General features: G+C 44.6%; 1 protein-coding gene across 1 annotated transcript; it reads right to left on the bottom strand.

Moving 5' to 3' along the window:
* Positions 1–17,436: 17,436 nt before the first annotated feature.
* On the bottom strand, positions 17,437–51,697 carry FBXO32 (F-box protein 32). The gene is made up of 9 exons (XM_054017730.1): positions 51,426–51,697; positions 45,194–45,306; positions 43,290–43,339; positions 42,430–42,522; positions 34,063–34,156; positions 30,707–30,891; positions 26,298–26,480; positions 24,897–25,040; positions 17,437–22,730 (listed from the first exon to the last, which is right to left on the bottom strand). The coding sequence occupies exons 1-9, from the start codon at positions 51,539–51,541 to the stop codon at positions 22,641–22,643; spliced, it is 1,068 nt and encodes a 355-aa protein (XP_053873705.1). The 5' UTR covers positions 51,542–51,697; the 3' UTR covers positions 17,437–22,640.
* Positions 51,698–72,089: the final 20,392 nt, after the last annotated feature.

Raw genomic sequence — 72,089 nt, 5'->3', positions numbered from 1 at the left:
AGCGTCCCAGCTGCCAGCCTGGGGTACCATCCATTCTCCTCCAGCTCCAGCAAGGAACTGAACTCACTTTGGCCCTGCAGCTCTTCTTATACTAGCCTGCTGGGTCCTGCCTGGCTGCTTCCCACACAGCTGCTGTAAGTTTGGAGAACCTCTCTACTGACCTTTTCTGGGGCAGGGTGTGACAGAGCCTCCAGCAGGAGGCCTCAGGGCCTAGTTCACCCCATCACAGTACATAACTTCTTAAATGTTCTCTTTACATGCATTTTAGAATGGTTATGATGACCACTGTGTTACTGGCTCTCAGTAGCTTCCTCACATGCCACCATTTAGGGAATTATTATGCTTATAATTGGTCCAGTGGATCCCTGTAAAACTTTATACACACCCCTTGCTAGGGTGACCAGACAGCAAGTGTGAAAAATCAGGACAGGGGGTGGGTGGTAATAGGCTTCTATATAGGAAAAAGCCTCAAATATCGGGACTGTCCCTATAAAATCGGGACATCTGGTCACCCTACCCCCTGCCCTCTGCCAGTTGGCAATAAGAGGTCCCCAGGCCATGGAGGAGAGGGGGGAGGAAGTCCTGGCTGGTGTTTCTGTTGGGGAGGAAGTTGGGAGAGGTCCTGGCTGGTCCCAATCTCTCCAGTAGGAGCAGAGGGGGGTCAGTCCCAGTCTCTCTGGTGGGAGCGCAGCAGGAAGAGGTCCTTGTCTCTCCAGTAGTAGGGGAGAGGGAAGATTGGAATGTATTGGAGACAATTTTTTATTTCAGAAGGTGATCATTTTTGAAAGTTTGTGAAAGCAGAGAATGATAAAAAGGAAGCCTTTCCACAGGGGCTGAAGGAAGGGAATTATCATAGGGATGTAATTAAGGGCACAATTTGGCTCTGTATTTTCTGTTAAAAAAACCCTTAATCCCATCATTGGGTTAAAATGGAGGGTATAGTTATAAAAAGTGTGTGGTGAAAGAATGATTGTAGGTTTCCACCTAGATCCATGAGCCAGTTATTTTAGAAAAAGAACCAAATAAAACTGCCATTTCAACATCAGAAGTTTCAACAACAAAACAATATGAAATAACAAAACAAACTCTGATGACCCATTGCATGGAAAGTCCCATCCCTTTGCAGGAGTCATATTTATCTTGATTTAGACTTCAAGATATAACCAAAAATAAATGAATAATTACAGTTTTGGAGCAAGATCTGTGAAAAGACTGGGAAAAGATAATTTAAGATGTAACCACTGAAAACAATGGCACACCTGTTTGAAGTCCCTCTGGATCCTTACAGAGTAGGGAGACCACTTGCTCGGTTTTATCTCTTTTTGAGTGGTCTGTCCCCCATCCAGTACTGGGCCAAAACTGGATGTGGTTTTGTCCAGTATCAGACAGGGGATGCCATTTTGAATAGCGTGCTGCTCTGTCCCCACCAGCATGAACTCATACACACACTGCATGCAAGGTCAGGCGGGTGGGGTAGGGAAGCCCACTGTTGGAAATGGCGTCCCTTGTATGGTCTGATCTCGCATGTAGTGGCAGGGTTACGCAGGCAGGGGCAGGTCCGTGCTGTTCCCAGATGTGCCGGAGTGTCCGGTATTCTAGGAACATGTGAGTGGCCACTCTATTTCAGAGGTATGCTGAGTAGATAGATCTCTGCGTAGTGTATGCTGGCTTTGAAGGACTGCAAGGCCTATGATGCAGTTGTGGTGCCCTCTGGGACTGGACTGAGCTTCCTGTGTCAGAGACTGCTGCAGAGGGTCGGCGGCCTCCATCTTGTGGGCTGGGAGCTGGAACAGAGAGCTGCTGCTCCCCTTTGAGTCTAGGCCGAGGAGAAGCTGTGACAGAGCCCTGTTGTTGAGTTGCCGAGGCTGAAGACACGTGACCAGGGTTAAGACTACACTACATCTGATGACTTGTTAGTACGGATCCCTAGCTCATAGATGCCTTCTCCACAGCTAGTCATTGAGAGTGGACGCTGGAGGCTGTCAGTTGTCAGTTGTGCAGCAGGTCTGACTTTGGCTTACAGACAGATGAGGAAAGGGTGAGTTACCCTTGGGCTGTAGCTCTCTAATGTAACAACTGTTACTGCCGGTTGTACTGTGCAACCTAAGCTGGTCACGGTACAAAATTGCCTCACTCCTTGTTTCACCTGGACTGCCTTTGCCATATTTACAGAGTGCTTTCCTTTGGCCTGAACTCCTGCTTAGCCCAAGGCAAGAGCGGGCCCAGGACTATAAGCTTAAGGGACAGTGAGCACTCAGGGCTGAGGTGAATCTGTGTATAATGCCACGAGGATCAGTGACTCTCAACTTTTCCAGACTACTGTACCCCTTTAAGGAGTCTGATTTGTGTAGCGTACCCCAAGATTCACTTCACTTTAAAACTTGTTGCTTACAAAATTAGACATAAAAATACAAAAGTATCACAGCACTCCATTACTGAAAAATTCCTTACTTTCTCATTTTTATCATAGAATTATAAAATAAATCAGTTGGAATATAAATATTGTACTTAACATTTCAGTGTATAGGATATAGAGCAGTATAAACAAGTTATTGTCTGTGTGAAATGTTAGTTTTTACTGACTTCGCTACTGCTTTTTATGTAGCCAGTTGTAAAACTAGGCAAATATCTACGTGAGTTGATATACCCCTGGAAGACCTCTGTGTACCCCCAAGGAATGCGTACCCCTAGTGGAGAACCACTGGGTTAGGTTTTTGTTGCAACTTGCTGTTGAAAGCTCCAGCCATTAGCTGAGCTATTGCAGTGCCACCTACTGGGTATATACATAATAGAAATCTATATTAACTTGTTACATTTTTTATTGTATGTTTTTAGGATAATTTAAGTAAAATTGTATTGGTTTTATTTTGTGTGTTTATTGCCTGCATAAGATCCATTATTTATATTTTTGTTCCTGGAGGCAACCAAGGTACACCAACAGGCAACCAAGATACACCAACAGGCAACCCAGGTACACCAACATGTATATACAGTGCCTCCCCAGGGGCACCACCAATTATAAATATTTATAGGAGTAAGAGTCCTACTGCAGAGGGGTAACTAGAGGATTCCTACCTAATTGCCTATCTCAGCTGGGACCACCAGGATCTCCATTATCCTTAATGACCTAAGGTGCCCAGACAACAGGCGAGAGTTGCCTCCTCCCAAGTAACCTGGGAAGGAAAGGGGGTTATAGTCAAATTCTGAGAGGCATTGCACATGGCCACCCATAAAAAAAAAAAGGCTCCTAGCCTCAACCTTGGGAGAGCAGAGTAGGTGTTTGCTTCTCCTGTCTTTTCCATATCAACCTCACACACACAAGAGGGTGCTCTGCAGGATCACCAAAAGAGAAGCCCTGAAGAGCTTTTCCAGGACAAGGACAAGAGGATAGAGTCGTGGTGTTCTAGGGCTTTGATTTAGCAATGTACTTGAACACAGGGTTAAATTTAAACAAGTGAATATCCCATTGAAGCCAATGAGAATACTCGTATTCTTAAAGTTGGGCATCTGCTTGCTGAATCAGCAGATCTGGACCCCAGATACAGAGGTAGGTCTTGGACTGTACCCTTGCCAGACTCATTTCAACAAACCTGACTGTAGTATGCAACAGACAGATCAGGGAGGGATTCATGGCCAATGTCACATGTTGAAACCCTCCCTATAGCTGATGTCACCATTTTGCGATTCAACAGTGAGCTACTTATAAGGCAGCAGCAGGGGGACCAGGAGGGGAAAGGAGGAGGTGGTGGGGGAACTCAGATTTCTATATCTGTTATTTGATAGTAAAGATCATAGGTACCAAGTTTCTAATCTGCCGGGGGGTGCCCCCCGGGCTCTGCCCAGGCCCCACCCCCACTCCACCCCTTCCCCCAATGCCCTGCTTCTTCCCACCCCGTCCCCACCCCACCTCTTCCACAGCTCTTCCCTCCCCCCCTCTTCCCCACCCAGTTTTGCCCTCTCCCCCAAACATGCTGCGCCCTCACTACTTCCTCTCCCCCCCAGCACGTCCTGATGCCGTGAAACAGTTGATCCGCGGCAGGCAGCAGGCACTGGGAGGAAGGGGGAGGTGCTGATCGGTGGGGCCCGCCGGTGAATGGAAAGCACTGGTGGGAGGAGCCATTTTTTCCCCATGGGTGCTCCAGCCCCGGAGTACCCACAGAGTCAGCGCCTATGGTAAAGATTATCAATAGTGTGCTCACTTTTTTGACCAACCCACATTCCCACATGAATGCAACTTTCATTAACTGTATGATTTCTGATTAAAATAATAAAGACTAAAAATGTTTGTGAAGCTGGATGAAACTCACACTGTGCTTTCAAAATAGAGAAAATTCAGTCTATGGGACTGAACACCACTTGAAAGTTAGGCACACAGGTTTTTGTATAATCTGCTATCATTCCAGTATATAATCATCTGTCACTAAGTAGTGTGGCATGTAATGTATTCACCCATGTTTAAATTTCATATTAGTTAGTATATTTTCCATCTTAGTTTCTTCTCAGAAAGCAAAGGGTACATGTATGCTGCAAAACAAACAAAACCCTGCAGCAATGAGTCTCAGAGTCCAGGTCAACTGACTTGGGCTCGCACAATGGGGCTAAAAATAGCAGTCTAGACAGACCTGCTCAGGCCACTGTGTGGGATCTGATGCCCACAAAGAACAGCAAAGATAGAAGTCAATCAAGCAGACAGTATGATGAAGGCCTAAAGAGCAGTTGGTATCTAAGAATGCGGAGGAATAGACATTCCATTTCAGTTTCAGAATTCCTGCTTCCCTCCCACTTCCTTCCTCCAGCTTTTCTGCCATCAGTTCAAGGCCAGTTCTGACCACGACTTAAATGATCCAAGTAAAACATATTAACATTAGATTGTTTATTTTACAAGTACAGAATAGTACACTATAAGAAACAAAATGGATGCAATTCTGTCTTTCCAGGTAGAGAAGGAATTTAACCCCCCAGGATTTACTTATAGAACTTTTGGGAACTTTTTTTTCCCTGCAGAAGATTGATGAAAACTAGTGCTGTCAAGCAATTAAAAAAATTAATCGTGATTAATTGCATGATTAAAAATATTAATCGTGATTAAGTGTGCTGATAAACAATAATAGAATACCATTTATTTATATATTTTTGGGTGTTTTCTACATTTTCAAATATATTGATTTCAATTAAAACAGAATACAAAGTGTACAGTGCTCACTTTATATTTATTTTTGATTACAAATATTTGCACTGTAAAAAACAAAATAAATAGTATTTTTCAATTCACCTAATAGAAGTACTGTAGTGCAATCTCTTTATCATGAAAGTTGCACTTACAAGTGTAGAATTATGTACAAAAAATAACTCCATTCAAAAATAAAACAATATAAAACTTTAGAGCCTACAAGTCCACTCAGTCCTACTTCAGCCAGTCATTCAGACAAATAAATGTAGTTACAATTTGCAGAAGATAATGCCGCCCACTTCTTGTTTAGAATGTCACCTGAAAGTGAGAACAGGCGTTTGCATGGCACTGTTGTAGCTAGCATTGCGAGATATTTAAGTTCCAAAAGCGCTAAAGATTCATGTGTTCCTTCATGTTTCAACCACCATTCCAGAGGGCATGCATCCATGTTGATGACAGGTTCTGCTCGATAATGATCCAAAGCAGAGCAGACCAACGCATGTTCATTTTCATCATCTGAGTCAGATGCCACCAGCAGAAGGTTGATTTTCTTTTTTGGTGGTTTGTGTTCTGTAATTTCTGCATCAGAGTGTTGCTCTTTTGAGACCTCTGAAAGCATGCTCCACACCTTCTCTCTCTCAGATTTTGGATGGGACTTCAGATTCTTAAACCTTGCGTTGAATGCTGTAGGTATTTTTAGAAATCTCACATTGGTACCTTCTTTGTGTTTTGTCAAATCTGCTGTGTAAGTGTTCTTAAAATGAACATGTGCTGGGTCATCATCTGAGACTATGATAACATGAAATATATGGCAGGATGCGGGTAAAACAGAACAGGAGACATGCGATTCTCCCCCAAGGAGTTCAGTCACAAATTTAATTAACTATTTTTTTTTTAACGAGCATCATCAGCATGGAAGCATGTCCTCTGGAATGGTGGCTGAAGCATGAAGGGGCATACGAATGTTTAGCATATCTGGCATGTAAATACCTTGCAATGCCGGCTACAAAAGTGCCATGTGAACGCCTGTTCTCACTTTCAGGTGAAATTGTAAATAAGAAGCAGGCAGCAGTATCTCCCGTAAATGTAAACAAACTTGTTTGTCTAAGCGATTGGCTGAACAAGAAGTAGGACTGAGCGGACTTGTAGGCACTAAAGTTTTACATTGTTTTGTTTTTGACTGCAGTTATATAACAAATTTTTTTTCTACATTTGTAAGTTACACTTTCACGATAAAGAGATTACACTATGGTACTTGTATGAGGTGATTGAAAAATACTATTTCTTTTATCATTTTTACAGTGCAAATATTTGTAATAAAAATAATAATAATATAAAGTGAGCACTGTACACTTTGTATTCTGTATTGTAATAGAAATCAAGATATTTTAAAATGTAGAAAAAACATCAAAAAATATTTAATAAATTTCAATTGGTATTCTATTGTTTAATAGTGCAATTAATCACAATTAATTTTTTAAATTGGGATTAATTTTCTTTAGTTAATCATGTGAGTTAACTGTGATTAATCGACAACCCTATTGCAAACAAAAAATAATTACCAAAAATTTTAATGGAAACTTTTGCTTTTTTGTTGAAAAAAATATTTTGATTTTTGGTAGTTTTTGGTTTTCTGATTAAAAAAAAAAAAAAGTGTTCAAGGAAGGGCACTTTCTATTAACATTTTAATTTAGTTGAAAACCTAATTTTCCATGGAAAAAAGATTCAGCAAATTGTCTACTAGCTCTACATATTTATCTGGAATAAAAGCCCTATGAAAAATACCGGAGGTTTCAAATAATTTCAATGTGAGTCTTTGGCTCAGTGCAAGGTATGATGGGACCCCCAGGGTACAACCTGAAACTGTGGGACTGCTCTGCCCCTTAACTCTCCAGCCTGGGTTGTGTCTCACAAAGCTATGCCAGTGACAAACAGCACCTCTTGAGTAGGGTTACCATATTTCAGCAAGCAAAAAAGAGGACGGGAGGAGCCCCGCCCTAGCCCCGCCCCATCCTGCCCTAGCCCCGCCCCTGCCCCTCCCACTCCCCCCCTCAGAGCCCCCAACCCTCCCCCTGCTCCTTGTCCCCTGACTGCCCCCTCCTGGGACCCCTGCACCTAACTGCCCCCCAGGACTCCACCCCCTACCTAAGCCTCCCTGCCTCTTGTCCCCTAACTGCCCCCTCCTGAGACCCTCCCCCCATCCTAACTGGCCCCCTAGGACTCTACCCCCTACCTGTACCCTGACTGCCCCAACCCTTATCCACACCCCCACCCCCAGACAGACCCCTGGGACTCCCACGCCCCATCCAACCACTCTCCACCCCCTGACAGCCCCCCCCCCAGAACTCCCGACCCATCTAAACCCTCTGCTCCCTGTACCCTGACTGCTCCGATCCCTCTCCCCACCCCTGCCACCTGACAGCCCCCCCCAGAACTCCCAAACACCCCCCCGCTCCTTGTCCCCTGACTGCCCCCTCCTGGGACCCCTGCTCCTAACTGCCCTCCAGAACCCCACTCCCTACCTAAGCCTCCCTGTTCCTTGTCCCCTAACTGCCCCCTCCTAAGACACCCCCAAATGCCCCCCAGCACCCTACCCCTACCTGTACCCTGACTGCCCAAAACCTTATCCACACCCCCCACCCCCAGAAAGGCCCCCCCGAACTCCTGACCCCCCCGTCTCTTGACTGCCCCCTCCAGGACCTCCCTGCCCCTTCTCCGACCCCCTGGCTCCCTTGTTGTTGACTTGCTCAGGAACGGCCTGAGCCGTTCGTCCTGGCACGCTGGGGAGCGGGGGAGGAGCTCCAGACTGCCGGAGGCGATCTGCGAATGCAGGGAGGGAGGGAGGGATCTCTGCTGCAGGGGAGAGGAGGAGGAGCTCTCTCTGGCTGTCAGAGACCCATGTAAGTGGCACCATCTGGCTGGCTGCCCTGTTAGCCGCGTGCACTCTGCATGGGGGGGGGGGTGAAATCCGGACATTTACAAATTCCCCTCGGACTCTATTTTTAGCTCAAAAAGCTGGACATGTCCAGGGGAATCCGGACGAATGGTAATCCTACCCTTGAGGTGCTGTAATCACTCAGCCATCAGCATGTGGAGACCCACACCCAGCTAAATTGCCACTCATGAATTATACAGAGAGAGGCACCAGCAATCACCCCGATCCCCAACATTGCACCCTACAAATATGACATCTTACACTGCTCAAGACTCCCTTGGACAGTGCAAGGCCATTAATTAGTTTGCCACTTCAACAAAGGGTAGTGGCTATGCAACAGCCCTTGTTAAGCTGAGCTGAGATTCCCCAAGCATTTCAACCAAAACCACACTGTTTTAGATAAAATATAAAACAGATTTATTAACTACAGAAAGATAGGTTTTAAGTGATTATAAGTAGCAGGCATAAAGATCAAAGTTGGTTATATAAGAAATAAAAATAAATTCACAATCTAAATTCTACAGACTAAGCAAGATTTGAATCAAACAATTTCTCATCCTAATAGATGTTAGCAGCAGATCACAGTTCTTAATACACAGATTGAATTCCCCTTCAGCCTGGGACCAATCTCCCCAGTTCAAAGTCTTTGTTTCCAAAGCAATCTTGAGGTTTTGAGATGGGAGAGGAGAGAGGCCAAGTGATGATGTCACTGTCCCCTTTTATACTTTCTTCCAGCTGCTAGAAAGATCCTTGCTGTGACGTTGGGATTAGGCAGCCCCCATCGTGTACGTGCCCTTTCTGAGATGTTTCTGGGAGAGTGGGTTCTTCTTGATGGGCTATCAACACATGTCTGGCTGGTCCTGATGTAAATCTGTCTTACTAGGTGCTCCTTTGTTGCCACTAAAAGACTGGCTGTGGGCATCTTCCAACCTCACAGCATATTTCAGTAACACACACATAGCAATACTTAGTAACTTCAGATACAATGGTAACACACATAATTCAACAGGGTAGTCATGTTCAATGGAGCATGACTTCTCAAATGATACCCCACAGGGCATACTTTGTACAAAACATATACTCATATCACAGTGATGAAAATGGGGTTTCCAGGGTGCTATTTTGAGGTACAGTGTTACCCAGGGGTCAATGGGTGATATATAAGGGGTCAGGCTAAAGGATCTAATGGTCTCCTCTAGCCTTAAACTCTATGAAAGGGGCATCAACATGCACTGCTATCTGTTTGGAGCACTAAGAAGGGGTTTTGCCACCAACATGCACTGCTATCTGTTTGGAGCACTAATTTGCCATGATTGTCTCTAGGGTTGTGGTTTAATTGCACTATTACTGTGTGGCCATAGGTATACTGATGAAATCACTCCATTCCAAATACCATGGCCAGAAGTTCTTTTTCTATTTGTTTTATATTGATCCTAGACAAGATAATGGAGCGGCTGATACGGGACTTGATTAATAAAGAATTAAAGGATGGTAATATAATTAATGCCAATCAATATGGGTTTATGGAAAATAGAGCCTGCCAAACTAACATTTTTTTATTAGATTACAAGTTTGGTTGATAAAGGTAATAGTGTTGATGTAATATGCCTAGACTTCTGTAAGGTGTTTGACTTAGTAACATATGACATTTTGATTAAAAACTAAAATGATATAAAATTTACATTTGTATCCATTACATGGATTAAAAGCTGGCTAACTGATAGGTCTCAAAATGTAATTGTAAATGTAGAATTGTCATCAAGCGGGTGTATTGCCAGTGAGGTCCCAAGGGGTTGGTTCTTAGCCCCATGATATTTAACATTTTTATCAATGACCTGGAAGAAAACATAAAATCATCACTGATAAAGTTTGCAGATGACAAAAGAATTGGGGGAGTGGTAACTAATGAGTAGTAATAAATATTGGGGTAGTGGGTAGTAGCCATGTAAGCGGCTCTGCTTCAAGGTGTGGCCATCTTCCCATGCAAGCCTCAGGTCCAATTGGCCCTGATAAGGGCTGCTGCTCAGGGTAACTAGCAAAGGCCAATGATGGACCCAGTGGACGCGAGCCAGGTTTTCCAACAGTGGTGAAGGTGGAGGAGCCACAACTATGGATGTGCGAATGATTCGGAGGAATTGGCCTAAAGCCAGCCCTGTGTGAATAGCACAGGCAGAAGGAAAGCTAGATCTTCGTAACAGTCATCCGTGCTCTCAGGAACCAACAGCATCTGGCAGAAGAGTTCCTGGGAAGGGGGGATGGTGTCCCCAACAGTAAAACCCCTCTATGTCTTCCCATTCCCAAGGAGGCACAGTGAAATCAAGGGACAATCGACCATGACAACAGCACCAGGATTAAAGCCCCCTTATTGCCAACTCCAGGAGGCGGACCGTGCTCTGCATCCATAGGACAGATGTGACCTAAACCTCACTTAGGGAAACTACAGCCCCCCTGATCCCAACTTCCTGAAGTCCAAACCGGACCTTAGAGATGCATTCCATGTTACCACATGAAACGTGTTAACACTGAGCGGCACCGGATACAAGACAGCTCTTGTCAAAGACTCACCTATTACAAGAGCGTAATCACTAGCATCACAGAGGCTAGTCTGCCACAAAGTAATCAAGTTCCTGTTGAAGGAGCAACCTTCCTCCACACCGGTGTTCCACCCCAAACTTAAGGTGTAGTTATTAGATAACCTCTGGCACAGCTTTCAGCCACAGGGAACACCATCTATCCATGCTTACTCTATGCTTGGCTCCAACTTGTTGATACTTACCTGTTGTTGGAAGCACGTCTGACGAAGTGGGTATTCACCCACGAAAGCTTATGCTCCAATACATCTGTTAGTCTTAAAGGTGCCACAGGACTCTCTGTTGCTTTTTACAGATCCAGACTAACACAGCTACCCCTCTGATACTTGTGTAACCCTTCTGCCCATCTAAGTTGGCAGCAACAAGGGCCGGGTTCTGTATCTAGGGGTTCCGTTTCAATAACGCAATGCAAAACCAGCTCGAGCCCCCACCCAGTGACCTGGGACAATTACATACCACCCCCTGGGCACCTCTAAGAGGCAATACTTCCCCTCTCGCAAACACGGAGTCTGAGTGTAACAGAAAATGTTTAATAACATGAGGTAAACAACATCAGCATTAAATGGGAAAAACACCACAACTATAGTTTTTAGACCAAACCATGAGCGAAGACCCACCCCAGCAAATTCCTGTTGGTTCTTGAAACCAGCGACCCAAGAATCACCAAAGTCCCAAAAGTCCACCAATCCCAAAGTCTCTTGGGTCCAGCAACCCAAGAATCATAAAAGTCCCAAAAGTCCGACAACCCCCCAAAGTCTCTGTCCATGATCAGTGCAGCCCCAGAGTTCAAAGGGGGGGGGGTGAGCAGGGTGTTAAGGGGCACCTTACGTGATCCGAGGCCAACCGGCTGCTTCTCCGTGGGGTTCCACCGCAGCCTTCACCACGAACTGCTCCACTCCACCCGCAGTCCCACGAACTGCTCTGGCAGCTGCTCCGCTCACCGACCTGTGAGCCGCGCCGCTCCGCTCTGCTCCGCTCCGCTCACCAACCTGTGAGCCGCTCCGCTCCGCTCCCCGACCTGTGAGCTGCACCGCTCCGCTCACCGACCTGTGAGCCGCTCCGCTCCGCTCCGCTCCAGCCGTCCCTTGGGCGGCTCCCACAAGGCTCTGCTAGCTGCTCCTCCAACCGCTCCACTCCGCTCACCCCCGCTAAGCTAAGTTAGCTTAGCAATATAGCTTCAGGCTCCCCCACTAGTTAACACAGCCTCAGTGATCTCAGCTCTTAAATAGCTTTAGCTCTTTTGTGATTTTAGCTCTTTTGTGATTTCAGCTAGTAGTAGGGGAGCCTCAGTGCTGGTGCACTATTGGCCCAAAGTGAACTCAGCTCAGCAGTCTGTAACTAGACTCCTAAGGGAATCAAAGTTAGCTCTGACATTCAACAGTGGAGAGAGGAGGTAGTGCAATTGGTGTTTCAACCCCCTGAGAGAGAGAGAGAGAGAGAGAGAGAGAGAGAGAGAGAGAGAGAGAGGCCACACCATCAGGTACAAATACCTGTCCCCATCCTCTCTCAATTCACTGGGTTTTGTAACCCATGCCCCTTGACAAGCAAATGCTACTTAGGTAATGGTGAATGACTCACTCAGTCCTTCTGTCATACAACAGTTCCACTGGCCTTGATTCACAGAATCAGGGTAACAAAACTTTATTCTTCCTGCCCCAATAACAGAGAAACTGGGGCTCCCACACCAGCCAAAGTAACCACTTTGAGTTGCTGTGGTTTCATGCCAGGCGAGTGGGTGTGCCTATGCAAACAAGATCAGCCCCTGGAGTTCTTTTCCACCCTCACCATAATTCACCACCAGATGTCAGGGTAGAGCTCATCCTGACTCTGCTTACACTTGTTACCTGTTGTTGTGGCCTATGTGCCACATCACTAGCAGGAAAGGATGCATTCTACCATCAGCTAGCAGCAAAAATCCAGTCAGCTACGTCACATGTCACATTGCTAGTGGTTGAAGATTTCAGTGCTGTGACTGGCTGTGATTGAACTGGGTATGAAACCATGATAGGTCCCTTTGGAGGAGGACAATAGTTCTCTCGGGCTCCTAGGACTGCTGTGAGGCTTGAGGCAGTGGTGAGCTTCAGAGTGGCACAGATCCCTCTGCCTTGTTCCCCAATATGGTAAAATAATGGTTTTACTTTCCTGCTATCATCCTCCTACATGGCCAGGTCTCTGTACAGCTCAACTCCTTCTTCTGCCGGGTACCTCGCTGGGCTAGGTTTCTGTCTGTAAAATCTAGAGCTCTGGGGACTTCAGATTGAATTCTGTGGCTCATGCTGGCAGCTGCTGCACTTCAGAGAACTCCCTGCTCAGATGCTGCCACCATGTTTCATTCACAAAGTACAAAGCTGACTGCAGGTTAAGTTGAACAAATGAAACTTTATTAACCCCTGTGGACTGCTCTGCCCATGTGGCTGAATTGCTTCCTGTATAAGTCCCCACATTCCCTGTCCCACTGGTGTCTTGTCAATAATAGTCCCTCCAGGGAACATTGGCCCTCAGATTCCAGGTCCACTGATCATGAGACATTGTGTAAGAACCTGCAGGGCTAGAAGCTGGGCCCAGGGGGCTTCTGGGCGATTGATGCCTCCACATCTCTCCAGGAGGCTTAGGCTGGGCTTCTGTGGGAGGACCCTGTGAGGCTGAGCTCAGCAGGAAATATGGTCTAGGAGGACCTGAGTGGCAGCTTCTCACAGCCCACTGATTGGCTGGCATCAGTATTTAAGTCAGGAAGTCACAACGGGGAGCTGTCTGAACAACAACATAGACTGCCTGCTTGGCTTTGCTCCAGACCCCACTTGTGGGAGACCCTAGAGTCGGGCTTCTGAACCTGCCTGCTTCCTGATTCTTGGTTTGCTCTTTGGCCCATCATGGACTCAGACCTCCAGTAACCTGACCCTACTTGCCTCCTGATGCCTGACTCTTGGTTTGCCCTCTGGCCTATCCTGGACTCTGACTTCCTGGTACCTGACTCGGCCTGACTCCCGACTCCTGCTCCAACCACTAGATCTGACCTCGCACATTCTGGTCATGACAGATTGCTCAGACATCTTCACCCTCCTGACCCCTCAATCCCATCCAACCCGTCCACAGATGATGGAAGGGGCAGGCTGCCCTCCAACCAGCGGCCAAAACCCTTCAGATCCCCTTCTGGCTAAAACCCACACCAGACCTTGTGGAGACGATTGATTGGTCACCCCTATCATTGGGACACAAAAGCCGTAATGTAAGGGCCCTGAGAAACAGTATGCCTTGATGTGATCCGTTCCCCATTCTACTTGATAATTCTTGGCATTCCTTGGTTGGAGTGGCATGACCTGTGCATCTCCTGGTGGTGAAGGAGCATTAGCTTCTCAGCTGAATACTGTCAGAAAGTAACAAAGCAATCAATCTCCAACTGACCCGCACTCAGGGCTCCAGGATGGAAGCAGAACTCTGGACAGGAGGGGCTGGCCAGATGGAAGTGGCCCCAGGCCAGAACCACAAGTATCACAACTACCTAGATGTGTTCAAAAAGAAAAATGCAGACTCACTATCCCCACACAGAAACTCCGACTGCCCAGTAGACCTACAGCCAGGGCAAAAGTGCCCTACGGACAGATATACTCAATTTTTGAACCAGAACTGGAGACGCTCCAGGGATACGTCCAGGAAAACCTTGCCAAGGACTTCATTCGGCAGTCTACTTCTCCAGCAGGGGCACCAGTTCACTTTGTGAAGAAGAAGGATGGGTCATTATGCCTCTGTGTAAACAATCGCACACTGAACTATCTCCACCACATATAATCCCCAAACAGCTGGGCAAACTGAACAGGTGAACCAAGTACTAGAGCAGTACTTAAGGTGCTTTGTAAATTATCATTGAGATAACTGGTCCATGCTCCTGCCATATGTAGAGTTTTCTTACAACAGCGCTGACTATGCCTCCACAGGTCAGAGCCCCTTCTTTACTAATGATGGGTTCCATTCCTGTTTCCACCCAGTGTTACCAGCAGCCTCCCTGAATCCTGTGGCCATTCCCTGGGTCCAATAGATCCATCTCATTCAGAAAGAACTCAAGAACCACCGAGAAGAGGAGAAGGAGGCCTACAAGAGGCATGCAGACGGTCGGCAACAAGAAGCGCCAGCATTTACAGTAAGCCAAAAGGTGTGGCTTGCTGCCAAACACCTCCAGACGAGGTGACCCTCCCACAAACTGGACCACCAGTTTCTGGAATCTGTCCTGATATGCCAGCAAATTAACCCAGTTACCTTCAAGCTCCAGCTTCGCCTTTCTCTCAAAATACACCTAGTTTTTCAAATATCCCTTCTGAAGCCCTACACTTAACTATATTGCCTTCTCCACTAGTAGAAATCCAGGGTTATGAGGAATACAAAGTGCATGCCATCCTCAACTCCTGATGGCAATGCATCTGTCTGTACTATCTGGTGGACTGTGGAGGCTATGGCCCTGAAGAATGAACTTGGGAGCTTGCCTATGTCCACACCCTTAACCTATTGGATGAACTCCACAAAATTCACCCAGCCAAGCCTGACACCACCTCAAAGGGGGTGAAGTGGGGAGATGATGTAAGAACCTGCAGGACTAGAACCTGGGACTATGGGCCATTGGCACCTCCACATCACCACAGGAGGCTTCAGCTGGGTTCCTGCGGGAGGACCCTGTGAACAGGGCTGGTGCAACCTATTAGGCGACCTAGGCGGTTGCCTAGGGCACTAGCATTTGGGGGGGCGGCATTTTCTTCGGCGGCGACCGCAGCAGCCAGATCTTCGGCCGCCCCAGTCGTCGTCAGCATTTAGGCGGAGGGAGCTGGGGCAGGGGGGCATGGGGAGGGCCGCTTGCAGCAAGTAAGGGGGGGCAGCACGCATGGGAACTCCCTGTCCCAGCTCACCTCTGCTCCGCCTCCTCCCCTGAGCACGCCACCCCGCTCTGCTTCTCTCCCTCCCAGGCTTGCGGCGCCAAACAGCTGATTGGCGCAACAAGCCTGGGAGGCGGGAGAAGTGGAGCAGTGATGGTGTGCTTGGGGAGGAGGCGGAGCAGAGGTGAGCTGGGGCGGGGAGCTGCCGCACGTCTCCCCAGGCGGGGGGGAGTTACCACGGGGGGGGTGCCTCAGGGAGGAGGGCAGGGTGGGGAGCTGCCACGGGGCAGTGCCTCAGGGCGGAGGGGGGGTGGGGAGCTGCTGCGGGGGGGCGCCTCAGGGCGGAGGGGGGAGAGCTGCTGCAGGGCTCGGGAAGGCGGGAGGGCGCAAGGTGGAAGTTTCGCCTAGGGTGCGAAACATCCTTGTACCGGCCCTGCCTGTGAAGCTTGGCTCAGCAGGAAATGCTGCCCAGCAGGACCCGAGTGGCCACTCTTCACAGCCCCTGATTGGCTGACACCAGTATTTAAGCCAGGATGGGGAGCTGTCTGAGCAACAACAGACTGCCTGCCTCTGCTCCAGACCCTGCTCATGAGAGACCTTAGAGTCTGCCTTGTGACCCTGCCTGACTCTTGGTTTGCCCTTTGTCTTGTCTTAGACTCTGACTCTCAGTACCTGATTCGGCTTGACTCCTGTTCCGACCACTAAATAGGACTGCCCACATCCTGGTTGTGACAAACTGCCTAGTATACTGGCTTTCATGGATCCCATTCTCAGGCACTTATCTCTTCCCATTCATTGCATAGGGCGCTTGGGCACCTAACCCAGGTTTTGTGGATTCCATTGTTGTTCCAGTGATTTTCTGGGTGCCTAAAATCAGGCTTTGAAACAAACACCTACGTCCCTTTGTGGATCCAAGTCCAAGTCCTAGGCACCAGTTAAGCAAAACACTTACATACTTAATTCCATTGACTTTAATGGAACTTGAGCCAGAGATTTGCTGAATCAGGGCACTAAGCATGTTTTTCCCTGCCCCCCATTTAGAAGAAATCTGGCACCTTGAAGACTGCTACCTATGGGGTTTTAGCCCCTACTAACTTAGTGCAGAAGTCTCAGAGTAAGTTTTCCCAGTCCGTCCAAAGGTAATTGTAGAGTTTCTGGAGATGGGTTTCAGAAACCTCTGATACACTTGCTCTGAAACTTGTAAACTAGGTCTTAAGTCTTTTTGTGCACAAAACCCAGTATTTTCTCCCATTTCCTAGTATATTTTATGAAACCTAGCCAGGCATCCTCTTCTATATAATCTTCCTGTCTTAATGACCATGAGGCTGATCCCATTTGTCATTCAGTTATTTGTCTTCCTGAAGAGTTAACATGTCAGGCTAAGGTATTCCTTATGTATATTCCACATCATCTGATCAAACACCTTTTTTCTGACCATGCAGTCCCAACTTGGGCTAAAGTCCTTTTGATTTCAATTGGAGTTTTGCCTGATTAAAAGTCTTCAGATTCCCAGGGCCAGAAGATATATTGTTTATGTAATCCCCCAACTTGGAGTACCAATGTGGAAACTACATAGCTTGGAAGCAGCTGGATACATGTGAATCATAACTTATTTTGGGTGAAATATGCACCTTTGCAAGGCCTATTCATCACTTAAGTCCCATTTAACCATTGACCTTTTGTTGGCCCTTACTGAAGACAATCGCATTAACCTTCTTTTCTTTTGATTTACAAAAAACAGTGGATTTATCCATTCTGGGTATTACCACCGCATCTGTTGCCATGGTATTTAAGCTCTGGATAGACTTGCAGGTGAGTCTTTCAATTTACATTTGTGAGAAGCCTACTCACTTGAAAGCAACAAACAACTAAATACCAAGGTTCACATTGTTTGAACATTTATTGCAATTCAGTGTCAAAGACATTTTACAAAAATACATCACTGTTTGTACCAAACCGCTGTAAAAATCAGAGTTGAACATGCAAAGAAAAAAAAAAGTGTGCAAATAATTTATACGGAAGGATTTTAATCACACAATAATATTAAATAGGAGTCTTAATACACAAGGTATGTTTTTCACTTCATACCTTATCTAGTTACAGCTTTATTTAAAAAGGAAAAACAAGCTTCCTTTTCACATATAAGCAGGTATTCATTATTACTGTAGATTAGCCCCTAAAACATTAGTACATTTGCAATTTCTAATTCAAATGTTAACTCTGGAGCTGCCCTGTTGGCACTATATGCAGCAAGTGATAGCCAAAAAGGGCCAGACTATCCTCAGTTACAGGAGCGGGGTCACCCGGGCGAAAGGGCTGTGTGTTCAGAACAGGGGTGTTAATTAGGTGTTCAAGCTATTAATATAGTGGAGCTTGTCAAGAAGAGGAAAGATTTACTGTCCTTGAGGCCGGACCCTGCAGAGAGCTGAATGAGCCAGAGCATCTTCCACTAACAATGAAGTCAATGGGAGTGGGGAGTACTAAAGAGGTGCTGAGTACATTGTAGATTAGTCTCCACTTAGGAACTTCTCAACCTCAGAGGCAGCAGAGGGCTAGTCAGCTCAGAAGAAGGGACCTTTACGAGAGCCATTACACGTAGAAGGAAAGCATTTATAAAAACCTAGCTTGTCAGTACACATTACTGTGCTAGACGACAAGCAGAACTCCAAATGCTGTAGGAAAACTTTTAAACTGATTACCCATCATATCCACAGGGAGGGTGTGTTTTTGCCAACAAGCCAGCAAGCAAGACTAGCGTTTTAATTTAAAGCTATTTTTTGGCAAGGTGCTGATCTGTGAGAAGAAGCTGTGCAACAGGTTACTAAGAGCCCCCCAAAAGTACATGATGGTTTATTGTAGCGAACAGAAGGTTTAAGCATGAGACATCATCCAATATTTATTAGGTACTCTACAGTATTTGAAATGTTCCTGGTCTATTTCAGTTGTAGCTACTCAGGGCCAAAGAATTGGCTGGGCAGAAAAAACTAGTTTACTACCTGTGTATGTTCTAGGAGTTGGTTGTGCAGCCAAACAGAAATGGGAACACAAACATTAGTCAGTACAGGAGTTTAAAACAGGGGGATAGCAATCTTCCCATTTACAGAACATGGTATGGTGCAATTAAACGTTTACATATGAACCATGTCTGTAGAGCAGTACAAGGTTTCCTAACGATTTTACAAAACAGAAGTAATACAATTAAAAAAAAGAAATAATATAAGATGAGGTGCACACATTTTATAATCAAACATTAAAATACCAAACCATCATTAGTATAAACTGCTCAGCTTATGTACAACTGAAGTTCAGCGTCTTGAAGTGACTGTCACAGTCAAATAAAACTCAAATACTCACCTCCCCCCGGGAAACTGAAATGCAAAATTCTCCTCTCTTCCTTCTCATGCCCCCTCCACTGTATGGAGTGGTTTTAAAATATCTGTATTGAGCCATATTCAGCTCTGTTGCACCAGTAAATGTGGAGCAACTCCATTGGCTTCAATGGAATCACTCTGCATTTATGATGGTAAAGGCAGAGCACAGACCTTGTTTCATAGTATTGAAACTAATGCAATCCTAACGGCAACCCAGGTGAAAGGCTGTTTGGAAAGATCATCATCACTGATGTCATGTTCAAACACAGAAAGCCTGTTTTCAACTTACAATAACTTTGCCAGAATTACCTTGAAAATAAAGAGGTCCCTTTTATGCCAGAGTAGCTTTGCACCTTCCTGCCTCAAACACACTGTTACCACTCAGTTTTCATTCTCCTGTCAGCCCTAGTCACACAGATGCAAATAATCTACTTAAATAAAACCGATGCCTTTGTAAGTGGTCAGGCTAAGGTATCTGGGCACAAACAGTGGTTGTTAAAAAGGAATCGTTTGACTCATAACAATATTTGACAGTAATAAACCATTTTGGGAATAGGAAAGACTCATGAGGAGATCGATATCAGTAACGAATGCAGCAATAAAATAACAATATGAGGCAAGTTCTATTTCTTTCTCTAGCAGACTCATTTAATAAGTTATACTCCTTAATAGCATGCAGTACGTTTGGTTTCATGCTATAGGTCTCTGCCTCAAGTAACCATGTAAGAATAATTTTTCTCGAAACAACACAATCTGAAAATGTCAAGGTGTAGACAAATGTTTCACTTAAGGCCCATGTAGTGCTTTCAAAGCAGAACCTGCACTTTAAACTTCAACTGCTTTACCAAACATTAGCTAATTGATCCTTACAGTGGGGCACTGCAATGAGTAGTTATTATCCCCATTTTACAGACTGGAAATGGAGGCAGAGAGAGTGTTTTGCCCAAAACCACAGAAGGAAATAGTTGCACAACCATGACTAGAATTCATAAGTTCCTGACTCAGAACCCTGTGCTCAGACTATATCTATTATATATGGAATTTAACTCCAGATTCGGTCCTGGAGTTAAATTCACTTGATGTCAGTTTCACCGAGGAGGAACTTGCTCCAATAAATACAACCTAAAATAAGTATTTTACAGGTTGAAACACCAATTGCTGGTATGTCAAATTTGACATTGCAAATCACAACTTCTATTTAGGTTGGTTCACTGGGAGTAGATGGGGCAGATAGATGGGGAAGGCGGGGGAAAAAAAATCAGACCTCCAAGCAGAGGGCATAAAGGTTATAAGGGTACTTTTAACTGTAGAGAAAGGATTAACATGGGTCTTCACACACAACATCACTACTTCAGTCACTTCCCTTAACACTCCTCTTTCACCAAGTCAAATTCCAGTCTCATTTATACCCACACAACCTCACTGACATCAACAAGGGTTGCATGGGTATGAATGAGAATAGAAGCTGGCCTCCCTTACTCAATGACACTAACACCCACAACAAGAGTTTCATTTCTCCAGGTTAACTACCTCTGAATCACTTTCCACTCACATGAACATACGCCCTCTTCCCCCCCCCCAGATCAAATTTACTCTTTTGACCCGTCTTTGAGTTGAGAGCAGATGGAGAGAGGGCAAGGTCTCCGTCTTCAAACTATTTTATTCCCTTCTCTGCATAATGCAAAATGATTTCTGATGGGAGTGTCTCTTGCCCTGTCTCTGAAAGAGATTTCTGGAAGAATCAAACCTTCTGCCTTTGGAATGCAACAAATGGCAGTTACTGTTAAAGCATTCTCCTGGATCTCCCCTCACCAGGGCTGCAGTCCCCATCCCCACTATTCAATCTAAACACTGATTTCCCTTCCCCCCACACACAACTACTCAAAAAGTATGCAAAGTGATTTAGTTTGTAAAAATGCAAATACTGTTGCAAAAATATATATAAACAGCTGCAGAAAAGTGTTAGAGATCAATTATAAAACCTGTAAAAAAAGGAACAGACTATTTAATTAATTAAACTCAAGTAGTTCTTCCTGATTTATCCTGAGTATTCCTCATCCTCACAACTCTTTTGTCCATACCAGACAACCTATTAATGTTTGTCTTTCTTAGGCACCTTGCTTATGCGCTCTGCGTACAGTGTTGGGAAAGTGCTGTATGTGAACGCTGCTATAGGACAATGGCAAGGATTTTTCCTGTGTAGGCTTTCCAAACTTCTATACTTAGACTGGAATCTGCCAGATCAAGTTTGTCAAATTCATGAGTTATACATAATAAAGGAGATTAGAAGTTTGGCCATTAATTTCAGTGGGACCAAGATTTGTAAGCACTAATTCTCACTGTATCTCTGTTAATCTGGCACTGGCAGGGAGATGGATTAGATAAATTATTTTCCATTTCTATGATACATAGCAATGATATGGGATGTCAGGTGATTAGAAATCCTATTTACCCTAAGGATTGACTGTACCCGTATTACACTAGGACTCTATGGCTGGCTTTCCTCGCTGCTCTTCCTGTTTCTAACAGCAGTTACAAACAAATAGTATTTATCTTACATGCTATGAGCCAGATCCTCAGTGAACGTAAACCGGCACAGTTCCACTGGCCCCAGTGGAGCTTTACCTATTTAGACCTATCAGGAACCTGGTCCTATGGGGCTGAGTCATCTCTCAGTTACACCAGTTTTGACTTTATTTCAGTGGAGTTACACGGGGTGAGGGGAGTCAGACCCAGTGACCCAGATGCTGATCTCAGACAGGTGTAAATCCAGACTAATTCCACTGAAATCAGTGGAGCTATGAATTTACACTAATGAGAGGTTAGATCTGGCCCCTTATCAATCATCCATCGTGCACCCTCCTTAAATACAAATCCTCACCCTTGGTTTGTTTTTTTGCTTAATCTTTTATAAAGACAACAAAATTAAAAGGAGGATGGAGTAAAATCTTAGGTATTCTAAAGCGCTCATCTTCTGGGCATTCAAGCACTGAGTACAGCAAGAAAACGAATTAAAAAAGTAAGCATTAACATAAGAAGAAGTTTGCTTACGGTCATAAACATCATTTCCCTTTAAATCATTGTACAAAGTATAATAGTTCACATTGCATAATGGATTGTTGTTTCAAAGGTACTCTATTTATTCGAGGTAGAAAATGGCATGGTGTGTTATTTTCATTTTTAACTAGGATCAAATCCTAGATGTTATGCATATTTCTGAATGCATCCAATTTTTTTTACATACAAGTATTATTAAAACTCATTGCAGGGAATTTTTTCCCCATAAATATCATTTTTAAAATGTCATATTTATAAATATCTATTGTAAATAAAACCAGATGGAGGAGCAGTTAAACAGTCCTAGTCTCAAACTGCTTTCTTTTCATTTATTAGAAACTGAAAACAATATAGAAAGTTTTTAAAGGGCCATGGGTCAAATTCAGTTTTAACTTCTAAACAGAAAGAAATTTCTGCCCTGTATCTTGTACTCTGATAATAAAAAGGTGACTTTTTACAATATTGCCTATACACACCAGTCTTGTTAGAAGTCCATGTCAGCGAGCAATTTCACCTTTCGTCTCTAAGATCCTCTTGTTTGCTTGACTCAGGAGCTTCAAACAAACATCAACATTTACACTATTTACAAGTTCAGTGTCCAAGCTGAGCGCTATAAAGTGTCTTGCAAGAATAGGATATGCTGTGAAGAACCAGGGTTCAGAATCTGAACAAGTTGATAAAGTCTTGGGGTGAAAGAGAAGTGGAGCAGCTCTCTGGGTTGTTGGCTGTGCAAGGATGATCAGTACCCTGAAAAAAAATAATCCGGTTAGAGAGGCTACAGAACTAGTGTCACAGCTTTAACTGGTTTACAGTGCTCTGTGTGCCACATGCTGCACATCCAGTTTGCAAACTGATAGATTAGAGTGGATAGCTGAGAATACAATAAGGGGGATGCACAACTGGATGCAAAACTGTACTCAAAGAGTAGTTCTCAATGGTTCACTGTCAAACTGGAAGGATGTATCTAGTGGGGTCCCACAGGGGTCTGTTCTGGGTCAGGTACTATTCAATATTTTCAGTAATGACTTGGATAATGGAGTGGAGAGTATGCTTATAAAATTTGGGGATGATACCATGCTGGGAGGCATTACAAGCACTTTGAAGGACAGATTTGAAAATGATTGTGATAAACTTGAGAATTGGTCTGAAATCAACAAGATGAAATTCAAGAATTACAAGTGCAGAGTACGACAGTTAAGAAAAAAAAATATCAAATGCACAAATACAAAATGGAGAAATACTGGCTAGGCAGTAGCACTGCTGAAAAGGATCTGGAGGCTCACAGATGACTTGTGCCTCCCCATACTGGCAGGGCGGGGGCATAATCTAAGGGGAGGACACCTGATCGCCCCACCTATCTCCTTTGCCCAGCGACCCCGCCCCCTGCGCCCAGCCCAGGGCCTCCACGCTCTCCACTCCCCATGTTACCTGGGGCGGGAGGGCGCTCTGTCTTTCTCCCACTGCGCCACCCTCCCCCCCCGGCACGTTTGGTCACTCTCCTTGGCAGCTGGGCCCAGGCGGGGAGTGGGAGGGAGACACTTCTCATGCGGTTCAAGCTGGCTGCTCCGGGTCACTGCTCCGTGCAGTGCAGCAGCTGCCTGAGAGAGCCTGACTGGGGAGGCAGTGGTGGGTCACTCCCTGCCTGGGCCTGGCTGACGGAGACAGGAGCCGAGCAAGCCCATGTCCCTTGACCCCACATGCCCCCACTATGCATTGCCTCTGATGGGGATCATAGTTGATGGCTCATATTCAATTTGTGATCCATGTGATGTAGATACAAAAACGGCTAATATTCTGGGGTGTATTAACAGGAGTGCTGTATCTAAGATAGAGGAGGTAGTTGTTCCACTCGGCACTGGTGAGGCCTCAGCTGGAGTATTGTGTCCAATTCGGAGTGCCACACACTAGGAAAGATGTGGACAAATTGGAGAGAGTCCAGACAAGAGCAACAAAAATGGTAATAGGTTTAAAAAATCTGACCTATGAAGTAAAAAAACAAACCAACCAACCCTGGGTATGTTTAGTCTTGAGAAAAGACAATTGGGGGGGGGGGGGGAAACGGATGGACCCGAGAACCGTCTTCAAATACGTTAAGGACCGTGATCAATTGTTCTCCATGTCCACTGAAGGGAGAACAAGAAGTAATCAGCTTAATATACAGCAAGGGAGATTTAGGTTAGATATGAGGGAAAAGTTTCTAACTATAAGGACAATTAAGCTCTGGAGTAGATTACCTAGGGAGGTTGTGGAATCCCCATCATTGGAGGTTTTTAAGAACAGGTGAGACAAGCGCCAGTCAGGGATGGTCTAGGTTTACTTGGTCCTGCCTCAGTGCAGGGGGATGGACTAGATGAGCTCTTCAGATCCCTTCCAGTTCTACTCTTATAGGATTCTATAACAAATGTTATACTCTCCTTTGGCAACGAACAGGTCAAGGCTGGGCTTTAGATTTTAGGGTCAGTTATAAGTTCAAGGGAGATGAAGGACAAGGATTCAAAATCACTCTCTGACTCATCTCCAAAGGACAGAGACCTGATTTGGCTGTCAGACCAGAGTAACTCTGAAGTCAATGGAGTAATTTCAGATTTACACCACTGTAGTGGACAGCAGAATTTGGCCCCAGGTTTCTGTAAATGCCTCAAATTTGCTGTGGCACTCCAAGGGCCCTCTTCTCCCATCACAGGGTGAGAAACCCCCACTAGATCCTGTGGGGAAAAGATAAGGCCCCAGGGAGTAACAGGAAAACGTGAAGGAACTTCCTAAGATAGAGAGCAAGCAAGCTTTAAGGGGTGTTGGCCTGGTTTTTGGAGGAGGTCAGCACTTGCAACTCTTGTTAACTTGAATGAGAGTTGTGGGCACTCGGCACTTCTGAGAAATCAGGCCCTCAGTCAAATACCAGCAAAATAGCCATACCTTCCAGGAGAGGATGTGGCAATGTCTGCAGAGCTGCAGTGTGTCTCCATACTGCTCTTTCCTCGGGTAACACCTTATAAGTTTAAAGTACATCTTCTTCCAATCCAGCAATCCCTTCTCAGATAAGATTATCCGTTTACGAATCTAAAAATCAGAGTTAGAGTGGACTGATTGTACACGAGGGCTTAGTTTTGTTGGCAATATCACTTCCAGACCTTCGTCCTGCTGCACATAGTAGCCAGCATGTAACTTTTGCTGATCTCCACATGATCTCATCTGTAGTGGCAAGATAATCTGTTCTGAGCCTCTCCACATTAACAGTCTCCTTATTCTAAATACACTACACAGTATCAATACTAGAGACCCATCTTATCTTTTACACAGATTCCTTCCTGTTGCACATTGCTATACAATGGCTCCAAGGGCTTCATGCTACCACACATCACCATGATTCAGAAACTCTAAAAATGACTATCAGGAGAACAAACTTTATCCCATCTAGTGGTGTCAGGAATGAAACTATGTTTCTTTTCTGCACAGATATATCTTTAAACCTGGAGTTGCAATATTTGCTTGTGAGACATTCACTCTTAGGACATGTTCATTAGCGGTGGAGATCAGATTTGGATCTATTTGTCACACCATGTGACATATAGTCAATATAGGAAAAAAAACACCTTCCCAGAATCCAGGGCCAGATCTTCAGCAGATGTAAATCTGTGTAGGTTTATTGAAGTCACTGGAACAATGCTAATTCACACCAGCTGAAGATCTGGTCCCCCAATTTGTGTGTGTATATTTAGTGCTTATGAATGGTGCCAGACTGGCAGCCCTAGAGACTGAAAACCTTTACCCTCAAAACAGATACAATATAGCAACAGAGTTATATATATACCAATGGTGAACAACTGAGATTTGGGGAGGGGGGGATCTTCCAACTAAAGGGCAAGAGAGGATAGTTCATGGTCCAATCAATCCTTGGCCACTCCATGGAGACTGTCAGCAACGCTGCCAGTTGTGATGATGGGTTTTTTGATGTGGGCAGTTACTGTTGGGAACTACACAGACACAGAACTCACTAAACCTATGGTACAAGTAGCAGTGTTACCATCTGAGGCCATGTGGATTGGTTAGCAGCCTAGATTGGAGGAGGTGTGTGTGCATGTTATTGATGTTGCAGCCTTCTATTTCAGGCACCAGTATTGTGGCATTTACAACACTATCAAAACTTCCCCTCAGGGACAAACTTTATCGCCATTGTCTCGTCAGCCCATATTAGAAACTCGCAGCATGCCCCTCAGAACAAAGAAGCAGTCAAACGAGGAAGATCTGTCTATATGCGTTCAATCACAAATGGGTTACAATAGGAGATTGATTGAGGTTTAACTTTCATCCCATTACCTGTCGGTCTGTGAAATGGTATTGGCAGAGCTTTTTCCACAGCAGCCGGTCCTCACTGAGCACTTGCAGTTCAGGGGCCACTTGCCCAAGGCTGACAAGGTCTCTTCCATCAGTTAGCCGCTGCATGATGTTTAATTGTAAACACAACGGCAGGTCTGTAAAGGTCATTCCTTTAAAGGCAGGCTGGAAAAAGAGTGTAAGAGCTCAGTTAGTGAAAAGCAGGCAATTCTAAATGGGAGCAATGTACTACTTGCTAAATGTTTTATATACACAAGATGCAGTGACACTGGATAATTTCCCATCCAGGGGACAGATCAGTTTCCCTAGGAGATCCTATGATGGGCTGTGGTGTTGTTGAGCCATTACTTCCAGTGAGAAAAGTACCTGTATCCACCATTTACTGTGGCAGAGCAACAATTGTGTTGTGCTGTCAAACGTTAACTGAACGGTTTACTCCTCTCACCACTGGAGAGGAGGTTTATGGTGCCAAAGTTCCACTATAGTGGACCAGGGCATTACTATCTGTAGGTCACTTCAGATAACTGGAGGGGCAATACTGTTCCCTAACAGGTTAAACCTCCAGTCTATACAGTTTAAGTCCCTTGGAAATTTCATGTTCTACTGAGACAACCGTGTTTTACTTTGCAGGGTCACATGATCCTATATGAACCAAGTAGAGATGTTCACTAGTAATGGTACCAATCAAGATTTCCCTATAATTGTTTCCTACAACATTGCTGGCAATGCTACCCGTTACCCAGGAAATATTTAAGAGTTGTTGTTTTCTAAATTGTTTCCTACAGGGGATACTTCTAGGACTGTGTCTACATTGTGGATTTGCCTCAATTACAGTCATCATTGCCTAGTAACCAGTTTAGCTACACCAATGCAAATCCCTGATCTAGACAATGAAAGTCACTATCTCTACCAGTGGCCCTTACCACTGGGCTCCATACAGTGGCTCTGTCTGTCACACTAGAGGTTTGCACCTGTGCAGTTACATTGGTAACAGGATACAGACTGTTGAATTCAGGGAAAATCCTCAGTGCCATCAAGACCTAAGAGCCAGGAAATGGGCTCCAACTGCTACACTAGTGCCCACTCCGTACTCACGTGAGTAAAGGTTTGCAGGCTTGGGCTCCAAACAGTGAAACAATGTTAAGAGAGTCAAATAAATGTGCCAAGTCTTTAGTTGCCCTGCACCGAGATGCCTCTATTTTAAGTTGCAGTCACATCACCCTACATGCAACTGGCAGGGCAGTTAACTGTTTAAAACAAAATACAAATAGCTGATCAGCTAAGTAAAATTTTGTGGGACTATTTTTAAAATATGACCCCATCTCCAGTGTTTGGATGGTGTCTGGCCATTCAAAGGCATAATATAAATATTTATTTAGACACAAAAGTTCCAATTTCTTAACCCTTCAGTAAGCCATAGTTATTAATCTGTAACAGGGCCCGGTGTACTCTGCGACTCCACAGCAACAGCCTATGCTGCACAGCCCATCCATTGCGACAAAACTCTGCTAATCTTTCATTAATAATTCATTTTCTAGTCCTTCTGGTTGCCAAGGACACCATAGACAGACACAATTGCATCTGCCAGTAGCTTGAAACAATAGTTCCAAAAGGAATGAACAATCCCACTCATCTCAGTGGGGTGTTGACTCTAAACTCTAAGGGTGATAATTTAGGAGAACTACTGTTAACTATTTTGCTGCTGGTCATTGTAATAGAGACATCTAGCCAATATTCTTATCCCAGGATCCCAAGCAGCTTCCCACATACCCCCCCTCCCCCAACCTAAACGGTTTCTTACTCAACTTCCCTCGACAACTTTTACAAAGCAGTTTGGCATCCTCAATACAAAACTCTGAAGCACACTACAAATTAGAAATATAAGTACATTGCATAACTAAATTCCATATGGAATTAAATAACGCAGAGCATACTGTAAAGATTGTTTCATTTGTGTATTTCAATTAAATTTAAAAAAACAGCAAGGTTTTTATTGACCTAGAGTTGGTGCAACAGTCCTGTCTGCTCCATTGGGATGTGAGAGATCTCTATCCCAAGCTGCAGAATTTAGGTCAAGTTTGCTGTGGATAATGTATATAATTTACTAGTGCCCTCAAATTCCATTCACTAATAAAGTTGCACTTTTTACAGCTGAAATACCCATATAAATCAACGGGGGTTTTACATGAGTAAAATGTGCAGGACTAGGCTCAAATGCCTTGAACTCAATAAGACACCTGCGCAGCTTACTAATGAAGTCCATGTGACTAAAGCACATTCTTCAGAGTTTTGCTGAATCAGGGCCAAAGACTTATCTGCTACATTTCACACATGATTTTTTTTTTTTTTTTAAAGAACACACCCTAAATCAGAGGAGTCCTATGTTAACTTTCATTTTCTTGACAGGATATTTTTTAAGCTAGTAAGTACTACACATGCTCAGTATATATTTCTCAAGCTTTAGACTCCTTGGCTGTTAAGACATTTTTTCTCCTTCTGAAATACCAAAAGCACTTGGTCTACTTGCAGTAAGTGGCCAACTGCCTGTAATACTGCTCTCCTCCCCCCCCCCCTTTAAACACAGCTGCTTTTGTTCAAGCTTGACAAGAAATCATCTTCAGCGGTGTGAAAATTACATTTTTTGCAAGCTCTATAGCTTGAGACATTAAACAATTTTTGAAAAAAAAGGCCAGCCAACCACGTTTAGGCCAAAAAGTAAATAAATGTATGTAACACATTCATGCGTGCACACACACACTTCAGTTCACAAGTGGTGCTGTGACAGAACCTTGACTGGGATTGATAGATTTTTGAACTGATCTTCAGGATTTTCTAACCTGATGGTATACTGGCCCCGTGCTGAGATAAAATAGTTTTAACTATTGAGTCAAGCAGCTGGATCCTGATCTTGCAGTGAGCTCTGTGCAAGCAGAAACCTGCACCCTCAAGGAGCCCCATGCACAGGCGCCAGCTTCCTCTGGGCCCTGGGGGTGCTCAACCCCCCACCCTGGACCCCTTATCCCAAGCCCCCTCCCCCGCCCCTTCCCACTCCTGTTTCACCCTGCCCCGCCTCTTCCTGCCCATCCCCGCTCCCTCCCCTGAGCATGCCCCATCCCCGCTCCTCCCCCTCTGTGCCTCCTGCACCCCATGGAACAGCTGATCACGGCAGGCTGTAGGTGCTGGGAGGGAGGGGGAGCAGTTGATTGGAAGGGCCCCCAGTGGGCAGGAGGTGCTGGGGGGAGGAGGGGGGAGCTGGTTGCCAGTGGGTGTTAAGCACCCACTAATTTTTGTGTGTGTGTGCCGAAGCCCTGGAGCACCCATGGAGTCAGTACTTATGGTCCCATGGAAGTCAGTGTGTGTCTGGCGTCAGAGATAATTGCAGGATTGGGGCTGTGGATTTTACTTAAGGCTTTCTCACAGAGTCCAGAGAAGCCTCCTTTCCCCATTGTCCCTTAACTTCCCTCTCCTCACCCCAAGGTCCTTGCACTGCAGCTACCCTCCTTCAGGGTTCCCTAGATAGTGCTTACCCTGCACACATTTTGAAATTACTTAGGCAAGCACAAGCACCTTTCTTGCCTATTAGCAGCAGTCAAGCATGATGCCTCTTTAGCAGCCTAGTGGGGAAAAATTTGCTTTTCAATTAATTTAGGCCCATGTCACTAAGGTCAATGGGAATTTTGCAATTAACTTCAATGTGAGAGTGGGACTCTTAGGAAAGGGGACAGATATATTGGCAACATTGGAAACTAAAGTCCAGTACTGAGTCACAGACAAGACAATACCAGTACAAGTGCTATTCGAGTCTCATCATTCTGCCTTAGCCCTGACTCCGACCCTCTGTTGAGCCGGCCAGTGTAGTGGAGGTTTTTGAAACGTGAGCATCTATCCAAAAGGAACTGAAGTGAGACCAAACTCCACTCACACAGCATTTGATGACCATTTAGAGGCCTAACTGGTTTTGGTTACTACTAACAGCAGGCCTGACTGTGGAGTCAGTGGGTGATTTGAGTACACACGTAATTCAGGACTGGGCCCTTGAGGAGCACTTGAAGATGCCAGGCTTCCTCATGCGGTCAGCTTTTCAAAATGAAGCTGTTTTCGGAGAAACATGCAATGTTAGGCATGTAACTCCGAAAAACATTTTGCATCTTGGTTTAATTTTCCACTTGAAAGTTGGAATAAAAGTAATAATTAAAAAAAGCCTCCCCCTGTCTAATCCAATTGAATTCAAATCTTAATCCAAATTCTCTCCACCAGCAGGCTCTGGGTGAAGTCTAGGAATGCTCATTATGATCCAATTACACAGGCAGGAGCTGCAGCTGCATGATAAGGTTGCATGAAAGAGCCAATGTATCATTTGCCTCTAAGTGAGGGCCTGGATTCTTGCTTACTCTTGTGATTTGGATGCTGTTCAGTTGCTGTTGCCAGTGAAGAATAGTCTCCATTCTGTGTACCCACATGTTGATGTTTCCAACCAGAACAGACTTGCCAACCCTTTGCACCAGGGTGCACAGTGACGTGTAGAGAGTCTGCAGCAATTCCCTTATTAGCCTGATGTTCTGCTGATCTTCAAGGACTTTGGAGGCAGAGAGGAGAAGAAGAAAAAAATATTTTAAAAAGGGACTATCATGTTTAAATACATTCTCAGTATCTACTTTCTTCTGGAGGCTTTGTAAGAATTACTCTCTATGATCTTAGGCCAAAAGGTATCAAATCTGGAACCGTGGGGGGAAGGATGGGGTAGAGGAGGACTGCTATGTCTATACACGACAGGTTATCAGATAGGAAACATTTGTCAGAGATGTCCCCTAATAACTGTATAAGAGATTGACCTGAGGAACAATGTTCCCTCTAATTTTTTACATATGGAGGTCATGTGGAGCCGGGGTGGAGCTGAGCGGTTCAGAATGTGGGAGGGGGCTCAGGGCTGGGGCAGGGGGTTGGGGTGCGGGGGCAGATAAGGGCTCCAGCTGGGGGAGTGCAGGCTCTGGGCTGGGGCTGGGAATGAGGGTGTGGGGTGTGGGAAGGGCTCAGGGCTAGGGCAGAGGATTGGAGTGTGGGGGGGTGAGGGCTGCAGCTGGGGATTTTGGGTTTGGGGTTCAGGCTTCCCTGGGGCTGTGGCAGATGAGAGAGGACTCCCCCCAGTGCTTTCCACCAGCTGTGGCAGCTCCAAGTCTGGGACTGGGGGAGAGGCACCTCTTCCCCCGGCTGCGGCAGCTCCAAGGCTGGGACTGGCGGAGAGGCGCTTCTCCCCACCTGCGCGGCCCTTGATAGCCTGCTATTTGGCCGAGCAGCTAGAGGGAACTTTGCTGATGAAAGATGTTTGGCCTTTCTACAGTGCTTCTAACAGCCACTCTAGGAACACTGGCCAACTTGTCCCCCTTAGATCGGTGCTTGGAGGAGATCTTCCACACACAGCTCTTGCCATGCTTCCAACCAGTTCATGTGGAAACAGGGGCTCAGCCACCTCTATAGCTCTTCTTGCTCCCCCCCACTCATGCAAGGGTGCTCTGAAGGTTGAGGGTCCACACAAGGAGAGGGGGTGGAGATTGGGTTGACCAGGGAAGGGGGAACCCCCAAAACACACACACTAAATACACTGTGACCCCATAGAGATTTCCAGAAAAAAGTAATGTCGGCCCTGAAGCACTCCTTTCCCTTGGTGGGCAGCCATGGCCAGTGGGAGCCATTGGTGGTGCAGCTGCTAGGAAGTGACTAGGGCCTAGTGTTAGGAAGGAAGCACAGAGCCTTTATGCAGCCAGCCTTGGCCTCCTGTAGTTCCTCTCCAGTCTGCCAGCTTTTGAGGCAGGACTAAACAGCCTATTCTGCAGATAGGGGTGTGTGGGACCCTGACCTTCCTCCCAATTGGATGATGGAGAGGATACTCCTGACAGAAATCTGCGCCCATGTGGGGGCAGAGAATTCATATGGCCTGCATATTTCTGTGCCCCCTATGCAGAAAAATGCAAAAGAAATCTGGGGGAGAGGGGAGACACACGTCTGTTCCCCGGCAGTCCAGGCAGCGCATCTGTTCCAGCATACCTGGAGCAGCTTCAGACGCAAATCACTGCAGGAGGAGGGGGGTTGGGTGTGCGTGCCTGTGGGGGAGACATTGATCACCGTCAGGGGGAGGGGCTGGCCAACAAGAGTCTGTCCCTCTCTCTTGATACTGTGGCTCAAGGGGCATGGAGGAGGGTAGGTCTTTTTGTTATGCAGGAGGAAGACTCTGTCACCAAGGCAGAAGTATAGCCACCTGCCTGCCTAGTAAAATGTAACTTCTTGAGAATTGAAAAAAAAAACAAACCACCACTTAATTAAATATTAGTATCATGTTACTGAAAATTGTTTGTTTTTAAGTTAAAGAAAATAGCTTTTCTTAAAAAAAAAAAAAAAAAAGCACATTTTGTTGATGGTTAATTGATCTCATTCTCTGAGGCAGAAATGTAGCAACCTGTCTGCATAGTAATATTGTTAATTATTCTATTGTTAGTAACGGTTCCCATTCTTAGTCAATTCCCCAGGAGCATAAATACCTGTAAAAGTTTTAAAGCCCGTACATTGCCAGAGTGATGTAAAGCTTTATAAATGACAGTAAGAGAATCAGCTAGGAAGACCTATGCACTGTCTCACTTTTTTCCTGTGCCAAAGTGGCACGATGGGGTTAGATTTTTACTTACCCACTTAAACAAAAAAAAAAAAAAAAAAAAGACTTTTGAGGGCAAATAAAACATTTACCAAGCCAGTCAATAAAATGTCAGGCCAATCAGAACCAAGCACTTCCCAAAGTACCCAGCTAGGTCCAGGACATTGATTAGCAAAACTGTATGATTTTCATGTGTGAAAGTCTGAGTAATTTAAAATGACATTCTACCCCCCCCCCATTTGTTGTTTTGTAATGTAATTTAAATGAAAATCCAGGATTATAACTGGAATGCAGAGTATTAGTCACCAAGTATTTTATAACTTAACTTTCATGTGTTTAGGAAATGAATAGTTATTGTGACTTTTTTCTGTATTGTAGTTTAAATAACTTATCAAAACAATTGAAACTGGTGTGATTATATTGCATTATTTTGACAAATAAAATTTGCAGAATTTTGCAGAATTTTTAATTTTTTGGCGCAGAATCCCCCCAGGAGTTAGAGGAGGAAGAATCTCCACAAGGGGGATCCACTAAGATCTCCATTCAAACCCACTTCCTGCCCTGAGAGCAGGGCCGGCTCTACTGTTTTAGCCGCCCCAAGCAGCACGCCGAATTGCCGCCACGGACGGCGGGGGCTGTCCGTGTGCCGTTAGGGCGGCACGCGCGTTTCCGCGGCGGCGGCAAGTTGGCAGCAGCTTCTGTCTTCAGGCGAAAGATAGAAGCCGCCGAATTGCCGCCGCGGGCAGCTGAACATAGAAGCTGTTGCGGAATTGCCGCCGCCGTGGAAATGCGCGTGCTGCCCTAACGGCACACGGACTGCCCCCACCGTCCGCGGCGGCAATTCGGTGTGCTGCTTGGGGCGGCAAAAACACACGGACTGCCGCCCCTTGCAGATGGCCGCCCCAAGCACCTGCTTGGAATGCTGGTGCCTGGAGCCGGCCCTGCCTGAGAGTCCCTTTCCAGAATGGGACAGAGGGAAATGAACTAGCCCAGTGTTTTGTTTTCATGCCCCTCCCTGCAAAAAAGTCTTCCACACTGATCAACATGGACATGGTGATCATTGGATACATTGGATACAAACCATGATTGTTACATTTCTTTTACCTTTCTGCACCACTTTTTCCAAAATGTTCATGAAGTTTTTCTGGGCGATTCCACTCAGTGATGTTAGCTGAGACTTTGCTATCAGCTCCAACAGCTGTGGATAAAAATAGAAGTTGCCAGCTAGAGTACAAAGATATTTTTCTAATCTGGACTTCTAGTCACATGACACAGCAAAACAGTTCAGATACTTGTTTACTGCTGGAATAAAAGGGGGCGGGCAGAACCACAATGAAGACAGATCCAAGGGGAGAAAAGAGCCAAACAATTAAGCACACAGTGGAGGAAAACAGGTTGTTATTTAAACTACGTTCTTTAAACCAAAATGTTGCTTCATGGTTCAAAGGTATAGGGAAGCCGCGAATTACTGTTCAGACTAACGGACAATGTCTATTCATACTGAAAGCACAATGGTATGTCAGTGTCTTTCACTAGTACATAAACAAATAGTGTGATAAGAGAACAAAAAGCAGAGACTCGTTTCTGAGAGAATCTTATTTATAAACCTAATCTTACAATTTACATATAATAATCCAATTTACTCTTTTGTTATGTGTGTTTTATACTGGAATTTTCATTAAGAGGAAAGATTAAGAGTCATGTTTAAAAAAAAAAGACAAACCAAAGTTCCTTCATTTTTATTAAGTTATTATTAGATCTGAAAAAATGTTAACAATTTAATTCACTTTTCCCTATTTATGCTGTTTGGTTTACTTTCTAACTCACTGTCTCAGTTTCCCTTTTGATTAAGATGCACTCCTAGTCAGTGTGACTTTTTGGTTCCCATGTACTCGTTCAGTGCTGCAGTATTTGGGTTGCAATTACTGAAGAAGATGTTCCTCTCCTTTTTTAAATTCCAGTAGAAAAATAATTTTATAGGAAGCTTTTCTGTTGGCTTTAGAATTTGTAAAATTATAGGCCAAAATGTTAATTGGCCGTAACCCTTTAAGCCTTTTAATGTATTTTATAAAACACACACTTTCTACATACCATTCCACTTGTTTAGATTCCTTTCTAAATTAGAACAGAGTAAGAAAACCTTTATCTTACAATCAATCTACACATATTATCACAGGGCTAGCCTATTCATCCGTTATCATCAGCGATTATGCTATCCCATTGCTGGCAAAAAGGATGAGTGCAGAGAACTTGCCATTCGTTATGTCAAATAGCTAAGATGGTTACTGACAAGAGTTGGTAAGTCTTGAGTTGAATTGTTTGCCTAGCTATAAGAATGACAGGAATGTAGCCATAAAATTATTGGCACTTTGCCATAAACCATGAGCTCATAGGGGTATTATTGCAACCATTTGCCCATTTTACTCAGCTCTGTTACCAGCATGTGACTGTCACCTAGGAGCTGCAAAGTGCCCCGAGTGACTAGTCTCCTCTTCCATTTATCTTCCAGGCCAACTTTAAACGTCAACAGATGGCTTTCTGAGTTTACTTTCTATTAATATCTTAAACCTCACATGACTGGTATAAAGCAAGAGGAAAGAAAAAAAAAAACCCCTACACAGTCTCACATTTTTCATGGAGGGCAGTCTGCCTTCTATCATGACACATCATTTGGGGGGTTGGGGTGGGGAGAAAATATGCAAGAATAGTCTTGTGAGGTAATATTTAGTACATATATTGTAACAAAACTCCATGGTGGCTCTCACCTAAACAGGAGGGTCTGGTGTATTACATGCTCTGAAGCATAAATTAATTAGCAAGACGTTGGAAATATTTTGAAATTTTCCCAAGATTTCTTAGAACGATGAATGTACAAACAAGAACATGTCCTTGCCCCAAAATAGCCTTAGTAATAATCTCCTAGTACTGAATTGTTTAACCTTGTGACCTTCAATTATCATGATCAACTTGCCAGACTCCATTTGTCCACACAGTAATGTGAGCACCCAGGTCAGCTTCTTTGGATTTCTTTATGTATACACAAATTATGTCCCCAGTTTGTAATGTTCTAGAACTCTCATACAGGACAGTTTCCTCACTATATGTAAGCAAAACTTTGCTGATATTCAAAATCAGTCATCTTTGCACAGGTCAAAAACACCAAGTGGTGCAATACCATAAAAAAAATTAAGAAATTGTAGCTGATTTTTCAAATTAAAATAAAAGTTAGATTCTTTGTGTTACCAACATTTTGTGCTTTGGTATATAGGAAATTAAATAATAAAATTAGGCAATCAAGATGCATTAGAGCCCATACCTTTCACTATGTTTATCAAGGGTCAATTACATTTAGAAAGTAAATTAGCACAGCTATACCGTACCACCTTTTCAGCAGCAATAAGTAAAGGATGAAATTTTATATGAATACTATGTCATGATTACCTCCTGGATATTGCATTCCATAGCAAACTGCTATGCCAAGAATGAACAGCAAACACACAAAAAGACCCAAACAAAAACAAACCCCAGATGTGTGAACAAAACTAATTTTCTTGTCCAGTATAATGATGTGCGTACCAGGGCAGTAATAAAGGTGTATGTAGGGTTTGCTCACAGTTACTCCAGATATACACTGGTGTAATTCCAGATTGGACAAACAAACAAAAAACCCACCTAAAATGTCTTTGAGTGATGGATTGTGCAAACTGAAAACCAAACAAAAAGACTAGAGCACTCTGAATAATGCCTGGTGGAATAAGGAGATATTAGACCTGCTAGCATTTTGTAACTGTATATGTGGCTGTGTTAATTCCAGACCATGCTCCAGTAACACTGTTTGAAGACAGATGGTAGGAGGGAGTGCAGGGGAAAAGAGGTTAGTAACAGCAATCTTAGGGCTTGATTCTTTGCGATGCTGAGTACCTGCAGCTCCCATTGATTTTAACTGGAATTGTGAGTGTTCAGCACCTCTGAAAAAACAGGCACTAAGGACCAAATCCTAAAAGACAACACTAAACACCTACAATTCCTATTGACTTCAGACTCCTAGTGATAGGGGAGGGGGAAGAGAGGCTTGGTGACTCCCCCCATCCAACGTCTCCAGGAAGAGCCCTCTGGCCTCTTTGCCCCATTCTGATGCTTTTTACTTGAGGGGATTGTGGAGGGTCAGAGGAGTAAATGAGAAGCTGCAGGTAGCTCCACACCTCCTAATCTCCCTGGTCTAGGATTTTTTGAGGAGGTGGTAGGAGGACAACTATCCTGTAGCAGTACAAGATACTTCAGAGTTTCTAGGCTATTAGGGGTGGAGAAAGAAGATACTCCAGCCCAACAACCCCTGAGCTCCAACCAGAAAGTCCCAGACTGGAATGTTTAAAAGGCAGCAGGCCAGCTTGCTGCTGCCTCCTGAAGACCTTAAGAGTGGGAAGGCTCCTGGGTCTCCTTCCACAAACAGCAGCGAGGGCTGAATGTGTGAGGGGCCGCAAGTGAAGACACTTGTGGGTTGGGACTGGGAACAAAATGTGCTCCAAAGGTGAAGCCGGGCACCTTTTGGTTTCAGCCAAAAAACAAACAAACAGGGCTGCCCAGCACTAGTCAAACCTTACTTTGGGACTCCTATTAAACCATTATGGCATATGCCAGAGTACAGACCACAGCATCAGCAACTGACACGTGAGAACAGAATAGCTACTTTTGGAACAGTTTTAGTTTCCTGTAGTGATGTATATGCCCTCGTGCCATACTCTAAAACACTGCTTAGCTACAGCTTCTAAAACCTTTGCTGCTGAACTGCACAGGTAAGTGAACTGAACTCATTGAAAGCCCAGTTTTCATGAAGTACATATGAATTACGTGGTTCTTAAAGGGCAGCTTTCTGGAGTTATAGAAGTGTGAAAACGAGTCAAACTAGAAAAGTCCGAGGGCAAAATTAAACGTCTAGGGCCAGATCCTCAGCTGGTGTAAATCAAAGGAACTACACTGATTTCCCCCAGCCGAGGATCTGGCTTTTAACATCCAAACTACAACAAATCTTCCCCTCTCCCAGCACTTCTATTTGCTCTGTGGCTGAAGCCTCATATGCCAAGTTTCAGCTTGAAGTGAATGTGATAGTGGATATGTCAGTGTCTGTCCCATGAGTTATAATAGTTTAACTAACAGATGCTGCTATGTGGCATAAATCCAGGACTACCAATACTAAGCCTAACAGAAATTTAAAAAATACATCAATTGAAGAGTGCACATTAGGCTAACGATGAGCTGTCCAGATCGTACAATTCTACCAATCTATACCCACCTACCTGAGGTCAGGATCAAGCCCTGAGCTTTTATGTGCTGAAATACAGTGTTACAGTGACAGCTTGTCATCTCTTGCAAACTGCTGCTATGAAACTATCGCATGGTAAATCCTTCCGAAGCAAGGAAAGTCTGCAAAATCTCACTGTCATCTGATAAGTGAACATTTCAGAAAATGGTCAACAGCTTTGGAGGTTGCTGTGCTGTTTAAAGGTCTCATCTCATTTTACTTGTTTACATGGCATGTACTTTTGTGCATTTTCCATTTTTAATAGCACTGTAACCATGACCACATCAGGATTAAAACACTGGGCCCAAATTGTTCTCATTACTATGTAGACCCAACTAGCTGAAAATATGCAGGGTTTACTCTGAGCCTAAATAATGTATAGCAAGACATGAGTCATTTTAACGTGACACTTGCAAGAATTTGTTTCAGGCATTAATGGTAACACCTGTTGAATATTTCCAAACCACCTCCACCTCAATCTAACAAGTCACTAATAAGCCTGTAAAACCTTCAAACTTAGCAAATCAATGCACTGTTAGGCTTTTTAGTCCGGGAGTCTCCTAAATAACATGATTCTTTTTTTGTAACCTACTTATCTAATAAGATCCAGCAGCCAAAAGTAAGAAGTCTTAAGCCTGTATATGTTTCTTGTGTTGACTCTTTTGCATAAAATTCATGCAAAGTAAATATGTTAGAGGCAGTCCATGAGCACGTTGAACTGATAGCATGAGAACCCACTGAGCTATACAAAAATTGATACATTTTAGATAATTACAAAAATGGTGGACCAAAAGTTAGAGATACAATAGTAAAAATGTTTTAGGCCTATCACTGTTTGCCTCTCCATTCCTTCTCCAAGCTCATCTGTGGCTTTTCTCCCCTCTGCGTCCCAGCTCCAATACAGAAATGCTACTACTTGGGAAGCACTTCCACATGCTGCCATGGAATTAATCAGACTCCTGTAGTTGCGTGGACATTTGGGGAAAGGGGTAGGAAGGAACGTTAGCCTGCTGTTAGTCAAGGCATGTTCCAGGGAGTGTATGGCTCATTTGTGTGCTCTAGAAGTCCTCATCCTGTCTTGCAACAGACCGTATGGTGGATCTAAAGAGGAAATCCATCTCCAGGAAGGGCCTTTCATGAGCAACTCCAGTGCACGTGGTATTTTATGAGCTATTATCCACCAGAGACTTGGCTCATGAAAGCTTTCATTGAAGGAACCAGTTTTACATTTGAACCATGGTCCCCACATTTAAGATTGGCAGATTAAAAAAACAAAACAAACCACCAGTCATCTTAAATTAGAAAGTTTCATACTTTGTTAAGACTACTGGAAAAAACTTCATAAAGCTCAGGTGGGAGGTAATTCAGACAAATGAGAACATGCACTGATTTTAGTCTTGAATGTTGTTACTTCCACTATGGAAATGCCACAGTTCATTTTACTTATCTCCTGGTCAAAGCTTTAAGCTGTCACAGAGCAGAGCCCTGCAAAATTAAATTAACAAGATTTAAAACTTCATGGGCCAAGCTGATTTCTGGTGCAACTCCATTAATGATTTAGCCTAATGTCAGAAAGATGCTTTTCCACTGTTTTGGGCCTGACTCGCATTCACACTAAGGCCCCCTTTATGCCACTCTTGTAATGTGAAGAGGCATGTAAATGAGAGTCAGGCCCTTTTCTCTTTACCAAACGGTATCTCAGACCATATAGAGCGTTCTTTGAAGTGCTAGAGACATTTCTAAACAGAAGGAACAACCATCCTTTAGGAATTCTGTGTCTCACATATGGGACTTGATTTTCAGAACTGCAGAGCACCCACAATGGCAACTCAAGTCAGCAGGAGCGGCAGGTGCTCAGCCCCTCTGAAAAATCAAGCCGAGGGTGCTTAGTGAACGGCTTATCAGTAGCTCTTCCTACTAAGATTGCCTCTGGAGCTTACCTTAATCAAAGGGTACAAAGCTGCATGTAATGTTGATATACAGCATTAGACACCACCTGGAATACTCACTATACCAGAGTTTTTCCACTTGCACGGAAGCTTTAGAAGACAATATCTCAACTTTCAGTGATGAATCATAAGTGCGTAACTAGGGAAGTGATGGGCAGCAGGAGCTGAGAAGCGATTCCCCTACTCCTCTGCCCATCATCAATTATCAACACAAGTGAAAGAGGGGGGCAGGGGAAAGACATCAGGTCAACCTCCCATCCCTATTCCAATCTAAATTTAAGAAGCAATTTGAATGTCCTTTCTTAAAATGTCAAGAGAGTATCATGCCCAACATCCAGGCAATGAAGGATTATGATTATGTTGGAGGAGTGCCCATAAAAGTCTGCCATGAGTCTAGAAACTGCATTTGATCCGATTTGTGGTAGCTTGCACAATAGCTTAACTAGTTCCATAACTGGTATTTAAAAAGAAATGCCACTTCATTACATAGGTGGGTGATGGGCAACATACTACACTAAGGGTAGCACAGAGGGGTTGATTATAAAATGAATTAAAGAGGACAAAAAAAAATAAAAAGGGGCCTAAATTAAGTTTCATGCAATGAACAGTGACCCCACTGGGCGGCAAGAGGTTAACCGCATGGTGATTTGAGTACCAGAGACACTTCTACCCTACACTGCGAGGTTTTGATTGGACGTTTGGGATGCCTGACCTACATCTGACTAGACAACAGGTGAGGGATCCAAGGCTAGCCTAACGAGTATCATCTTTTTGGCTGACTCTTTTATAACATTTGGCTCACTGGGGAAGAGCAACATGCCAGCAAAAACTCTGCACCAGAATCTAAAACCTAAACAGCTGGTGCTCCCCCAATGATTAACGGCTGATGAAATGTGAAAAGGAGCCGTTTATAGACAACCTTGAATTTTTAAACAGATTTTCTAGCTGCTTTTTTGCCATTAAAAACTAGCTGATAGAATTCTCAGTCTCAATGAGCATATTCTGAAATTACGGATCCATTTGTGGATAACGTGCACATAAACACATTACCGCACACAGAATCATGGAATAAAAATGACACCTTCTGAATGCTGCAAAAGTGAGATGAACTCTTGGTCTTCTGTGAAAACCCAGAGTAAGAGGGCTTGGCATGGGGAACCTACACAGAAGCTTGGGGCTAATTTATCCTTCAATTAAATAAGAGGCTATGCAAGGGCAACAGAACAGCTGGTCTGTTGAAGCTGCCATCACATATGGAGCTGTAATAGCAGCTCTGCTTTCTCACAGTTTGTAGCCAGAGATTCCTTGAAGTTAGCCAGGATCCTATATACCCCACTCTAAAACTTCTCCCATCCCATAGTGTGTCACCGCAGGTTTAGTGTCCATGGCATTTAGGGAGCTGTAACCTTCACCTGCATCTCAATTGCGCCATGGAGGGGAACCGTGGGCCCTCTGCGGTGCCCAGGATTTCATCTCATACTTTGTAGCATACACCAAAGGTGGAGTTACCTCAACCAGAACTTGAATTTAGCTTTCCGTAAGGGGCCGGATTGGCAACCTGAAGCTCTCCAAGAGCAGATACAGCACAAGCATCAACATTACAAAGTTCTTCCACAGTTCCCTGCTAGAGTGCTTCAACCATGAGTTGAATGGACTACCTCCAGAAGCAAGGACGTGGTCAGTTCCTGTGACTATTGCACACTCTGCTGAGACTGCCAAGAAAATTGCTACCTCATTTATCAGCTTGTGACATGGAGACCTGTTCATTGGGAACACAGCTGAGATGACCATCTCACTCCAGAGAGGCCATTGAACAGATGGCAATAACTTTATTTTAAACAACAAACACTGCCTCCACCCTAGTCCCATACAGACTTAACACCTAAGAAGTTTCAAAATAAACAGTTTGATCAGGAAATCTGGAGGAAGTGTAGACCTTGTTCCATGCCCCCACACTAGCCCCCATTTTCACTGGATTTGAAGGAAGGCTATGTGTGATCTATCCTGCCCATGCAGCAATTTCTAACAGATGGACCCTCCTTTCCATGCATCAGAAAATGCTTCATTAACTAGTTCTTGAAGCTTCCATCTTGCACTCAAGGAGACCACAGCATAGTCTTGCAGATCTTTTCCAGTGCAGAATTTGTTCTCAGCTCAGTTATGTTAAGCAACTGGTGTCTGCGCTAGAAGTTACAGCAAAGTAAGTTATGGCCGTATACTCACCCTAACAACATAGTTGAACCGTCTGGAGTCTAGGATAGCATTTGAGAAGTCAAGTCGGTTAAAAGCTTCTCCCAAGGTGCAGTAGCCATGACGCTGAGAGTGAAAAAGAACAAAGCTGGGTCATGTTTTGTTGTTTAGTAGTCTGAAGAGAGAGTCATGGGTGTATGTGGTCCAGGCCAGCATAGCATCTTAACATACTTACGTGGGCATGCTACAGGACAAACTCATTGCTGGGGTAAGCGGGCACATCTCCAATGACTTCAATGGAATTGTGTCTATTTATGTCCCCAGAGAATGCAGCCCAATGGGAGTTATGACTGTTTCTAAGAAGAGAACTCGGCCCTATCCATGACCTCCAAATAGCTCAATTTGATCTCTTTCAATAATTTCACAAGACAGGGAAAGTAATACATTCCTAGGGCTCAACATGAAGGGCCTATGTACAATGTGGTTTCTTGCAGCTGCTCCTCTCTCCACACACACACACACACACACACACACACACACACACACACACACACACACACACACCCCAGAACTGTGCTGCTGAACTTTCTTACCTGTGGGAAAGCCTGCAGTTGTGTTGCTGCTTAGCTTACCACTAGATTTTGGTAGAAGCAAGCAAACAACATCATCTTTTTGTTTTAAATATGTACAGAGACTAGCCCAATGTAGCCCTAATTGGGGCTTGTAGATACTACTGCAATAGTAATCATAGGCCAGATCCTCAGGTGGTATAAATCAGCACAGCTCATGTATTTCAACGGAGCTCTGCTGATTTGCACCACCTGAGGATTTGGCCCCATAAAAAATGCTGTTTGGACAAATGGTATGGGGGGAATAAAACAGTGGGTACTTACTTCTTTTGTGCTTCCCTTGTGGACATAAATCCATTTTTCTTGATGGAAATCTGTTGAGACAAAGACAGATTTTCTTCACTTATTTTATATATAATAAAAACCTAACTTTGCAGAAAGATGAAGCCTAGTTCTCCTCTCACAACAGTTCTATAATGGCACTACTCCACTGACCCTTGTGGAGTTGCTTCCGATTTACACCAATGTAACACAGATCAGAATCAGGCCATCAATTAATTGCTTTGTTTCCACATTCGTTTATCTAAGGCAACAGCCAGGATCCTAGAAAAGGTTTGTGTTTCAGTGACACAGTCCAAGACTGTAGATATTTAATCTATATGCTGTGAACATACTACAGCCCCTTGTTTTCTTTGCTCTCTGATAATAAGCGTGGCTGACAGCCAGAGTTTGTTATTATTGATTTCATTAATTACTCATTACCTCAGTTACAGAGTTTGGATGAATGTGTCATAAGACACTAGACTAACAGTCACTATAGTGTTTATAACAGCGAGTGCTAGAGTTAGAATTATATAGGCAGTTCCATTAGAAATGGCTTTCATCACTTGCATGATCCTTTCTAAACAGAAAAGCAAAAATCTCATTTGGGCCTGAAACATTCCATGTTTTGTGGGAGGTCTCTTCCCAAAAGCTTCCCTTTCAGCCCTCTGAAAAAGAGGAGTTATAAACACCTTTCCTCTCCTCCCCAGTGTGACACCACCGCCTTCCCCCCAAACACACATCATGCTGTTGTATTGTTAACCCAACCGTGCAGAAAGATATCTCCAGCTATATAATAGCCGATCCAAGAGATAGGAACCCACGCAACCCTCTCCCATCCCATTCACCTCACTGAACTAGGACATTCAGTGTATTACACAGTGGCCATTTATCAACTAACGTTATTAGAGATGAAAAGCTCCCCCACTTCCCCCCACTCCCAGAAACACACACTTGATTTCCACAGAGAGGAAAGTGAATGCAAAGATCTATTCACTCAAGTCTGGAAACAAAAGTTACACGTGTACATGAGTGCAGATCCTGAATCACTCCATTTAGGTCAGTGACTAAGGTCATATCGGGCCAAAGGCTGGCACAGTAACACCTTCTTCACATTGCACATTTAACTACAATTGTATCCAGGACTAAAGGCTCACATCAGTTGTTGAAAAGATCCTGGAGGTTGCATAGTGAGCCAATAATACAGTGAGAATCATAACCTATTTCACTTCCTCTCTGTGTATGTTGATGTTTGTAGCCTTCACATGCATTACATTTAGGTATCAATCCTGCAATCAGATCCACACAGACCCTTGTGTCTGTGCAGAATACCATGGATCCAACCACATGAAGCCAACTGAGAGATAGGGGCCTTAACTGTGCATAGAACAGAGTTCAAACCGTCCTCTATTGAGAGCGAGTCTGAATCCTAGATTTCATTTTGCATGCATTTTGTGTAGCAGAGGTAGGATCAGAATTCACACTCAGGCTTGGAACCTCCATTAACATAAAAGGGTTTTAAGTGCATATGTGGACAGGAGAATGAATTCAATCTGTTGTACACAAGGAAGTCTATAGGAGGGAAAAAATTGGAACTGGTTCACTTGAATGTGCCATAGGAAAAAATTACTCTCCCTCTGCCAAATACAAATGACAAAAATTTGAACACAACAAGTACAAACACTTGGAGAAGGGATTCATAACACAGGCATATATCTTCATATTAAAATGTATCCAAGTTCTCGACTTAGGTCAAACGGGTGCAGAGACTCTCAAGAGACTTCTGAAGGTGCTGCCGCACACACAAGTGTCTCATACACTTTCTGAGAGATTATATATGTGTGTGTGTGTTTTATAATCATCCTCAAGCAACTTTGGTTTTAGAAGTCCCCCACTTGCTGCCTTACACTGGATCTTTGTCTTGTTATTCAGCAGGTCCTTCTTTCTCTTCTTGGCAGCAACATCATAGTTCATGCTGTTGAAGAGATTCTCCTTGTTGTAATCCTCCTTTTTGCAGTAACTGTGAATGACACAAGGCAGAGAGTCTGTTTATTCTTTGGTCTGGGGAACTTTTTACTGTAAGAACTGTATTTTACTCTTTCCACATATCTGGTTCCAGGAACCCATGTTTGTTTGCTGTTAAACAGCTCATTCTAGTGCTATTCTATAGAAAACTATAAGCAGTTTTAGAGTCCAATAATGAAGACCTTTTCCCACAAAGCATTCAAATACCTCACCCACCCAATTCTTGTGCTAGATTATATACATAATTATAGTGAATAGGAGCACACCCAAAGCATGTTACACAATCAACTTCATGACCTTGCAGTAGAGCACTCTTGTCCTTCCTTTTACCTCTGCCTGCTTGTCTGATGACATCAATTCCTACCCTATGCTCTACCTAACTTAGATTGCAACTCCTTCCAGCAGGGGTATGCTAGGTTTTATAAAGCACAATGCACATCTATGAAGGCGTATAACCAGAGAGCTTGAAGAATTCACCATCTAGTTGTGAGTAAGAAGCTTTTCCTGCCAATTACTGGAAGGGCTGGGGAGAAAACTAAGCTTTAATTAAAAACAAACAAACCATAACTTTTAACTTTTATGAATACAAAGATAACACAACCCTGACTCATGTTTCGGTGGCTGTCTTCCAGAGTCTGTAGACAAGTGGGTGATATGTATGAAGGGTCGGGATCTGTGGCCAGAGTGTATTTTTCCCCTTCCTGCATTTAGAAAGGCTGTGCATTTCTTTTTGTTTGAATGTATAATATCTGGCAAAGGGACCTAGAGCTCTTTCTTTTTCCTTTTAAGAGTATAATCCCAAACTCACTGAAGTCAGTGGAAAAAGACTCACTGAATTTAAGAGCTTGATCCAAAGCCCAGTGATGTTTGCCTAACTCTGAATAAGCACTGCCAAGCTGCAGAGTGAAACTGAAAAGACTTTGGTCAGTTTCATTGCTGCTGTTCAGAATCCTGTGGAGAGCAGGGAAAGGCAGCAGATGCTCCTGCTGCTAGGGAGAGCTGTGCACAGCAGCAGCAGTGGTGACACTGCACTGAAGCCATTTATATAATGGGAGGATTGCAGGTGATGGGGAGAGTAGTAGAGACACACACATCCTGGCAGGAATCAGGTGGCTACAGGACAGCTAGAGAAGCATCACATCAGGGGACTCGGGGGTTGGAAATAGAAGTGAAAAAAAAGAGCGTCCTCCTTTCTAGGAGCCTGGAGAAAGAAAGGAGAAGGAGATCTGTACTGGAGGGGTCTGGTTTGAAAGTCTGGTCCTGTGTTTTCGGTTTTATCATCACTGCTTCAGTTACACTTATACGGGCCTGTAAAGTACCTGTTTCTTGATTTCCTCTTTCAAGAGTGGGGCCAATCTCATTACACTCCTGGGGGCTCAAAAAATGCTCCAATCTACTGCTTTGTACACTGCACTGAGAGCTTCCTGTCTGAGATGTGTGCACATAAGCAGTCCCTTTTGGTATGATGTTAAATAGTTAAGCTGTTTCCCTTCCTACCAAGCTCACCTTTAACCTTAGCTGGGCACTTGTGTGCTGTTTATTGTTCCAGTTTTTAAATAACATTTTTTAAATATCTGATGCTAGATAAATAAAAAGGAAAAGCCCCAATAAAGATAGAGTTTTTCTCCCACCTCTCTCTGCTGCAAAACAAAGTAACTTAAAGAGATCAGCTTGCTCAAAAAGAAGTGTAGACAAAGGATATATAACTAACAAAAGGCAGTGTATCACAGTAATGTATGGAAGGTTAGTTATCAGCTTTTCTGCAGTGGCACTGAGAGTGTGGGGCTGTGCAGACAAATTACATGACAGATCCTTGCTCTGACAGTCTGAAGTCTAGTTCTTAGTCATCTGACTAATACTGTACAGAGCTAATGACTCTGTCTCTGAGGCAGTGTCTTCCTGTAGTAAGCACATGAGGAGTGTTCTGGTCTGATGCATATAAGTGGATCCACGAGACTGGGACTAGAGCTAGAGAGAATGAAGACCTCCCCCAGAGCCTGGGGACATGGAGGTATTAATGGGATATAAGGAGGGATAATTGGTGGCTCCCCACACATCTTCACTCTTTCCTCTACCCTCCTGTTCACTCTACTTGCTCCCCACAACCACTCTTATCCATATGGCCCCCTACAGCAGCACCTCTCTGGGAGCCCACCTCTATATCCTCTGCTGTCTAGCTTGCCTCCCTGGCTTCCTACCTCTGTAAGGAGTGGAGCTAGTGAGTCAGGCTGGCAGCACTGGAAAACGGAAACAGCTGACGGAACTTGCAGTTCCGCTGGGTATTACCAGTGCAGCTCGATTAGGATGTTCTGAATTAGGGATATACTTCTCTAGGCACTTGGTTTTAGAAGGTTAAAAGTGGTCTATGTCAGAGACGGAGACAGGTGTGTGTGAAGTTTGGATTTTGTGGTAACTGTGGTTTAACTAGAGGAAGTAAAAGAAAAGTGAGAGAATGCCAGAATAAAATATCAAGAAGGGAGCACTTTAAGAAAATTCTTGCACAAAAGTCAAAACTTTACTAAAAGCAAATTCCACAGAACATGTAATTGTCCTATGATGAATTACTGTGCCAGATTCAGAGATTAAATTCAAATAATTAAACTGTGAAAGAGAGGGATGTCAGTCCCGATTTAAAACTTAAATCTCAACAACCCTGACTGTGAATTTACTGATGATTCTATAATCTGAAACCTTTATTATACCATTAGTGGCTGAGACCTAGTGCATGGGGCAGATTTACACCCATGCCAATCTACTTACTAAGGGGTTCTTGTACCTTTCTGCCAAGCATCTGGTCTGGCCACTGTCAGAGACAGGATACTGGACTAGATGAACCTTAAAGAAGAACTGTTGTTAACTGGATCAGACCCTTTCTTTCAAAGTGAATTTAAGAACAGCACCAATCTAATTATTTTGCAGTTAACAACAGTTATTTCTACCAGTCCAGACATTCTTCCTATTTACATATTGATCTGATAGTTTATAATCCAAAGTTTCTTTTAAAAAGCTTGTTAAAAAAAAAGTACGATGAAAACCACCACTGCAAAGAGATCATGTTCCCTTTGCAATTTACAGCAAGATCATGTTTCCTTCAAGTCATCTTTAGTCGTTTCCATCACGACAGTGTGTGCGAATGCATGCTATTGTTTCATCTCCAGACCAGGTCATCAGCCTACACAATCCTCGCTCTGTGCTCCTTAAAAACAAGAATTGGCCTTGCAAGAAAGGTTTGCCCAATCCCTTGTTTCAAAGCCAGTTGGTCATCACCCCACAAGTAGCAACAAAGTCTTCCTGCCTACAACCTACACAACACTGTAACCAGCTTAACTGCCTGCCTTCGGATGTTTTCTTTGAATGCTCAAGCCACTCAGCCACGAAGAATATTATTTATGATCTCTGAAGGATTAATGGCTTCAGGGGTATCATATTTCTTAAACTCAGGAACTGGGAAGCCTTAGGAAGTGTTTACTTCTGGAAAAAGAGGGGGAGGGGGGGAAAGCAGTTCCCTGGAAGTTCTCCAGGGGCAGTTTGGCAGTGGTTCAGAAGATTTTCGGTGACACTTGTTAAGGGCACAATCCTGCACCACTGAAGTCAATGGTAGTTTTGACACAGTCCTCAATGAACCAAGATCAGGGCTTATTTGTTGATGCTGCCATGTATATTTCTAAATTACAGCACATCAAAAAATGTGATCAACCCCACTCTCAGACATAAGTTACTGTTCACTCTCTCATAAGAAGACAGAACCACACACACTTGGGTGGCCAGCGAGAAGTGGAGTAGCTCTCTAGTGCCCATATACTTACTGGACCAAGTCCTGCAGCTGGTGAACACAAGCACCTCCCAATGGTAAGTGCACACATGTAGTAGCTGGAGAATCAGGCCCAATGTGTTTAGCCAGAGTCTTACTAATCCCTCTCTTCAACAGAAGTTGTATCTTTGTTTACATGCTTATTTTACTGGAACACAGAAACGTCAGCAGACCAGATGACTCACTGGTGCTCCACAGAATGGCACCACATAATCCAAAATTGGCTACAATAGAGGTCTTAAGATTCCAGGCCCAGGTCTATGCTGTCAAGGTGGTGAGGCTGGAATAAAATTTTCAGTCAGTAAATACCCTGGATCCAATTTTAGCCCAGACATGAGCAGGTACAATTCCAGTGAATGTGAATTACGTAGATACTGAATTTGGCTGTAGATTATCAATCTTTCCTTTAAATCCACGGATGCCTGATTTAGTAGCTAAAGGAAAAGCCCAAGACCCAAGCAGATCTTGGGTTCTAGAGTGGCATGAGCCACTGACTGACCACATGACCCTGAAAATTACATTGGACCTTGATTATTCAACTAGGAGAGGACCTCACAGACAGTGAGATGCTGTATATGAGCTAACCCTTCCACGATAAATAAGCTCCAGATGTTTCAGTGCTTCACTATCCTTACATGCTTTTGCTTGGTGTTATCGTTGGTAATAGAGTTTAACTTCCTCACTCAGACAGAGCACAAAAGTCACTAGTGCCAAAGGCTGCAAATATCAGAGGATAGGAAGATCATGAAGCATTAAAGTGGGGAGCCCAAAGTCCCCCCCCTATTTAGAAGAAAAATGGCCATTAAACAGATTAGGAAGGGGTAGAGATCCTAACCCTTCAATAGCTTTACATTTATGGCTATAAAATAAAAACATGTATCTTTACTTTTAGAGTTAAAAGTGACTAGACATCTTCATGCATCCGAGCATCTAATGAACAAAAAGCAGATCTCTGTTTAATGGCCCATGTTCAAGTATATGCCAAAGCAATAAACCAGGAGAGCTTGCCATAACAAGCCTACGTCAGTTACGCTTACAAAAAAACCAAAGGCCCCTAATGTTTAAAAATAGAACCTGCACATTTTGTTTAATTTCAGTTTTTAAATATGGCATGCTCTGAAATTACAGAAGCCACTCAAATTAGTACAGATTGCTTGTAACTCAATTGCTGTGGGACAAGTGCTCCAAATTGGTCTCTGTATTCATAGTTGCCACAGTGCCTACTACAGAATAAAGGATTGTATAACTAATCCTCAGATTAAATAACTAGCCTTTTTTTTTTTTTTTTGGAGCGCAGAGATAAAGGAGTGATGCCTTACAAACAATAAGCAGATGAGGGCTCCAGCGGTTAAAACCTTCAAAAACAACCACACTTTCTGCTGGTTTTCCTTGTAGGCTAATACAGTGCACTCATCCAAAAATATTTCAAAGGCTCCAATAAATTGGAAGACTGGCTCTCATAGTGAAGCCATCTTAGACCATCTGACAGCTCATTGCCAACTTTAACCAGACATAATGGAAGACGGGCTTTTGCCAGACCCAGTTCCTGCTCTTCAGCCAAATGTGGAGTAATTTAGATCCCCCTCTCCAAAGAGCTTCCCCTGGTGGCCAAAGGAGATGTTTCGCCTAAACCCACAACAAAAAACAACCATCTGTAGTCTGGTGTTTCAAAACTCTCCAGCTCTCACGGGGAACGTTGCAGTGAACTCAGAGGTCTGACAAGATATTACTGACTTCAGCAGCTTTCTAAAAACAGCGCTGCTTATTAAATACCCTCAATTAAGTTTTACTGAAACCACAGTTAACAAGCAGAAAATAAAAAAACAAAGCACCAGGATGAGGTTTCGTCTGGGAATTTATTGACGTGTTGTCTCCCAAACCTTAGCCCGTTTAAAAAAGCAGAACTCACACACACCACAGGGATACGCGCAACCCACATCTGGAGCGAGGAAGCTTTCGGACACATCGGGCCATTCCCTCCCCTTTCCCCTCTGCCTCTCTCCTTTTTAGTATTTGGCTTTAGCTCTGGTAAGGAGCTTCCTTCTCCCAATGACGCACACAAACAGAAACAAAGGCATTGCGCGCACGCACACAACGGGCAGCTCGGCACCTAGGGCAAAACAGGCTTTTTTTAAACAATCGTTGTTGCGTGGGACATCGCAATATTTGCAAAGACTGCACCCCCCCCCCACATAATAATAATAACCCCCCCACACCCAAATAATGCAATAACCCCCCTCCCGCTCAACAGCAGCGTTTCCAACTCCCTCCTCCCCCTAGTGCAACATCTTTGTGCCACGCACCTGTTTATATCACTGACATAGCCGCTGTGTCTCTCCTCCAGGAACCTGGTCCAGCCATCCGCCGTCTTCACCCAGTTCTGCCCCGGGGACCTCCAGTCCTGCCCCAGAAAAGGCATCGCGGCGCGGGGAGCTCTGCCAAGGGGCTTTCCCGGTCCCTACGGAGCCTGGAAGGAGCGCGCCGGGGAGGGGGGGTCCCCAGTTGCGTGGCTGGGGGAGGGGGTTGTACGACCGTCGCTCCGATCCGTGTCCGTGTCCTCGCAGCGGCCGCGGCTGTATTTATCCGAGGGCTCTTTGTTGCCGGAAGAGCGGCGTTAGCCCGGCCCCTAGATCAGGGGGGAGACACGTGGCTTTGTTTATTGCTCGCGACTGTCTTCTTCGGCTCCTCCTGCTTGTTGCACAATCCATCCCCAGTGGAAACTTCAGACCCGGCCGCTGGGCTGCCAAGTATCCCTGAATTTGCGAGAGCGAGTGTGAATAACAAGAATAAAAATGAATGTCTGTCCATAAACATCCCATCTAATTCCAGCCGTTCCCCCTTCTTCTTCCGCAAGGCGTTGCGGTCTTTATTTCCTAAGTAGGGTGACCAGAGTCAGACAGTAAGTGTGAAAAATCGGGACAGGGGGTGGGGAGGTAATAGGCGCCTATATAACACAAAGCCCCAAATATCAGGACTGTCCCTATAAAATCGGGACATCTGGTCACCCTATTCCTAAGGTGGGCAGATAGAGCCATAGATAAACTGATGGGAGGGATGGATATGCTGCGTAGATGCAGAGCTACAGGGAGCTAAATAGATTGGTTGGATAGATAGCTATGGGATTAGATACCTATGGAAGAAAGCTACAGAGACCGGCAGATTGGATGGATTTGGGGGCTAAGAAATATATTAGACGGTCGGAGGATGGTATAATAATTTAGAATAAATTTTCCCATGCTCCCGTGTGGATTTTCAGACGGTGCCAGTAATTTGCATATGTCATCTATATTAATGAACTTTTGATTTGGTAGCTGACCTGGCTGTTTCTCTAGAACTTGACCTCTAGGATCATAAACAGAACTTGAACACATTAAAAAAAATGTCCAGCCAGGGGAGTTTATTTTATAGAGATAATGATTTGTTTGAATGTTGGTTAAAAAACAAGCACACTGAACAGAGGATGAATCCTTGAAATCAGTGAAAATAAACACATTAGCGAATGAATTTAATTAAATAACAGTGGATTTGAAATAATTTTCTAGCTGCTATTTGTTGATCTTCAAAAAGATGTACTCTTGGCATTTCCTGGTTGTGTGTGTGTTTGTTTTGAAATTCTGCCAGTAAAAGAATCTGAAGTGTCAATAGAAAAAAAAATTGTGAATAACTGTCCTTGCATTGTTGTTTGTCAGGTGTTCCATGTTTCTCCCTAGGTTGGGAACAGCTGCTGTTGTATGTTAAACTGTACCAAGCAGGCAAGTGCTCTGATTCGCTGATGAATGGTTTCACTCCACTTCAGTGTTCCGTGGTAAATAAATAAATAAAGGAGCTAGGCCGCTTGTATAAGTGTGTGCGGGAGAGATAAACACCCCCACAGTGGCCTAGCTGTCATAATCCAAGTCACATTGTCAACCTTTCCTGAGGGGGCTGAGTTATCTGCTGACTTGTGGGATTGCAACAACTGACACTTCCTAGAGAAGCTGTTATGTGTTCTCTCTCTCTCTCTCTCTCTCTCACACACACACACACACACACACACACACAAACACAGGTTACACAAAGAAATGTTTGCAAGTGAGGAAGCTGGAATGCTGAAGTTAAGAAAAAAAAATCAAACCTTGAATACCAGCTAGTTTGAACAACTCATTTAAAACGCCAAACACCAACTGTAAGTCTGCCCTGAACCCAGGCCCATCGAGAGAGATTTGGGGCCCCTCCCATTTCACTGTATTTACACAGATTTTACAGACCCTGCACTCAGGGCCCTCCCTTTCCCTGGGACCTTGCAAGAGACTCCATTGTACATGGCAGAATGATGGTCTTGCTGTTAAGGCAGTAGCCTAGCGCTTGGAGAATAGGAGGGGGGTGTCAATTGCTGGCTCTGCCACAGACTTCATGTGTGACCTCGGATGATTTCCTTAATCTCTCTATCTCTGTCCTCATCTGGAAAATCCTTTGTCAGTCTGTTCTATTTGGATTGGAAGTGCACCAAGGCTGGGACTGCTTTGCTATGTGATTGTGCAGGGGCAGTACTGTAATAGTAGTTATAACAACATGGTGTCCCAGAAACAGGGGGGGGGGGTCTTGGAGCTTCAGCCCTGTGCAGCACACCTGCGAGGGCTCGGGACTTCAGCAGGAGCGGGCTGAAGCCCTAGCCCCCGGCTCCCGGCAGGTGTGCCCTGGCTCTCGAACTTCTGAAGATTGTCATATGTGGCTCAGAGGGTCTAGATAATATTTAGTCCTGCCATGAATGCAGGGGACTGAACTAGATGACTTCTCAAGGTCCCTTCCAGTCCTACAATTCTATGATTCTATGTTGTGTGGATTGTGTGCATGCAGAATAACAAGTGAGATGTGATGCTCTGAGCCCCCTCATAATAATTTGTTGGCAAAGTACATTTTTAATCATGAAAATGTTTATCAGCCATTCTATGTTACAAATAAATCGAGTGCAACAGAAATCAACCTTGAGACCTGCCAGTTTGTGTGTTTTCCATTACTTGCCTTTGGAGAATGAGGAACTACATATATTACAATGAATACAACTCTTGTAAGGGCCAAGGGGGTGATTAACACTGCAATGAGTTGCAGATGACCTTAAACCTACTCCAGGGTGAGGCCATCTTCTAATGGTGTTAAATTTAATTTAGGTGTATTTGAACAAAGACTGCCAGCTGTATGTTATTTTGGTGTCACTGGCTGCAGTGCCCAGCCAAGTAAGTTAAGTCGGTCAGACATATGTCACTGAAAATATGTTCATCCTCTTAATGAGAATCATTTGGCAACTCTTACATGCAAGTCTGATCTGTGCTCTAGAATGGGATAGAGACAGAAACTAACAATATATACTACAAGATCCATTCCCTTCTCATGTCAATTATTTTCCATTTGGATTTGAATTTTGAGGCTCAGACTCATCTGTAATGTATTTTTAAATGACTCTGAAAATATTTAATATTCAAGGATAGTAGCTAAATACAAATACATTTTAATTAATTAAAAGGAAACAACAAATGTGTGATAGTTAATCGTTCTGCGGTTTTCCAACTGTGGTGCGTGAGCTGTGATCAGATAATATGCTGGCTGATTTAAGATATAGTATCAGCGTAATAAATCCATTATAACTACATTGATTAAAATGAGAAAGGTGGTATGCCAAGTGCTTCTGAGTTCTAGATGTGGCATGCCAGGAGAACTGCTGTATTATCAGAACTGTACCTGTCCCTGAGAATAGCTGGTCCACCAGAACTTAAAACATAAGCTTATTACAATATTGTTTTGATCAGAAAAAAAAGTAAAATCCAGCCCTCAATCCATGTGCATAACTGAACTCATGGCTTGCAGTGTGCTACACACCATGGCCGTTCAGAACTTAGTGGCAACAGTGTGGATAGAAGTCAAAGCCACTGGCTGCAAAAGCATGATCCCTTCCATTGAAGCCAAAACAGAACTATTCACAGCTAAGAAGCTCTGATTCTGTCCAAGTGAGGGCAATGGTACAGACCCATGCTGGCCAGTTTGGATGCTGGTCTACTGAAATCTGGTGGAAAAAAGTGTGTGCGTGTTTGCAGGATTGGTGCCTAAATATATATTTTCTTTTATTAAACACTGTCACTCTTTGGCCTTCAAATACAGTAGCTATTGAAAGTGCAGAGCTCTGCTTCTCTGTCTGGATGTTGATGTGCAAAGGTAAAAAACAAAACAAAAACCTGGGCAAAGGAGAGACAGGTACAGATTACCAAATGAGCTATGCAAAGGTATTGTATTTAGTGACAAAATGTACATAGGTGTAATGCATGCAGATCCCACTGTTGTCGATGGGGATTGAACCTGGGACCTTCAACACCAAAAGAAGGCCTGATTGCTTGAACTGAATGAGCAACTACCTAAGCTAGCTTTACATAACAAACTTTTATTTTTGTTGGGGTTATCTGCTAGAAGGAGATGTGATCCCATAGACTAGGCCATCGTACCACACCTGCACACAATGCGCTGGTGGGTGCATTTTAAACAAATCAAAATAAATAAAATAAATGGCATTCTGTACCTTTTTGAAAAGAGCATAAGCAAGGACCTGACTGGCTCAGATTCTAACGCACACCTGTCACACATACATCTGTACTGTGCGTATTTGAGAGCTGTAGGTATTATGGAGTGAATCATGCGGTAATGGGGCTCTGATGTAGAACTGTAGCAACAAGTTATTCTGCAGAGGGATCTCAGCCTGGCAAATGGAGATGTGCAATGAATGAGATTTCCTCATTTTGTCACATGGATAAATTGACATGCCTGCTAGCTCTCTGCAAATGCTGATGACATAGCTACCAAGTCACCTCCGGTGCTATGGCTCGGTTTGAGATTTCAAGTGGAGTGTAAATTTTGGGACCTTATTATTAGAATTGAGGAGCTCAGAGGGGTCTGTAATAACATATCATGTTACTGAGAAGTCTAGGAATTCCATCTCCCTGTATTGTAATGAACAGGGTAGTATATATTGCCCTCTTCTGGATGGACTCAGAACTACTTAACTGTATGTCATAGGCCTTATACTGCTAACTTCCAAAGCTGATTCCCTCTTAGCTCATCTTGTAGGGGTCTGTACTTCTGGAGGAAGAGGAATTTAGCCCTGTTATTGCCATAAATCCCATATATCCATGGTGACAATCAGGAAGCTGGAATTCCATAAATCCCCGGCAATCAAGGATGAGCTATATCTAACTAGTGAGCATGGGAATTAGTCAGTGTGGGGTATCCCGCAGCCCACAACCAGACAGCCTGAGAGCTGGACAACTGTGGGCAGATCTACTCTAGCTTCTGTGGTCAGGGCCCATGTTTTTGGAACTGGTGGCTCTGAGTTCTAGCTCTGCTGTTGCCATTAGTTACTGAGTGGCCGTGGAATGCAATGTAGTGACAGCCATGAAGTGCTAGGTGGCCACAGATTGTTTTCATTCTGGCAGCAGTACAGTATTTCTACCACCATGACTGTTTAGGACTATGGGTTCTAGTGATACGTTAGTTTTGACCTGTGTATGTGAGAAGCCATGAAGTCTCTACACAGTTTTATGCTACAATATCCATATCTTCTGACCGGCAATGAAAATCTGAAATCTCTAATAGTGAAAGTCACCTGTGAAGAATGCGTGTTACATCAGTGCATTACTTAACAAATAATAATGGGTCACACCACTTTATAGCAATGCTATATGCGGCTGCCAGTCATGACACATCAGCATCCCCAATGCCCAGTGTAATAATGGAGAGATAGTTAAGTGATAAATACCTTGATCTGTTGTACATGTCTCAGTCAAAGATGCATTTCTAGTGTGTGGATAATGCCAAGTGCATCTTGACTCTTTCATATCAAAATGTGAGAGAGCTCTTTGCAAGAAGCCCTCCTGCAACTATAAACCTGAATGGTGACCCGACAGGGGGAAAAAAGTAGGTCCCTTCACCACCTAGCTATCGTGTTGGATCCACTGGTGCCTCTCAAGTGAGGGTAGTTGTCAATTTTACAAAGCTCTTGTCTTTGTCACAAGTTTAGGCTATCCCAGCGCGCTCCATTATTGGGTTATGAGGGATCTGGAATGCCTACAGCACTTTTGTGGAACTCTGTGATCTGCTGTGCCAATACCTTGACCCTTAGACGTGGACATGCCCGGCCTTGCCTGAAAATGAGTCACTTATCACTTTGGAGAGATCTTCCCAGAAGGACAAGACTGAGGTAACCTCATGCCCCAGTCATCCATACTGGAGCAACTGAGTCAGTTAATGACGACAGTGCAGAGGCTCATGGGGAAATCCATCCTTTCCCCATCCACACGGGATCACATGCAGTGTGCAAAGAAGGGTTTCTATCTGGTGGAGGAGCAGGGGACTGGGAGCCAAGGGCTCCTGTCCTGAGTTCTGGCATGGGCGCTGTCACTGATTCACTGTGTTGCCTGGGCCCAGTTACTGCACTTTGTTATATTTTTGTTTTCTTATCTGTAAATATGAGGATAACCCCATTTATTCACCTCCCAGGGTGTTGTGCTAATTCATAAGTTAATGTTTGCAGAGCACTTTGAGAAGGCCTAGTGCTTGGTAAATGCAAATTATGATTACTGGTGGCTGGTTTTCCCCAGTGTTCTGGAGACTATCATCCCTCCTCCTGCAGCTGGCTCCTCCTGTTTCATAGAATGTGAGGGTTGGAAAGGACCTCAGGAGGTCATCTAGTCTAACCCCCTACTCAAAGCAGGACCAATCCCCAGACAGATTTTTACCCCAGTTCCCTAAATGGCCCCCTCAAGGCTTGAACTCATAACCCTGGGTTTAGCAGGCCACTGCTCAAACCACTGAGCTATCCCTCCCCCCTGTGGGAGATGGGGCCACCAATGGCTACCTCCTTCTGACATCCCCTCCCTGAGGGAGGAGAAAGCTCCTGACACCTCTCTTGGCCTGTCCCTCCCACAGCAGGAGAAGTTGCTGTCTCTGCTAGTGATCCTAGCAGCTGTTGTGACCAACACTTGAACAACAGAGCAAGCCCCCTCTCTCATCTACATATCAACTGCCTCCTTGAACCATCCCTCCTGAGAACCACTCAGCATCCAAATCCCCCCTCCAAGGTGTGAATTTAAACTGGAAAACCCCTTATTCTAGACCTGGTCTAGAAAATTTTACTATCGTAGCTATGACAGTTAGGACTAGGAGTGTTTTTAAAAAAATCACTCCCCTGACTGAGATAGCTGTGCCAGCAAGAGCCACAATGTAAATGCGTGTGTCTGATGAAATGGGTATTCACCCCCTGCAAGTTTATGCTCCAATACATTTATTAGTCTATAAGGTGCCACAGGACTCTGTTGCTTTTTACAGATCCAGACTAACATGGCTACCCCTCTGATACTTGAATGTAAATGCAGTTGCACTGGCAAAAAAGTCCCTTTGCTGGTATATCTGATTCCACATGGGGAACTGATTTCAGCTAACTGAGGGTAGGTCTACACTTATCCGGTAGTTCGGCGGCTTCACGTTCACTGGCTTCTTTCCTATACTTTGAAACCATGTCCTTCCACTCATTCAGATGAGCTCTTTCACTGCGGGTGGATTCCATGATTTCTGCGAACATCTCGTCTCGCGTCTTCTTTTTCCAACGCCTTATCTGAGATAGCCTTCGGGACGGAGGAGGGAGGCTTGAAAAGTTTGCAGCTGCTGGAGGGAGGGAAAAAAGGAGAGAATTTTTTAAAAAGATACATTTTGCAGAACAATGCTTATACTCTTTCACGGTGACCAACACTATTCACATTACATAGCACATGTGATTTATGTGCAAGGTCGCATTTTGCCTCTTAATATTGAGCGCCTGTGGCTTTGCTGCTAGAGATCACAGACGCAGGTCCGGGCAACAGAATTCGGCTTGCATGCGGCCATGGTAAGCCATTGTCTTTCGGCTTGTGCGCCCTCCTTTCCCACATACCAAGCAAAGCCCGTTGAGTGCTGCAGTTTTCCTGTTAACCTTCAGCAGCAGAAAACAAACTAACCCCCCCCCCAGTCCAATTCTCTGGATGATCACTTTATCCCTCCCCCCACCACGTGGCTGGTATCAGGGAAGATCCCTGCAGGAACCAAACTAACACCCCCCACCCCGCCATGAATTCTCTGGGATGATCGCTTTACCCCTCCCCCCACCGCATGGCTGGTATCAGGGAAGATCCCTGCTAGCCAAACGCGAAAAGCTCTGGGCCAATTCCCCCCCCCCCCCCCCCCGCGCTTGGCTAACTGCAGGGAAGGATTTCTTTTCAGCCACAGACAAACAGCCCAGTAGGAACGGCCACCTCTGTCCCCTTAATTAAATTCCCGTATTTCAACCAGGTTACCGTGAGCTATATCACTCTCCTGAGGATTACACAGCGAGATAAAGAACGGATGTTGCTTGAATGCCAGCAAACACCGGGACTATACGCTGCCAGGCTTTGTCATGCAATGATACCAGATTACTTGCTGCAAGCATGGCATGGTAAGTGTCCTACCATGGAGGACGGAATAAGGCTGCACTGCCCAGAAACATTGTGGCAAGGCTTTTGGAGTACCTCCAGGATAGCTTCATGGAGATGTCCCTGGAGGATTTCCGCTCCATCCCCAGACACGTTAACAGACTTTTCCAGTAGCTGTACTGGCCGCGAATGCATCCCAAGTCCTCAGGGCAAAGTAATCATTAAAAAACACTTGCTTTTAAAACAAGTTTTATATTTTAAAAGGTAAACTCACCTGAGGTCCCTTCCATGGGGTCATGGTCTTGGACACTGGCTTGGGAGGGTTGGGAGGGTACTTCAGTCAGGTTGAGAAAAAGATCCTGGCTGTTGGGGAGAACGGAGTGCTGGGTGCTCTCCGCAAGCTCGTCCTCCTCCTCCTCCTCTTCCCCGTCCGCAGAATCCTCAGGTGTAGCTGATGAGATTATCCCCGCCTCGGAATCCACGGTCAGAGGTGGGGTAGTGGTGGCGGCCACCCCTAGAACTGAATGCAGCTCGGCGTAGAAGCGTCATGTCCGTGGCTGTGACACGGAGCGACCGTTTGCCTCCTTTGTTTTTTGATAGGCTTGTCTGAGCTCCTTGACTTTCACGCGGCACTGATCTGAGTCCCTATTGTGGCCTCTCTCCATCATGCCCTTGGAGATTTTTTCAAAAGTTTTGGCATTTCGTCTTTTCGAACGAAGTTCTGCTAGCACTGAATCCTCTCCCCATATAGCGTTCAGATTCAGTACCTCCCGTACGGTCCATGCTGGTGCTCTTTTTCGATTATCATCCTGCATGGTTACCTGTGCTGATGAGCTCTCCGTGGTCACCTGTGCTCTCCACGCTGGGCAAACAGGAAATAAAATTCAAATGTTTGCAGGGTTTTTCCTGTCTACCTGGCCAGTGCATCCGAGTTCAGATTGCTGTCCAGAGCGGTCACAATGGTGCACTGTGGGATAGCTCCTGGAGGTCAATACCATCGAATTGCGGCCAGACTAACCCTAATTCGAAATAACAATATCGATTTTGGCGCTACTCCGCTCGTTGGGGTGGAGTACAGAAATCAATTTTAAGAGCTCTTTATTTCGAAATAAATGGCTTAGTTGTGTGGACAGGTGCAGGGTTAATTCGATTTAACGCTGCTAAATCCGAATTAAAGTCATAGTGTAGACCAGGCCTTAACTAATCGACATATAGCTTTTAGTTCATGCAGTAGAGGCTCATGCACTAAGCTCCAGAGGCCCCAGGTTTGATTCCGAGCACCGGGGTCTCGTGTTACATAAGCACCTGGGCAATTACATTCACCCAACCTGAAATATGTCCCTATAAGATGTTCTTTAGTCCCCCACCCTCTAAACACCTCCATCTCCACTGACCCCTTCCTCACTAGCGCAGTGTTGCTCACATTGGCACATAATAGCTGCTGCTTTCTACCTCAGCAGTGACTCCATTTTACTGATGGAGGTAGTGATCCCTATGTACCCAGCCAGTAAGTCTCTTAGGGATCCTATGGCATGAGAGGAGCTACATAAATGTCACTAGCTAATATCTCTGATCATAGACTTCCGAGATATTTTACTGCAAAGGCCTGTCAATAAAGTGTTCATAATATGGATTTTTTTATACCAGATAACAATAATACATTTAGCACTTCATGTCATACTTTTCATCTTCAAAGTATTCACAAACATTAATTAGTTCCCACTCCAGGCAGGTGAGTAAGTATCATTATCCTCACTCTGCGGATAGAAAGATTAAATGATTAATCCAAGGCCTCTCAAAGGGCGAGTCAGTGTCAGAACTGGGATTAAAGCACAGGAGCGTCTGGCTGCCTGTCCTGTGCCCACATGTACTCATCAAATAAGTGGTCAGAAGCCTCATGTGACCCAGGGTCACAGTCAGCTTAGTGGCTGAAATCTTTCAAAGAAGATTTTGTGCTAGCAGTCAGGCAGAGTGGAACTGCTGGAATATTAGTCACTTTTAAAAATATGTGCCCGTGGCATTGCTGGAGTGGGGTGCCAGGGCCTCCTCTGTCAGCTTGCTCCCAATCTCTCTCCAGTTCAAGGCTTTCAATTAGAAAATTAGTTAAGGATAGTATTTTCAAAGGAGGCTAAGGGAGTTAGGCACTGAGCCTCAGATCCACAAAGGCATTTAGGCACCTAACTTTCATTGGTTAGAGGATCTGGGCCCTAGCTCCCAGTGAATTTCAATAGGATTTGGGTACTTAACTCTTTGCCCCCTTTGAAACTCCAAGCCTAAACTCTTAAATGGCTCATTTAGATCCTGCAAGGCACAAAGCTACTATGGAGGTTGTTCATAACTCTGAAATGTTTGTAACTGAACAAAATGTTATGGTTGTTCTTGCAAAGGTTTACAGCTGAACATTGATGTAATACAGCTTTGAAACTACTATGGCGAAGAAAAATGCTACTTTTAACCCTCTTAACTTATATGGAACGAGCACAGAACAGCTTCCTTACTGTGTTAAATCTTTTTTTAAAAAACTTTTTTTTTTAGTAGTGTACATTTTACACAGCGCTGTGCTGTATTTGCTTTACCCCCTCCTCCCCGTCTCTGCTGCTGCCTGATTGTGTACTTCCGGTTCCAAATGAGGTGTGTGTGGTTGACTGGTTAGTTTGTAACTCTGGTGCTCATAACTCTGAGGGTTCTATTGTAGTAAATCACTAATGATTCAGGCTACAGCAGGAAACTGGGCTCTAAGTCTATCTCAGACATACACTCACCTTTTTTGACCTTGGGCAAGTTACTTGATCTCCTTCTGCTACAGGCAACGCAGAAGTGAAATGAGAGAAGGTAAAAGGAGGCACTCTCTGGAAATTGGATAGTGTAGAACAATGACCAGTCCATGGACCGGCACTGAGATCTCTCTGACACGGTTTAGGAAGGCAGCAAGCTGACTCCTGGTATAAAAAATATCGAGAAACACTGGTGTAGAAGAATAAATATTCCTGGGTAAATATTTTCAAACCAGTTTGGTTGTAAAGGTTAAAATAAGATTAACCTTTTGTTAAAAATGAACCAGCTACTTATCCCCATTATAAATAACTAAGAGAACCCCAGACCACACCTCCCCACACAAACAACCAGGTTGAAATAAAAATACTGACAACCTTAGTTGTAGAGAAAAATAGTTACACTCCTAATATATTGCCAGCCCACTGCGTATAAAGGATGTTGGAGAAGCTCCTTGTCTCTAGGCCCATTTCAGCATATGCTGTTTGTAACTGACAGGTTCATGTACCCCTCCTGTGTGTGCTGTAGGCAGTTTTAAAGGAGAAAGTAGGCTAGGAACAAATGTAATATGAGCCAATTGTAAATAGGTGGAGAAGTGCAGACTGAGTGTCTGGTGCATATTGTAGAAGGAATTAGAAGAGAACCCAGGAACTGTTTGCTGTTTATACTAAATTCTCATACATCATTGCAGATGGCTCACTCAAGGATTTAGTTTGATAGAAAATGTACATTTTCCATGTCAGCAACTGGTAAAGGATATCTCCCCCTCCTTTTCGTTGGGTTCAGTGGAGGATTTTGGAAAATATGGTAACAGCCAGCCAGCAATTCCACATTCAGTTTAACCATTTAGGGTATGTCTATACTACCCGCTGGATTGGCAGGCAGTGATCGAGCCCCCGAGCGCTCTCCCGTTGACTCCTGTACTCCACCGGCGTGAGAGGCGCAGGCGGAGTCGACGGGGGAGCGGCAGCAGTCGACTTACTGCAGACACCGCGGTAAGTCGATCTAAATATGTTGACTTCAGCTACGTTATTCATGTAGCTGAAGTTGTGTAACTTAGATCGACAACTCCCCTCCCCACCCCCCCAGTGTAGACCTGGCCTTATTAAAGCATGGGCCTGGAAACTAATCTGTTCCTGATTCTGCTGTTTACTTGATACATGGCATTGGACAAGCTATTTAGGCCAAAATGGTCTAAGTAGGGTGCCTAAAATAACCCCCATGCATCCAAATGTATGGAATTCAATCGGTGCTATGGGTCCTCAGCACCTTTGAAAATCCAGATACTCATTGGGTTTCCTAAGTATGTATGAAGGTGCCAAACTTTAGGCTGCCACATTTGAAAATGCTGGCCTGGCTCTCAACTTCTCTGTGCCTTAATTTTCCTATTTCTAAAATGGTTATACCACATGCTTTCCTCACACAGTGGGGGTTGGAGGCATCATTCATTAATGTTTGTGTTGCATTTTGAGGTCCATGGAAGAAAGGTACCATAGACTAAGGAGGTACTTATTCTAAAATAAGTAGAGTATATTATGGATTCAATGCAATACATTTTCCCTGTGGGAAATGAAGAATACAGACTCAGGTAGCAGAGTGTAAAATTTCCCCACTCCCTACCTTCTGCAAGAAAGCGGCTGTGTAAATCAGCCTATTTGGTGAAAAACGGTTACTTTGTAGAGAAGTCTCCCAAACTGTGGGTTGTGATCCCCAGTGGGGTCACGGAAGGTGCCCTCTGGGTTATGGAATGCGCATACTTAAAATTCCCAAAGACATTCTCCTCCCCTGTCTTCTAAGCAACATGTCTTCCTCTGAACACCTATGCTGGGAGGGGGGTGGGGGGAAGATGAATTGAAGTTAACTCCTTGCTCACCAGTAACCAAGTACAACACCTACCCACTGTTTCACAGTCTCTACAGGGAAAAATAACTTCTCACACGTCAGTCAAAGGTAGAGCCACAGTAATGCTATAAGCGTATCAGATCACAAGGAAGCAGGTTTAGAATTTACTTATTGATTTGATTTGTTCATAACACATTTCCTTAGACATTCCTCTTTGTATATTAGATCTTTATAGAGTGATAGCCTACTCATTGCCACCTTCTTACAATAGAGCTTATTCTTTCGTTGAATAAGGAAGCAGCATCCTGCTGGAACTGGTGTCTTTCAGATCATGCATAAAAGCCAAGGTTATGACCACTTGTGGTCAGTAAAGCTCCCATGGTACTTTTTCACAAGAGCAGTGATGTTAGCTTTGGCATCTGGGCAATTTCCAACATGGGTCATTAGATTTGGCTTACCTAAAAATTATCCCTGTGCTCTGTTGGATCCAGTAATCATCACTTCCTGTCTGGAAGGGTTGTTCAGGGTTGCTGTATGTTATTCAATCATCGAATTCCCTGGGTGGCTGCGTTTTGCTGGTGGACAGCAATTCATATAGTTAGTAAATCAGATTGTAAATGATTTTGGAATTGTGGTGGATGTAAAATATACCATTCATGTAGGATCATTATTATTAAAGCATTCTGATTCCCACTGTTGGTAGGACACTCAACTTTTCCTAAATGCTTTTCAGCCAAATTGCATTCCTAAAGCATACATGCTTTGCTTGCGTAGCTCACCCGAGCTTGGCCAGAAATAGTATTGTGGCTTCAGATGGAATATAACCCTGAATACATCTTTCATTGAGCGGAGGCTGCCATTTGGACGGAGAGGCTCGGCTTATTTCAGCAAAGAAGCAAAGCCTGGGCTGTTAGCATTGTTATAGGTCAGGTCTTGGGGCTGTTTTGCAACCATCATTTATTCATTCTCTCTCACATCTATTACTTCAAATATTACTAGTCTTTCATTTTATTTTCTGCATGATTTCATGTACTAACAATTACTGCCTATATGATGGACTATGAATGCCCTCTGTGGGATGCAACATCAGATCTGCTAAATTGTTTGTCTATTTCACGCTCCAATGGTTGGCCCACTGAGGGCATGAGCTCTACTAATGCTAACAGGACATTCTTCTTGGGTTAACATGGCAGAGGCCTGTTTTGGTGTAGTCAGGGGCAATGGGTTCTCTCTCTGATGCTGCAAGTTTAAGGTTCAGCTGGTTGCCTGTAGCTACAAAGAATGTTCTGTGGGAATGAGTGTTGCCAGCTCTAGTGATTTTAGCACAAATCTACCAATATTTGGTGTTATTCTTAAAAATCCGGCTCCTGGAGTATGGGGTTTGGGTATCTCAGCTTTCCGATACAAAAAAGCGCAAGTTTGTAGCCCTCAGAGTTGCAGAGAAAAGCTAGAAAACATGACCCTAGCACACTCTAGAGGCTCAAAATCCAGAAGGCAAATAAACCAGAACCTCAAATGTTTTATTTTTTAAAAGTCTCAGGATTTTTAAGCCAATCCTATAATTTTTTAAGACCCGACTCATGATTTTTGAATTGGAGTTAGCAACACTCGGAGTCCGGCAGTATGTGGAAGATTTATGACTTAAGTACCCTTAACTTCCAGTTTCACAATTCCAGGGATACAGCTCTCCAGAAAACTTATTAAATCCTCCCTTTCCATTTCAGGTTTTAGCAGTGATCTGACAGCTTGGTATTTCAGTCCTGTTCTTCTAGAACGGTCATTCCAATGCTTGAGACTCAGTCCAGTTCCTTCTTGTGGCTTTGAAAGTGGCTTTCCTTATGCAGCCTTGACCTCAAAACCATCAAGGCATTCTTCAGGACTGAAGTCTTGGTCACCAGAGAATCCACCTTTTCATCCCAAATGAAATGGTACTTTCCTGATGAAGATTGTGGTAACTCTGAGTCTCGTTCTTACAGTAGGTCACATACAGACCTGTGTGGGTGGTGTCTGCTTTGTCTCAGCCCTGCTAGGTCTTGCCTCAGTAATGAGGGCCATGTGGCTCAGTGAACATAGCTTTCCTCCAGCCTTCTGTGTCTTCACTTTGTGTGTGTGGACAAAATCACAGTGGGCAGTCTTGTCTTTCTGACTGCCCTATAATGATTACCATGTGTGCAATGTTCCAAACGCTACAGCAAAACATCAGTGAAAATCAGACCTCTATCAGAGCCCGTCTTGTTTGTAGTAGAAACTGCCAGAGTCAGTGATTACTGACCTCTGCCATGTCACAGGTGTGTTATCCTTTGCAGCCCTGACCCAGGAGAGGCATTTGGTGCCAGGAATAAAGATCAATATCTTCCCAGAACTCCGGTGTGTTGCACTGTTGTTACATGGTTTAATAAATTAATTACTGTACAAGCATAGAGCAAACGAAGCCTCCTGAATCCCTCATTCTGGGTGGAAACAAGGCAGTGGTTTAAGTGTTTCTGAGTTTCCCTGGAAGCAAGTGAATTTGCAGAGAAACTGGAAAGAGTTTACTGTGGTGTCACATTTATTGCAGGGGTCCAGGCTTGTGACATGTATATGGAGTCCTCACTCCAGGCATGTAGAGATTACAATGGAAAGACCTGAAGCCCTATTCTCTTTTCTTCTGGTCTCCTCCATGCTGACAAGCCCCACCTGTAAAGGGAATTCTAAGGGCAGCTGCAGCCAGGAAAGTCCCTGGAGTGAGGCTGCTTGGAGCACGAGGTGCCCCAAGGGCCCAGAGCTGGGAACTGCAGGATTTGGGGACAGCATATTTCAGCAATGGAATGAGATGGGGAATCTCTGTGAGGGGAGCATAGCAGAGTTCTCCCTGGTTACAGTTTCCTCTTGCTGGGATTTTACCATGCAAGGGTGTGATCTGCCCCATGTATATTAGAAGGGTAGGGTACTACCAGAGCTAGCTATATATTTACTAACAAAGATTTAAGTATATTTAAAAATAAATGTTTTAAATAGTTAAGAAAAAGTTGATGCTTTTGTTTTTGGTGAACCTGGCTGCTGTCTCTCTGTGTGGGCTGCTATTGCAATTACACAGCACTGCACTTAGTAGTGTTCATCCCACAGTTTGGCCGGGCCACAGAAACATTTTTTTGGGCAGTGTCGAAAGTTCCTTTCCTAGAGATTGAGGCATAATAGCCTAAATTTGCAGTTACACTAAGGCCCCTTTACACTTCTCTGGCAGTGTAGAAGGGCCTTTGGGTGGGTGAAGATGTAACTAGTATAACTAAGATTTCAGGTTGGAGAGTTGAGTAATTCAGCAAGACCCATAGAATGCTAATTCAGAAGAAACAAAAAGCAGGCCACCTGCATGGCTGGAACAGATTGTCTTTTGGAGATAGCTGTTTTGTATTAACAGCCTCTGAACAGTTGCCAGGTGCTCAATTGCCAGCTGCCATGAATCATTCCTTTGAAGAAAAAAAAAGAATTTTTTTTTTACCTGTCCTGTTGTCTGAGGTGTGAGGGGAGATGGGTGATCTCCTCTACTTGACCTGCAAGCCCATTCAGGAGAAAAATATTGCCATTCACTCATTCTGTAATTTACCCAAACAACCACAACACCTGCTTGAAGCCTCTGGGCCTCTGTCAGGGGGTCCACTCACTGCAGGTCGTACCTCCTCTTAGCCGCTCTGGGGATTAGCTCTTTCCAGGCCCAAGGCCCCCTTCCGCTGCTGGCTGCATATCCTGCTGCTGCTTTCTCTCTGCAACTCAGGGTGCTCCCTCTCAGTGACTTGGCCCTCTGGAAAGGTCACTATGTGTGTTCCCCTTTTCCAGGGTTTCAGAGTCTTTCCTCACCAGCAGTCTTAGGCAGTCTACTCATTCACTGCCCCTAGGGTATTACTTTCCCAGTGGCTGCCAAGGGAAACTAAGTCCACCCTCTACTCAGTCTTCCAGCTCTGGGACCCGCTACTTAACACCACTCTGAACCCCACTGCCTTTTCCCTGAGCCTTTCCTACTCCTCCTGGCTCCCCACACACTGGGTTTTCCAGCCCAAACTTCCTCCTCCTCCCAGCAAATAACTGCAGACTAATGTCTATAGTCCCCAAAACACCTCCCTTCCTCCATAGAACAAAGCAGACTTCTTCCCCCCAGCATCTTTCTGCTATCAGCTCCCTGGCTTTGTAGAAGCCCCTCCTGTTCCTGCACAGGTAAGTTTCCCCTAATTAGAACTTTCCTCTTAGCCTTAATTCCTCCATCTTGTAGCCTAATAGAATGATTGGCCCCTATGGCCTAATTTACCCCTTCAGGGTTAGTGTAGGGTACACACCCTACCATAGCCTAGGGCAGGGATTGGCAACCTTTGGCACATGGCTCATCAGGGTAAGCACCACAGTGGGCCGGGCCGATTTATTTACCTGCCATGTCCTCAGGTTCTGCCAACCGCGACTCCCACTGGCCGCAGTTCATCGCGCCAGGCCAATGGGGGTGGCGGGAAGCGGCGGCCAGCACATCCCTCGGCCTGCACCACTTCCCGCAGCCCCCATTGGCCTGGAGTGGCAAACCGCAGCCAGTGGGAGCCGCGATTGGCAGAACCTGCGGACGTGGCAGGTAAACAAACTGGCCCGGCCCACCAGGGTGCTTACTCTGACGAGCTGCGTGACAAAGGTTGCCGATCTCTGGCCTAGGGTGACCAGATAGCAAGTGTGAAAAATAGGGACGGGGGTGGGGGGTAATAGGCACCTATATAAGAAAAAGCCCCAAATATTGTGACTGTCCCTATAAAATCAGGACATCTGGTCACCCTACTGTAGCCTCTGTGTTTTGACTTATCTTTCTCTTTAGATTCTAAGTTCTTTGGGCAGGAGCTGTGTCTTCTGCATCTTTTTCAGAGCAAAGTATTCCGTCACCATGGAACCAATATGGATCAAGGGCTCCATATCTTCAGCACAAAAGGAAATAGAATCTTCAAATGTGCTTGTATAATTTTAAGGTTCTTCCAGTTTGATCTATCAGAGGTTTGCCAAGCAGAGTCACACGTTAGTGGAGCTCTAAGTGGACTTGGTGAGAATATTCAGTGGAGCCCTACACATGCTCTGAAAAGGCTCAGTGCTGTCTCCATTGCTGTCAGTGGCAAAATTCCCATTGACTTCAGTGGGAGCAGGTTTGGTTCCCTAGTTTGCAGTGCCTGGTCAGAGAGGACAGCGTGGCTTGAACCACCACAGCAGGGGTTACTGCTGAAGTCCAGAGTGCGATGGGACTGGCTCATACAGGAACTACTGTACAGGAATAGACTAATGGTCCATCTGTCTCCAGAAGTGGCCAGTGCTGCAGTACCTGTGGGCAGATGTGGTGGCCATTCAAGAGGCAGCATTTACCAATCGATACCCCAAGTATTTCCTATTCTAATTCCTGGAGGGGAAATGGTGGTGTTTCAGTTAGACCTGTGCAGAACATGCTGACTCTTAAATGGTGACCACTGTAAATATGCAATATGTAAGACAAGGAAGGAAAACCTTTCCAACCCCAAGCTGGTGATCCACTGTTGCCCTGCAGCCTAGCTAGTGTAAATGCATAAGCTAGTCAGTGAGTGCAGTCTGTAGACCAAGAGACCGGTAGCCAAGACAGATTAATGCCAGAAAAACAGACCTCAGAATTAGTGTAACTGGAAAGTAAAAAAGTCCATTCTGACAAGGTCATCATGGAGCTTTCGTGTGGGTGACAGTGTCAGACAGATGAGGCCTAACTGAAGTCCTATCACATGTGTTTGTGGAAAATAACTCTTGCCTAAGTTTCTGTTTGTAACATAGGAGAATTTTGAAACCATGAATAGATTGCAGCTGATTGAACAGCTGAATTATTAAGCCCCCAAACCCTTAGTAACAGCAAAGAGGCATCATAAACACCAGCATGAACTGAACTGTCCTACCCTGCAGTTCTACTCAAACATGTTCTCCTGTTTCTGTGCACTGTAACTTAGCTTGTGTAACCACTATGGTTGTGTAGGCTATGCTGAAGCAGCTTTTACAATCGTATTTTAACCCTGGTGTATGAATGTTCAAGCTTCTATTCCTAATACATTAGTTCACTGTAATAATGTTAATAATATGCATCCTTCAGACCCCACAGTTATGTTAGCAGAAGCCAGTTTGTAAATGTGTCACTTTCTCCCCAAAACTAATTTCGTAACATTTCTGGAATGAGTATTCTTACCTTCTTTTGAATGCACAAATAGTATCTTTGGTCTCAGTTAGAGAAACGGGCCAAAACTGGAAATCTCTTTTAATGTAGGCTGTGGGGCTGAGGGTCACAGGGAAGGTAGGCTTTGAATTGAAATCCCCAGACCCAAATACAACCCTATGCTTTTGGTACCCTCCAAAACCAGGAGAAGACTAGTTTTTGGCTCTGGTTTCCAGGACCGGCTCTAAGCACCAGCAAACCAAGCACGTGTTTGGGGCGGCACAATTCCAGGAAGTTTTTTTTTTCCCCCTTCGGCAGTTGCGCTCTCGGAGGTTGTATTTTTTTTTGCTTGGGGTGGCAAAAAACCTAGAGCCGGCCCTGTTGGTTTCAGCCCAGCTGAAATCTTGCAAGAATGGTAGACCCTGTAAGAACAGTTGAGCCCATTAGACACACCAGGATGCTGGAAATTGTGTAAGATCAGATTTCTGACATTTTGGACCAAAGTTTCATAAGACCAGCCAGCACGATTTCAGCACCATTGAATCCCTTGCCCTGAGGTGGCCACAAAGCCGACCCCCAGCCCAAACCTTATCTGGATGTAAACACTGAATTCTCAGTCTGTCTTGTCTCTAGGCGCTGTTCATCACACAGTCAAATGGTGTGAAAATCAGCACATTCACCAGCAGGAGTTAGGGTGAAAATGTTGCAAGATTTGTAGAGTGTGGGGAAGTGGTGGCAGAGGGAATGTAACACAGAGACTAGATTACATTTCCAACAGCATTTCCATGGGCCTGTGGGGGGATGATGCACGTTCCCCTCTCCTGGTCCAACCACTGTCTACCATCTTCACCCTTATCCCCCTCACTGCCCAGAACATTGCCCCTTCCCACTTTTCTCCCTTTCCACATGTCCACAGCACAGGGAGACCTCTCTGGAGTCTGAGGGAAGTGACTAGTGCTACTGAAAAGCAGTCTGAGCCCTTTTTCTGTGTGGGAGAGGGAGATTTACCAACATAGGGTCCGCTGATGTATGGCTCTCAGGGTTAACATGACTGGGCCTTGAATCTTCAGGATTTGGCCTACACTTAAAATATAGGTTGACCTAGCTACGGTGCTCAGGTGTATGACAAATCCAACCCCCTTAGCACTGTAGCCATGCTGACCTAACCTCTTATGTGGATGCAGGTAGCAGCGGCGGCTCCAGGCACCAGCGCAGCAAACACGTGCCCGGGGTGGCAAGCCGTGGGGGGGGGCAGCCTGCCGTTCACTCCGAGGGCGGCAGTCAGGCCGCCTTTGGGAGGTCCGCCAGTCCCGCAGCTTCGGCGGCAATTCGGCAGTGGGTAGGCTGAAGGCGCGGGACCGGCGGACCTCCCGCAGGCGCACCGCCGAAGTCGGCCTGACTGCCGTGCTTGGGGCGGCAAAAAAGCTAGAGCCGCCCCTGCAGGTAGATTGACAGAAGAATGTTTCCGCCAATATAGCTGCCGTTGGTGTTCCTACAGCAATGGATAAACCCCTGCTGTTGCTGGAGGCTGCATCTACACTACAGGGTTATGCTGGCATAGCTATGGTGCTGTAGTTCTGCTGCAATTGTCCCTATAGTGTAGACATGACCTAAATCACCTATTCCTGGAGAATCTGGGCATCACTACAAACATTTAGAAGGATAACAGTTCCCTTGAAGGGGAACAAATCTCCCCCCCCCCCAGGTTTAAAAAAAGTAGCCTAGTACAGTGT

The sequence above is a fragment of the Malaclemys terrapin genome, chromosome 2 (genome assembly GCF_027887155.1).
Source record: "Malaclemys terrapin pileata isolate rMalTer1 chromosome 2, rMalTer1.hap1, whole genome shotgun sequence".
Lineage (NCBI taxonomy): Eukaryota > Metazoa > Chordata > Testudines > Emydidae > Malaclemys > Malaclemys terrapin.
Note: the sequence above shows the minus strand (reverse complement) of the source record. Positions and strands in the feature narration are given on the sequence as shown.

What these genes read in the sequence shown, in the direction of transcription:
- FBXO32 (XM_054017730.1), bottom strand. Translation starts at nt 51,541, where the DNA reads ATGCCTTTTCTGGGGCAGGACTGGAGGTCCCCGGGGCAGAACTGGGTG. An exon ending in ACAAGGGAAGCACAAAAGAA is followed by an intron (nt 42,523 to 43,289) that starts GTAAGTACCCAC and finishes TTTCACTCTCAG; the next exon opens with CGTCATGGCTACTGCACCTT. An exon ending in ACCATTTCACAGACCGACAG is followed by an intron (nt 25,041 to 26,297) that starts GTAATGGGATGA and finishes TCTGATTTTTAG; the next exon opens with ATTCGTAAACGGATAATCTT.